Genomic DNA, 72,089 nt, shown 5'->3' with positions numbered 1-72,089 from the left:
ACAGGGGGGATAGGACCTCTGTGCCAAATACTTTTTGTAGCCATCTCTCAAAGAATTCTGACGGATTTGTACCTTCCATTTTTTCTGGAACCCCTATCAGTCGCACATTGTTTCTCCTCAATCTATTTTCTAAATCATCTGTCTTGTTGAGTAGAAATGCCAGTTGCTGATCATGCCTGTGGAAGTCATGGGTAACCTGCGGCATTTTGTCCTCTAAGTCACTGATTCTCCCCTCTGACGCCGTCATGCGGTCATTCACTTTTTGGAGGCCCTGTTTCACACCGGATAACCACTCCATGATTTGGCCCATCAGGAAGCTGAGGGATGTCATCGTGGAGCCATTTTGAGCTATAGCTGCAAGCACGTCTTTCAGAGTGGGCTCAGCACCCTGAAAAGTTGTGGCAGGCTCAGGGGGACATTTATTATGCATGGATGCAGGGGGCTCCAGCTTGTTTTGCAAGCCTTGCTGTAATAATAATGAGTCTGCACTACTTCCTCCTTCCTCCTCCACTGTATTGTGAGGGCTGTGCTGCCTGGAGCTCCCCAGTTCAGCTTCTTTATCCCTGTGTACCATGGGAGCCCCTCATTCTGTGCCTCTGGCGTACTCAGACAGTTTTTCAGCAGCGTGCATGGCTGCAGCTCTCCCTACTTTGGAGGCTGGTGTCTGTGTCCCACCACTATTTTGTGCAGTACCTTCCGTTCCTGCCGCCGCCTCCTTCTGCCGTCTGCTCAACCCCTGGCCATGTAACCACCGTCCAAGCTGTGCAGTAAGAGCAGGGTGGTCTCTGGTTGCTGCACGGATGATTTTTGTCCTCTCCATGGCCCAGTGGAAGTCAGGATAATCGGCAGTTCCAGGAGCTCTCCCTCTTATCTTCCTCTAACATCTCCAGCTAGGCCACAGCCCCAGCTCCGGCACACTTAAATGATGGGCAAAGAGAAAAAATCTTTTAAGATGCTTAAATAGATTTAGTTGTGCAAAAAGAAAAAAATGATTCAAATCCGATCCAACATTTTGACCGTATACTCGCGGTTTTTATCGAGGATAGGAATATCTAAGGTAACAGAAAATATAATCAACATATGTATTACACATTAGTAATCAATTTTTTACAGATCAATTTTTAACAAGCAATTCTAACAAATTCATCTATTAAAGAGTTTTGCACAGAATCAAACATATGTGTACATTTTTTCAACAAGGAAATCAAATTCAGAATGATATAATAAAATCATACCCTATCAAAAAAAGGAAACTACTCAAGTCTTTTTGGTCATGCAGGAAGTTTAAAAAGCAAGACATACACCCACCTAAAGGAAAACCATAACAGTAAGTGGTCAAACGACAAGTCGCCGTCAATTGGGCAAAATGGTAGATAATAGACGGAGAAACCTGAGATCCTGTTCAGGAAATAAAATATTAATATGCATAATATAAAACATACAGAGGTATGTATAGATGGGCCACAAATAAAGACAAAGGAGTGCACAACTGATATATCTACCTTATGCACTAATGATGATGGTAGTGGATGCGAAGAGCCGTTTCTGTGGCTGGCAACAATATTTTTAATTTTACCGCAAAAGTGCAGGGTATTCTGGATCAATGAAACAAGTACGAAAATAAATAAATATCAGTATGGTATCCACGAGATAAGAACAAAATTGTGCATTACATCAGATATATGATATACATCTCTATGGACCATAAGAAAGGAACCTAGGAAACACAAATTATGTGTCTACCTGATGCACTATATTAGAGTGGATGCGGTGGGTTGTTTTTGTAGTTCAAATGATGTATTTATCTTTACTGCCAAGGTACAAGTTACTTTAGATCAACGGGATAACAATATCAGACTTAACATAGGTATAATAGTGTAAAAGTCAACACCAGTATAAGGTACATGTTATAATCAATGTAGCAAAAAATATTGCTCATATTACCTTTTCTTGAATGATGTAGATAAGTGGTCATTAGAAAAGATACTGTTAATTATAAGACTTACGTCTTACACAGGATTCAGAAGGGACCCTACAGAAGGTACATAATTAGCTTAAGAAAATGTGAAGCAAATAGTGTCTCCCTCTAAAGGTCCAGTCACACTAAGCAACTTACCAGCGATCCCAACAACGATAGGGATCGCTGGTAAGTTGCTAGGAGGTTGCTGGTGAGATGTCACACTGCGACGCTCCAGCGATCCCACCAGCAACCTGACCTGGCAGGGATCGCTGGAGCGTGGCTACACGAGTTGCTGGTGAGCTCACCAGCAACCAGTGACCAGCCCCCAGCGCCGCGTGGAAGATGCTGCGCTTGGTAACTAAGGTAAATATCGGGTAACCAACCCGATATTTACCTTGGTTACCAGCGCACGGAGCTACACGTGCAGAGAACAGGGAGCAGCGCACACTGAGCGCTGGCTCCCTGCTCTCCTAGTTACAGCACACATCGGGTTAATTACCCGATGTGTGCTGCAGCTACATGTGCACAGAGCAGGGAGCAGCACACACTGCTTAGCGCTGGCTCCCTGCTCTCCTAGCTACAGCACACATCGGGTTAATTAACCCGATGTGTCCTGCAGCTACATGTGCACAGAGCAGGAGCCGGCACTGACAGTGAGAGTGGCGGAGGCTGGTAACAAAGGTAAATATCGGGTAACCAAGGACAGGGCTTCTTGGTTACCTGATGTTTACTGTGGTTACCAGCCTCCGCAGAAGCCGGCTCCTGCTGCCTGCACATTTAGTTGTTGCTGTCACACACAGCGATCTGTGCTTCACAGCGGGACAGCAACAACTAAAAAATGGCCCAGGACATTCAGCAACAACCAACGACCTCACAGCAGGGGCCAGGTTGTTGCTGGATGTCACACACAGCAACATCGCTAGCAACGTCACAAAAGTTGTTCGTTAGCAGCGATGTTGCTAGCGATGTTGCTTAGTGTGACGGGGCCTTAAGGAACGCTCGTATGAGCACATACCTTATGTGGCACTATATGTGGGTAGAGTTATACAGCCATTCAAGCTGTAGTTGCATTAATCTGTGGGAAGATATACAGTATACAGGGGATATAACGGTGAGAGCCTGCATTGAAAAAAAGAACTATAGTGACCAGTGATCAGTATATACCTTTAGTGGTGGTTCAGGGTGTGGACCATAGGAGAAAGTGTGCACAGTGCTCACATAGTGAGCGCTTTATGTACTGTATGGTGTGAGGCATCCACCATCCTACTTCCTGGATGGTGGAACGCAGTGTGCTGGCCTGTGGAATGCACACCGCACACGCGCAGTGTCCGCTATTGCACAGCGCATGTGTCGGGCATGGAACACAGGTCAGAGTGTAGGAGGAGCAGTGAGGGAATGAGGGCTGTGCAAACCGCGCGTGTGCGGTAGCGTCCACCATCATACTTCCTGGATGGTGGAACGCACTGTTCTGGCCTGCGGAACGCACGCCGCGCACGCACAGTGCCCGCTATTGCACAGCATGGAACACAGGCCAGAGTGTAGGAGGAGCAGTGAGGGAATGAGGGCTGTGCAAACCGCGCGTGTGCGATAGCGTCCACCATCATACTTCCTGGATGGTGGAGCGCACTGTTGTGGCCTGCGGAATGCATGCCACGCATGCGCAGTGCCCGCTATTGCACAGCGCATGCGCCGGGCACGGAACACAGGTCAGGGTGTAAGAAAAGCAGAAAGGAGATGAGGGCTGTGAAAACCGCGCGTGCACGGTATACTAGAATTCATTTTGTGCAGTTCGATCTGGATAATGTGCCAGGTTATGATCTTTATCAGATGAAGGTGACAGGTCACTGGTACAGGTGATAATTAATCAGGTGACAAGTGGAGCCAGAAATAAAGGAAAAAATGATTAAAGAAAAAATAGTTTATTTTAAGATTCACTTTCATTAATGTAATACAACAGATGTTTATATGGTATGGTCCTTATACTGGAGTTTTTACAACCATAGTAATCATAGTATGTGATTGGGAAAACCAAGTACCGTATTTTTCGGACTATAAGACGCACCGAACCATAAGACGCACCCTGGTTTTAGAGGAGAAAAATAGGAAAATAAAATTTTAAGCAAAAAATGTGGTCATGACACATTGTTATGGGGCGAGGATCTGCTGCTGACACTGTTATGGGGGTAATGTCCCCAAATTCTCTACTAAGGAACATGTTCCAACTTAAACAGTTGAATTTAAGAGTTCCTAGCTCATTTAACCCCCCGAAGATCTATCATCCGATAGAGATGATCAGACACAATGTCACAATAGAAGAGAGTAGAGCAATACAGGATCTCAAAAAAAATCCCAAAATTATAATTAAACCCGCCGACAAAGGAGGTGCGATCATGGTAATGGACAGAAAGTATTATATTGATGAGATATGTTAGAGAAGCCATTTTGTATCTTTTTCGAAGTATTCTTGCACGTATGAGCATTTGATCAGTTATGCAATCAGTTATGCAATCCGTTATGCAATCTTGGAATGAGTAATTGATGTTCTATTCCACATCTGCTATTTGCTATGATTATCATTAAGACCCTAGAATTGTTTATACGGTCATCTTGACATATTCAGCTTGTTTGACAAGGTTTGATTGATTACATCCCTTGAAACGCTTTTGGTTACATATCTCTTTGGCCTTGAAATATTAATCCTTTCCTTATGTGATGATATCATGCTTATATCCCAAAATGACTATATTTGGTATCTATCTAAAGTTATGTAACTATATCACATGTCTCATATTGCGTAATCAGCTTGAAAGGTATAAGAAATCTTCAGATTCAATAAAGGGGCAGAGCTAATTTGATTCACTATAGACTCGAGTCTGTCTTGGTGTTTTAAGCTTACTCTCACAACCGGCCGGTCCGTCCCTGCTACCTGAGAGGAAACAAAAGCCCGGCTTTAACAGATACTTGGTCAGTTAAGTGACACGAACACTTATCAACCTATCCCAAGGGATCCTACATACCGCATACAGGTGCTCATCAGAAATATGGTTGATCTATACCTGCAAAATAGCACCATAGATCAAAAACTAGCCGATTACCTCATCAAACTGCATCCCATAACCCCTGTCTTTTACACTCTTCCTAAGGTCCATAAGAACATGCAAAATCCTCCTAGTTGCCCGATCGTATCTGCAACTGAGTCCATCCTGTCCCCACTTGCCATTACCGTTGAAAAAACACCACTTGTTCCCAACATTAGGTCATACTTAAGAGATACCTCAGATTTTCTAATACAATTATATCAAATTGGGTCATTCCCATCACATTGCGTCATTCCCATCACATTGCTTGATAGTATCTTTGGATGTTAATAGCCTATACACCAGTATTGAGCATCAAGACAGCCTTCAGGCTGTAGACTGGTTTTTAACCAGATACAGCTCCCACTCTGACTTACAAAACAAATTCTGCAAGGATCTCCTCCAACTTGTTCTTGAGATAAACGTTTTTCTGTTCCAAGACCAATTCTTCCTGCAGAAAAGGGGTATCGCGATGGGCTCGAATTTAGCGCCCCCGTACGCAAATATAAACATAGCGCATTTCGAAGAAAATTTCATCTATAACCATCCCTTGTGGTTAGAACATGCCGTCACATGGAAAAGATACATTGACGACATTTTCATGATTTGGCGGGGAGATAGTGATTCATTGTCTCAGTTCCATCAAGACATTAATTCATTTATACAGGGCCTTTCCTTTACTATTCATTATGATGATCATCACATTAACTTCCTTGATACAATGGTGATATCCTCTGCAGGTACCTTGAGCACTGAGCTATATGTAAAGCCCACCGACTGCAACAATCTTTTTCACTATACTAGCTGTCATCCCAGACATACTAAACAAGGGTTACCAATCTCCCAGAACAAGAGGGTGGAACGCATTGTTTCCAACCTCGCACAACGGAATATAAGAATCTCAGAAAGGAGTGAGAAATTTCTACAAAGGGGATATCCCGTAGAAATTGCCAATAAGAGGACATCTCAGAAATGTATACTTGGTTTTCCCAGTCACATACTATGATTACTATGGTTGTAAAAACTCCAGTATAAGGACCATACCATATAAACATCTGTTGTATTACAATAATGAAAGTGAATCTTAAAATAAACTATTTTTCTTTAATCATTTTTTCCTTTATTTCTGGCTCCACTTGTCACCTAATTAATTATCACCTGTACCAGTGACCTGTCACCTTCACCTGATAAAGATTATCACCTGGCACATTATCCAGATCGAACTGCACAAAATTAGTAGGTCTAGTATACCACGCACATGCGGTTTTCACAGACCTCATCTCCTTTCTGCTTTTCTTACACCCTGGCTTGTGTTCCATGCCCGGCGCATGAGCTGTGCAGTAGCGGGCACTGTACGTGCGCGGCGTGTGTTCCACAGGCCAGCACACTGCGTTTCACCATCCAGGAAGTAGGATGGTGGACGCTTCACACCACACAGTACATAAAGCGCTCACTATGTGAGCACTGTGCACGCTTTCTCCTATGGCCCACACCCTGAACCACCACTAAAGGTATTTACTGATCACTGGTCACTATAGTTCTTCTTTTCAATGCAGGCTCTCACTGTTATATCCCCTGTATACTGTATATCTTCCCACAGATTAATGCAACTACAGCTTGAATGCCTGTTTAACTCTACCCACATATAGTGCCACATAAGGTATGTGCTCATACGTGTGTTCCTTAGAGGGAGCCACTATTTGCTTCACATTTTCTTAAGCTAATTATGTACCTTTTATAGGGTCCCCTCTGGAGCCTGTGTGAGACGTGAGTCTTATAATTAACAGTATCTTTTCTAATGACCACTTATCTACATCATTCAGGAAAAGGTAATATGAGCAATATTTTTTGCTACATTGATTATAACATGTACCTTATACTGGTGTTGATATTTACACTATTATACCTATGTTAATCCTGATATTGTTATCCCGTTGATCTAAAGTATCTTGTACCTTTCTCCAAACAAAGAGCCTCATGGTTATAACTTAGAGTCTCATTTTGGGCAGCACCGGACAAGGTATGGCATTAACCCTCCAGTGTGACCCCGAGACAGCACACTCCAGAAACAATCTGAATAAACAAGAGCACTAGGAGTATTATTTGCAAAAGTAGAAATTTATTATAAGTATCAATAAATAGCAAAAAAGTAGACAAAGGACATTTAACAAGCAAGATGAAGGGAAATAAATACCTGGGTCCCATAGACCACACTGTAAAAAACCCTTTATGGGATCAATATCTAGGGACTAAATCAGGCTGATTCACAGGTGATCAAAATACAGTTATATGGAGTACTAGATCACATAGATCCCAATAGTAAAATAATGAGTCCTGTGAGTCAAGCCTAATTTTATCAATGCCCCCATACTAGTACATACATGGTTGCCGAGCCAAACAGTGATATGTAGGATATTCACATAGTCTCACCGACCAAAAAAGTAGCGGCAGACCTACGTTCTCATTGTAGTATTTACAGGGCAACCAGGGGTGCTTACCTAAATACAATGGTGGTTTAGGGGAGCCAGGCCAGACCAGAGGGAACCTCCGACGGCCGTTTCGCGGTGGACGCCGCTTCTTCCGGGAGGAGTGAGTGCGGTGCACAGGGAAACGCGCCGTCCTTTTGAATACCCGTCACCGGGTCACGTGATGTAAATCACGTGACCGGATGCCACGGGAGTTAAGGACGCCAGCGCAACCGCACAGCGTAATCCCGGACCGCGCATAAATGCGCATGCGCAGGACACGCTGGGGAGTGCGGCGTCACAGCTCCTAGGCAACAGGAGGGACGCAGAAGGAGCGAGACGCCACTCCGGACCGAGAGGCACTTTTACGGTACCAAATGGTCCAACGGACGCCACACTCAAACCGCGCCCCCCCTGGTGGCGGAATAGGAAAGGCAGAAAGGGATATATATCAATAGAGTTTTTTGATACATAGACATGTGTGTTCAAAAAGACACATGACCCTAATAGATTCCCACAGGAGGCATACATCATCGAGTCCACCAGTCAGCCAGCTCAGAGGGGGACGCGTCACCACCAATAAGCGTGACAGTTACTCAAAATGGAAAAATGGCACCTGTGGGAATCATAAATTGGATTAATAGAGGTATTCATTAATCTGCCTTGCCGAATTCAAAAGGAAGGACAGTATCAAGGTGTTAAAGACAAAAATTATTAAAATTTAGAAAAAGGGGGAAAGTACAAGGTGTGTTTACTAACATGATTGCTACAATAAGGTCAAGAATATATATGACACTATAATAGGATGGGAAACAATCCCTAAAACCAGTTATTAAGTGACATATGAATAAATTAGTACCAACTTTTCTTTATGGGGAAGAGGGAAAGGGGGGAAGGCAATAAATATATATAATCACATGTGTCATTTGATAAAGAATATATCACATCAACAAGTATATCATCATCATGACAAAAACCTCCTATATATGAAAAGGAGGTAATAAGGGAGGGGGAAGGGGGAAAGGGAGGTAGGGGGGGAAAAAGGGGGGGGGTAAACATGACACGTGTCCTTTGACAAAAAATACATATATCACATCAAAAAGTATATCAACATCATAACAAAAACCTCCTATATGTAAAAGGAGGTAAAGAAGGAGGAGAGGGAAGGGGGGGAAGGAAAGGGAGGGAAGAAAAAGGGTACAAAAAGGTACAAAAAAGTACAAGAAGTCATATCGATGATGGGAAATTCGCCATCCAGGCAGGTTCACAATTTCTGACCACTACGTTAAAGGGTATCCTGGACACCGCATGAATCACAAAGTGGAATGATGTGGAAAGACCTAATAGATAAGAAAAATAGAAATGACAATATGTACCACAAAATTTAAAAATAATATATGTACAAGAGGATAAGAGGATCATAAATCATTTCTTAATCATGAACTTCAGACTCCAGGTTCCTGATAAGTAATTTACTCGAATATAGGAAATTCAAGAATCAAGGAGAATGAAGCCCAGGAAGGGCATCCATAGGAGCCACATGTGGTTTACAGGAACGGGGCGTAACTAATGGATTCGTTCAGACCCATTGGGGTGAGTGTGCCCAAGGTCGAGATCCAACGGGTCTCGGTCTGTGCTAAGCGTTTTTTCAGATTCCCTCCCCTAATGCCTCCATGTATCACATCTATTCCAAGAACTTTTAAGGATCTAGGATTAGATTGGTGTACAGCTCTAAAATGTCTCGGTAAGGTCTTCAAAGTTGAGACATCCAGAACAGTCTTTGCGCCAATTATGTCCCTCACGTGTTCACGTGTACGAACACGAAGCTCTCGCGTAGTTAGTCCGATATAGATCAAGGAACATTCACATGTCGCATAATAAACAACATGGGTCGTGTGGCATGAAATATATTCCTTGATCTGAAAAGTCTGTGAGCCATCAGCGGAGGAAAAAGTATTCCCCCTGCTGATGTTGACACATGCAACACAGTGGCCGCAGGGAGTACACCCTCTTCTAGGTGTAGTTACTCCAAAGAATTTAGAAGGTGGTGGGACATAGTGGCTGCGTACCAACAGGTCACGGAGATTTCTAGATCTCCTAGATGTCATGGAGGGAAAATCAGGAAGGCAATCCTTAAGCGCCGGTTCAGCCTGTAGAATGGGCCAGTGTTTCAACAAAATATCCCGCATCCTCCCCCATTGTTGATTATAGGTGGAAATAAATCTAACAGTATTGTCACTCTTCCTGGATTTGGATGGGAGCAGAAGTTGTCCTCTAGTGTTTTGAATGGCACGATTGTAGCCATTCCTGATGGCCCTCCCACTATATCCCCGATCACGAAATCTCTCTTTTAGGTCTTCTGCCTGACGCCGAAAATTTGCCTCCGTTGAGCATATCCGCTTCATCCTGAGGAATTGACCGATAGGTATTGCTTTGATAGTTGAGTAATTATGTGCCGATGATGCATGTAACAATGAATTAACAGAGGTCGATTTCCTGAATACATCAGTCTGGATAACTCGGTGGTGGTCTAACTCCAGACTGATGTCCAGGAAATCGACCCTACTGTGATGGAATGAATAAGTAAGTTTGATATTGTATGGATTATGATTTAAATCCTTAATGAAATCCCCGAGCTCATCGGCTGTGCCCTGCCACAAAAACAAAATATCATCTATATACCTCATCCAGCACAGCACATGGTCGGACGCCCGCACGCCCCCGTCGCCAAAAAGTCCCCTCTCCCAGAACCCCAGGAAGAGGTTGGCGTACGAAGGCGCACAGGCCGCCCCCATGGCTGTGCCGCGGGTCTGCAGATAGAAAAAATCTTTAAAAACAAAAAAATTATGTGTCAGGACAAAGCAGAGGAGCTCGAGGATCAATTCCAGTAAATGTGAATCCAGGTTGGTCATCCCCAGGAAGAAGCGGACAGCGGCAAGGCCATCATCATGTGAAATGCAAGTATATAAGGATTCGACGTCAGTCGTGACCAAGAGTACTCCAAGATCCACAAAAATCCCATCGACCCTATGACGGGTATTCAAAAGGACGGCGCGTTTCCCTGTGCACCGCACTCACTCCTCCCGGAAGAAGCGGCGTCCACCGCGAAACGGCCGTCGGAGGTTCCCTCTGGTCTGGCCTGGCTCCCCTAAACCACCATTGTATTTAGGTAAGCACCCCTGGTTGCCCTGTAAATACTACAATGAGAACGTAGGTCTGCCGCTACTTTTTTGGTCGGTGAGACTATGTGAATATCCTACATATCACTGTTTGGCTCGGCAACCATGTATGTACTAGTATGGGGGCATTGATAAAATTAGGCTTGACTCACAGGACTCATTATTTTACTATTGGGATCTATGTGATCTAGTACTCCATATAACTGTATTTTGATCACCTGTGAATCAGCCTGATTTAGTCCCTAGATATTGATCCCATAAAGGGTTTTTTACAGTGTGGTCTATGGGACCCAGGTATTTATTTCCCTTCATCTTGCTTGTTAAATGTCCTTTGTCTACTTTTTTGCTATTTATTGATACTTATAATAAATTTCTACTTTTGCAAATAATACTCCTAGTGCTCTTGTTTATCTTGTACCTTTGCAGTAAAGAAAAATACATCCTTTGAACTACAAAAACAACCCACCGCATCCACTCTAATATAGTGCATCAGGTAGACACATAATTTGTGTTTCCTAGGTTCCTTTCTTATGGTCCATAGAGATGTATATCATATATCTGACGTAATGCACAATGTTATTCTTTTCTCGTGGATACCATACTGATATTTATTTATTTTCGTACTTATTTCATTGATCCAGAATATCCTGCACTTTTGCGGTAAGATTAAAAATATTGTTCCCAGCCACAGAAACGGCTCTTCGTATCCACTACCATCATCATTAGTGCATAAGGTAGATATATCAGTTGTGCACTCCTTTGTCTTTATTTGTGGCCCATCTATACATACCTCTGTATGTTATATATTATGCATATTAATATTTTATTTCCTGAACAGGATCTCAGGTTTCTCCGTCTATTATCTACCATTTTGCCCATTGATGTCGACTTGTCGTTTGACCACTTACTCTTGTGGTTTTCCTTTAGGTGGGTGTATGTCTTGCTATTTAAACTTCTTGCATGACAGGGTCGATCACTTCCTGCACGCCCAACGAAGGTTCTCTCAACCAAGAATCATGCTCTGGTATGAGTATGACCTTACGGTCTACTGATAAAAAACAAACTAATTCTCATAAAGGCGTGCACTCAGGCTCGTATGGGAAGGGTCATAAGAAAAATGCACAAAAATTACAGGTGATTCATTTATCAGACCATGTATTAACATATAATCAGAGGAAGCTGCTGGAGAGGGGGCTGAATTTGGCACCCACTAACGGCTTTAATCTTTTTACAGTCATAAAAGACATCAACTTATTTTCAAGGAAATTGATCCTCAAAAAGTTGCACCATGATGACCATACGACCATATCAGAGTGTCCAATAGAAGAAGAAGCCTTGAGGAATTTGAATTCTCTGTTGGATGAGCAGGAAGTGACGACCAAAGGTAAATACCCCAAACATTTATTCCCCAGATCAGTGACGTTTCCCCCCATGTTGGCATGTGTGGCGGTGGAGATCTTCACTGAACTGGTCACCCGGGACCTCAGGGAACTCTCCACTGCACGACAAAGTGACAACCTCACACGGGCTGAACGTACGGCCCTACGTGAGTTACAGTCAATTGATGACCTTGTCATCAAACCCGCCGACAAGGGGGGAAACGTTGTCCTGTGGCCCAAAAGGATGTATGAGAGGGAGGCACAGAAACAACTAAGGTACGAAACCACATATGCTAGATTGTCTATCAACCCCATAGTATCCTATTCAGCAGAACTAGACATGGTCCTATACAATGCCTTTATACAGGGTATCATTCCTAAAAAGATTTATGACGGCTTAGTAGTTAAGTGTCCAAAACACCTACAATCTATTTTATCCCTAAAATCCATAAACATGCTACTGAACCCCCAGGCAGACCTATTGTGTCTGGTTTGGGAGGCCTTAATGATCCAGTCTGTAAATTTATAGACTTTTATCTCAAACCACTAGCAGAGGCCCTCCCATCGTACGTCCGGGATACTACGGACGTACTTACCAGAATAGACGGTATACACCTGTAGGAGGATATGTACCTCGTGACTGCGGACGTAGAGTCACTCTACACCTGTATCGCTCATCAGCAGGGTTTGGAGGCGGTCCGCTTCTTTCTCATGAACAGTAACTGGGATGGGTCCATATGTGAGTTGGTCCTTGCACTGCTCAAGTTCATCCTCACGCATAATTATTTTTCTTTAAAAGAGCAGTATTATCTACAGCGGAGGGGTATAGCAATGGGGGCGGCCTGCGCGCCTTCGTTTGAAAACCTCTTTCTGGGATTTTGGGAGAGGGGTTTGTGGGGGGGCGAGGACGCGCAGGTTGCGGACCATGTGCCCCTCTGGCTGAGATATATTGATGACATTTTGTTTATTTGGCAAGGGAATGAGGATGAGCTCGGGCAGTTCATGGGACAACTCAATGTGAATGACTATAACATCAGGCTGACCTACGTATGCAGCAGGGAGGTGGTGGACCTCCTGGACATTAAGATCGAGATTGACAGTAATCGGCAATTGCAGATGGATCTGTTCAGGAAGCCCACTGAAGTTAATTCCCTGTTGCATGCGGGGTCTAGTCATCATTATCCTACCATCAAATCCATCCCAGTTGGGCAGTTTATGAGAACGAAGCAGATCTGCTCCACTCCTCAGAAATATGAACATCAAGCTGAGATACTAAAACAAAGGTTCCAGTCACGAGGGTACAGTAATAGATCCATAAAAGAAGGATATAACAGAGCAAAAAAACTCTTTCGAGAGACTCTACTTCAGCCCTCCATTAGAGCAACTAAGGGTAAAGATACTGATTATGTTAGGTTTATAACCACATATAACACACAATGTGAGGAAGTAAAGACAATTCTGCAGCGGCACTGGCTAGTGCTCCAGACCGAACCCACCAAAAAGAAATATATAATGGACCACCCCCAGATGACCTATAAAAGAAGTCGGAATCTCAAAGATATCTTGGTAAAAGCCACTATGTGACCACGACCAAGTCACCATTCGCCACAGGGACACTAGTAAAAGGTTTTTTCCCTGTGGTGGATGTAGAGCATGTGCTAATATGTACAAGACAAAAAGTTTTAGGTCATCTGATGGTGAGAAAGAATTTGAGATTTGCCAATATATTACCTGCTCTACCACGCAGGTAGTGTATTATGCAACGTGCGGGTGTGACCTACTTTACATTGGGTTGACCTCGCGTCAACTAAGGATCAGAACAAGAGAGCACGTATGTGACATAGTCGCTTCAGAAACTGTCTCTAATGTAGAGGAATTAAAAACGATCCCACGACATTTTAAATTAAAACATGGTAGTGACCCCCGCACCTTTCAGGTAAGGGGGATCGAACACATGTCAATAGGGATCCGAGGAGGTGACATCAATAAAAAATTATTACAACAGGAATGTAAATGGATCACGCTGCTACAAACCATGACACCTAGAGGCCTAAATGAAACTAACTCATTTGCCTGTTTTCTATGATAAACCCCTTAAAACTAAAACCTAATAACAATAAATCTGTCTCTGTGGGAATTATACAAGCATTCACCAATAGAGTAGATATTCTAGAGTAAACATAATATGTCAGTTCTCTGCACAGCAATGATACTTAATTAATAGAAAAATATCCCCCATGCTTAATACAATATTTTACTGCTTTCTGCACTGCATCTCCTACATGTTTTTAATCGGTTTTTAATTTGTGTATTGTTTGCAGTATACATCATCTAACCCCGAACACCACCTTCATCAACAAGAAAACTATTTTACACATGCCACTGGAGCGGACTTTTCCATGTGTTGTTATATATGGACAGCATATGCACTGTTATATTATGGATCCCCTTGTACCTTCAAATGGATCTGTGTATGATGGAAGGAGGTATACCTTACACGTATGAGACTTCAAGCCTCTGTAAATGTCCACATTATATGATTGTTTAACTGCTGTATGGACAGCATATCTGTTGCTGTACCACACAATTGCGCTGCACATGAGGAGCTCCAACAGTCTGGTGCGTGTGCCCGCTGTTCTCCGCTTGTCCGCTGAGTGGGGCCGCTGTCATCCGAACTGCGCATGCTCACTGAACTAAAGCCACTGCGCGTGCGTCAGCTTCCCTGACGAGCGGCTCCTCCCTGCTTGGGCTTGTGGATCGCAGTGCACATGCGCCGGCGTCAGTCTGTGAATGGCAGCTATTATGAGGGCACAGCATAAAGGTGAGGGGTAATCGGTTTACAAACAGCCCCCTGAGGAAGCGGTCAGGCGAAATGTACATAGGGGTGGAGGTGGATGCACTGCTGTACCACTAACGATAATATGGGTAAATGAATATACTGTGATGCTGATGTAATTTAAAGGGCATGTACTTACTGGCCCTGGACTGTGGTTGGTCAGTCACCTTTTCATTGAAATCCTGGTAATGTATATCCAGCTGCTATATATGATCTACTTATGTACGTTGCAGAAAAAGCTATTTAAGTGAGATTGGTTTACCACTTTAGACAATGGATAAAATAATGTGTTCTCGGTACCCTGCAGAAAAAGCTAATTAAGTGAGATTGGTTTACCATTTCAGACAATGGATATAAAAACGTGTTCCTATATACTTATTATTGTACTTGGTGAACTGCCTACTCTGTTCTGCAGCATATAAGACATATAAAACATATTATATACCTAGCTGCTCTATATGACTTGTGTATGTACCCTGAAAAATACCATCTAAGTGAGACTGGTTGACCACCATAGACCTTAGATATAAAAATGCACCTTAATATAAAATTGCCTTTGGTGAATAGCCTATCCTGTTCTGCAGCTTATGAGATAGCACGTCACGTTTTGCCATGTGTGGACTGGCAGTGTAACATTCTGCTTGGATAAAAACATATATAACGGCACCAAAATAATTCACTCACCAGGCAATCAATACTAGCTGGCAGAACCACACATGGTAAAAAAACCCCTATACATCAGATACAGTCCCAAGGATTGTAAATCGGTAGAAGTATATCATTAATTAATCTATGGATATAATGTGAGTTACTGATACTCTCAAAACTATAAGTGTTGTTCCATAAGTAAATAATTTGAAAAACATTACTTGTGACTGTAACCCGCAGTAACATCAGCAACTATATTATATCACACTGGTGTTGCATAGTTATCAAATCAGCATGTTAAAACCTCCGCATCATTGTGTATTTCAGCACACTGTAACACTGCATTTTTTAAATTTCATGTAGTATGTCTGTCATTAATTTTGTATAGTGTTCCAAATAAAATATATATTTTTGTACCCACAAAATGTGTAAATACTCCGTTCTCTTTTTTTAAACTAACTATGTAAACTTCTTGCATGACCTAAAAGACTTGAGTGTTTTCCTTTTTTTGATAGGGTATGATTTAGTATATCATTCTGAATTTGATCTCCTTGTTGAAAAAATGTACACATATATGTTTGATTCTGTGCAAAACTCTTGGATAGATGAATTTGTTAGAATTGCTTGTTAAAAATTGATCTGTAAAAAATTGATTACTAATGTGTAATACGTATATTGATTATATTTTCTGTTACCTTAGATAGTCCTATCCTCGATAAAGACTGCGAGTATACAGTCAAAACGTTGGATCAGATTTGAATCATTTTTTACTTTTTGCACGAATAAATATATTTAAGCATCATAAAAGATTTTTTCTCTTTGCCCATCATTTAAGTGTGCCGGAGCTATTCTTTTATTATTGGATGGACTTTCTTTCTCCGAGCACCTAATTCTATACACAGCGAGCCAGGTATAACCTTTCTAATTGACTATCAGGGAACTCATCATTTGTTTCATCATGTGAGGGATCTGATGGAGGTGGATCTAGATCTTGAAATGGAATTAGATCTTGATCCATTTTGAGGTCTATGATGTTGTGTCCTCCATTGATATACTCGATTAGTCAGTTGAAAGATCAATATCCACCTCATCCACCAATTTTTTTTTTTTTTTTTTTTTTTTTTTTTTTTTAATATTCATTGTATTCATTGTTCCAATCAATGGACTAAATAATATGGACTTCACACTGCACGGTACCATATGGATTTGTGAGCCACCATGAAAATGGATCGCATGAACTGCAGGATTGATGGTCCTGATCCTTGAAGACTTTTACATTTCTGTTTGTATTTTACTCCTTATGATTTTTGATCTGGCCTGTACCTGCAGTGCAATGCGGTCCTGTTCTTGCCTGCGATTGGTGGTGCCATGTGGTGGTATCTCTTCGCAACCCCTTTGGCATCTATATGGCCTGTGCACATGTGGGGGAGTCATAGTTACCACTGGGCTCACACTCACACGCGCTTTGGTTTGACGCCGATGGTGAGCGTGGCAGGTGTATGCTGTGGGTGTGCATTCGCTACTGTGACCAATCGATGCCAAGAGACACCCAGTCACATGATCCATTCCCATGGAGATTTAAGGTCCTGCAAGGGAGAAGGTTCTCATCCCTATAAATAAGCAACTTGACTAACAAATACGCAAAACACTCGTCGGGGGTTTTGGTCTGAGGTCCAAAATTGGCTTTCTGCACAGAGCACCTTATTTAGTATATGCTCATGAGGTTCCACCATTCCCTGCTGATATTTATATATTGTGTGGATTATTAAGTCTGCTTGTGTAGACCTTAACCCAGTCACCCCGTGGCGATTTTCCGTTTTTCATTTTCATTTTTTATTTCCTCTTTTTCTGAGACCCATCCTTATTTATTTTTCTGTCACCAATTCCATATGAGAGCTTATTTTTTGCAGGACAAGTTTTATTTTTTAAATAAATCATTAGTTTTACCATGTAGTGTACTGGAAAACTGGAAAAAAAAAACCAAGTGCTGTGAAATTGCAAAAAAAGTGCAATTGCAAGATAGTTTTTGGGGTCTTTTATTCACAGTATTCACTATATGGTAAAATTGATACCTCATGTCAGTACGAGTTTGTAGATACCAAACATATACTTTTACTTTTATCTAAGGGGTTAAAAAAAATTCAGAGTTTGTCTAGAAAACGAGCAGCACTTTTGTTTCCATTTTACAAGACCTGAAGCATTCTAATTTTTCGGGATGTTGGGCTCAGTGCTCTGCATACCATGTACCGATATGATTAATTGATTTTATATTTTGATATATCAGGCATTTCTCAATGCGGTAATACCATATATGTGTATATTTTTTTATTTTGTTAACTGTTTTATTTTTAATGGGGCGAAGGAGGGTGATTTGAACTTTTAGGGTTTTTTATTTCTTCATATTTTTTAAAAACATTTTTTATTGATTTTACTATCCCCCTAGGGGACTTTATCATTGCAGTATTCGATCGCTTGTTCATTTCCGCTGATCAGAGCAGCATCTCTCTGATCAGCAGAAATGCAGTGTTCCTGTGAATGCTGGCGCTCTGTAGGCTTTCACAGGAAGTTCATCATCGTCATGTCAGAGGTCATCAGCTGACTCCGCGCTACCATGGCAACACATTGGCGATCCCTACCATGGCTATTTAAATCACACAGTCAGTATTTGACAGCACAATCTAATGGGTTAACGGGTGCAGGCGGATCTCCGATCCACCTGCGCCTGTTAGCTCCACATCTCTGCTGGTCTGATCAGCAGAGATGTGCAGGGATTACTGCACTTCTAAAAAGACACATCTGCAGGGTTTTCTCACTATCTGACATAAAATCAGAATAAACCTTTCCTGTTTTAGGTCAATTAGGAACCAAAATTATTTATTTGCCAAATGCCAGAATAATGAGAGATGTGCTAAGAATAGTTTGCAGACTCTATTTAAAATCACTGTTCTATCTGCTGCAGATCTGCCAGATGGCTGACTGCTGAGCTCTGTATAACCTCGCCCACCACCATTGATTGACAGCTTTCTTAGTATACTGCACAGTTAGAAATCTTCCAAATTGTGGTGGGTGGTATTATACAAACTCATGAATATGGAGGACTACATGATAGCAGATTTACTAGTTCTCTAGTGATAATCTCTTACTGATATAATAGTGATTTTATCAAAACTACAGTAAGCATCCCAGTAAGTGACATCACTGGAATCAGATTTTTTTTCCCCAATACATTATGCTGCTATCAGATTAGGTGACAAAAACCTGGTGACAGATTTGGGTTAAACCTGATGTACACAGATCTTAAGATTGCAAGCTAGCTATGTTATTGACAAAGTGCCTGCCAAAGTAACCTCCAACACTGCCAAGACCAAGTCTCAGTACTGTATAAGAAACAGAAAAAAAAGTAATAATAGACATGTGTTCTAAAAATAATGGCAGCAATGGACAGTTACCCACAGCAGTGTAGGTACATTTTTAACCCTTTTTCTTTAACTTTGCCATGCACAGCCCTAAAACATTGATAGAGTGGCCACATAACAAGGCCATCCACTAACCATATTAACAAAATGCACATTCTGACTACAGCTGTAATCGTGCAGATTTTGATTTGGTTATTTTGCATTAAAATGCTATTTAATTTTTATTTTGCATTAATTAAAAAAATAAAATAGTTACCTTCCATTTTTAAAGCACAATACTACAATACTAGCATGGTATTGTTTGCACTATTCCTTTACACAAGTTTTTTTTATAGTAAACAGAATAGCACAGTCTAAGGCCTCTTTCACACGTTCTTGTCTCCGGTACGTGTTTAGTCCTTTTCCTCACGTATCGGAGACACGGGCACACATAGACCCATTAAAATCAATGGGTCTGTGCTCACGTGCGTGTTCTGCCATGCCCTGTGTACGTGTGGAGCATACGTGTGTCCGTGTGCTCCACACGTCAACATGTCCGTTTTTCTCCGGCATCACGGGTGTCACATGGAACTCAAACGGACCACACGGAGGTGTTCCGAGTGACACGCGTCGGAGAAAACACATGTGTTAAAGAAAATAAAAAAAAACTTTACTCACCTTCTCCAGCCCTCCTGTCTTTGCCGCTGCTGGCACTTGCTTCCGACCGCCACTCTTTTTGCTCATTGAATATTCACTTCACTCCAGCCGGAAGCTGCAGCAGCGGGGAGTTTGCAGGACTGGAGATCGAAGATCAGCACCACAGACAGCAACGCCAGGGACAGGTGAGTAGAAAGTTCCCGTTCTCTGTGTGTTTTCACGGATAACACACGGAGAACACACGTAGGCCATAAACACGGCTCACGGAGGGCAAAACGCAGCTCTGACACGTCCGTGAAAAACGTGCGCGGTTCTTCACGAACGTGTGAAAGAGGCCTAATGTTGACAATCTGGGAAATGGAATTTGATGAAAATGAACGTTGCACACATGATCACATTTGTAAGATTGTTGAAATTTTGGGTAGTTTGACTGGCTGGCCATACCAGTTTAAGGCTAGGACTGCATGTTGAGTTTGTTCATGACATATTTTGCAGCAAACGATCATCAAAATAATGATGGTTGCTGTGGTATGTAGCGACTCTCAAGTTGCCACGTCTGAGTCATGTGTAGCACCCACGGGCCAAGGGGTTAACTTTACTTGTCGCCAGGCCTGTGGTGTTCACGGGTGGCCCTGCCCGGCTTCGTGCCCCGAGGTGTCCCCAATAAAAGGGGGATTAAGAGGTGGATGTTTGTCGTGACGCCACCTGTGGTACGCGGCCAGGGATTAGCTGCCGCTGCTGTCGCTGTCCTCCGGGGCGGATGGTAATAGCAGCTGAGATAGTGTTGCTCCCCATAGGTGGAGCGGGCCCTGGGGAGGATGATGAGGGGAGTAGTAGTAGTGGTGGTGGCCATTGGCGCCGAGGCGCGGGGTGATGGCGACGGTAATAAGAGTCCGAGTCGGCCACTGCGGTTCCAGGTGTCTTTACTCACAGTTCTTTAAGTAACCCGGTCGCTGCTGCAGTAGCACTGGTCACCGCTGTGATGGGCCCCATCAACCTCGGATAGTTGGAAGAAGCTACCTGTGTTTGAATAAGGTTCTTTGTAACAGTTGTCCCTCCAGCAGTGAGGAACCCACACTGAGCGTTCCGCTCCAAGCCCCGTGAAAGAAAAGGATGAAGAGAAGATGAGGGTGTCGTGTCACCAGAAATGATGTCCTGGGTAGACTGACTGAAGATTGTGTGAGTTGCTCCTACTTCTACCCCAAGTGAAACTCACCCCCAGGTGGTTGTCCTAGTGACCGGGAAATTCCCATGCTTTGTGATGGCCAACCTCCTGCCTACCCTAGTCCAGCTCCCCAGTGAGAAGGCTCCTAAGCTGTATGTAAAGTGTGAATGGGGAACACCCCCTCCTTACCCGAGGCGAATACCGCACCTTAACTGAAGTGCAATACTCTGTGGCGACTGGAGCTGCAGGGGTGCCACACATGCAAGTCACCAGAAATCCAGCATATGTCATATAATCCTTGCCTAACAGATATGCTGCCTGCCCTTGCAGTATGCATGTCCATTCCTAAAACAAGAGATCAATTGTCATAAGTGTGTCATGGCCTGATGTGATGTAAGAGAGATCTGGGATCAGAAGGTCACAGCGTGTTGTGGATCGACGTAGTGTCCGTTCATCATTTACCCTGAGTTAGAGCATATATAATTCCATCCATCACTGAGGGGGTTAAGGTTTGTTTCTATCCAGCAGTGATCTAACAGGTACTTGTAACCTCAGCTCCAGCAACTCCCTTCTGCTATAAACATTCGCTCCTCACTGCTATTGTTATGTAATGTTTGTTTTTCCTTCCTCGTGTTGTTTTATTGCTGGCCTTCACTAGTAAGGGTGAGTTCAGACCCAGCATGGGCATATGCACGGGACGGAACACGGGGGGAGGACCCATCTAGAGATGTTACGGAGTGGAGGGATCAGCCTTAGGTGAGTATTTGGAGGTGATCCAGCTCCCCTCTTCCTAGTGCCAGGGCCTTCTGTTGTATTGCTACCCTGGTGTTCTCTCTGTGTTATGCCACTCACCAGGATTCCTCTTGTACCTGACATAACAACTGCAGTCACATTGTGCCATTAAGCCTTCCCAAAAAAATTTCAGGATATTATTTTGAATCTAGTCACAGCTCTTGCACAACAGATGTAGAGTTTATCTCTGGAAGTTAAGGAATTTCGGTCATAAGTTGTGGAGCAGCTGCAGCAGATTGCGAGTCTGCTGGTCTCACCTCACAGCCAGACTCAACCAGAACCCAAGATAGCCCTCCCGGAAAGCGTTCTCAGGGAACCTTGTACACTGGATTTCAAGTTTTGCCCTTGCTCCTCAGGGAATGAGGAACAGGGGATGGGGAATGTTGTCTCACTCCTGCAAAGAGATCTCCAGTCCTGAGACTTCTCTCTTCAAACTGATTCTCAGTCCGTTATGTCAGTAGATGAGTTTTTTGTAGCACTGGGTCTAATTTATGATGTTCCAGACCGATTCTCCATTGCTGAGTCCAAGCTACTTAGGCTTCGTTAAGGGATTCGGTCAGCACAGGAATCTTGCACAGAGTGCTGCAGATGGGCCACTGACATTTGGTGCGATGTCCCCACCCTTAAGCGGGCTTTACACGCTGCGACATCGCTAGCCGATGCTAGCGATGGCGAGCGTGATAGCACCCGCCCCTATCATTATGCGGATATGTGGAGATCGCTGCCGTAGCGAATCTGATCGCTACGGCAGCGTCACACGCACTTACCTGCTCAGCGACGTCGCTGTGACCGGCGAACCGCCTCCTTTCTAAGGGGGGCGGTTCGCTCGGCGTCACAGCGACGTCACTAAGTGGCCGCCAAATCAAAGTGGAGGGGTGGAGATCAGAGGGACGAACATCCCGCCCACCTTCCTCCTTCCTCATTGCTGGCGTGTGGCAGGTAAGGAGAGGTTCCTCATTCCTGCGGCGTCACACGTAGCGATGTGTGCTGCCGCAGGGACGAGGATCAACTTCGCCCAAACGACAGCAGCCATAATTGGGAGAGGACCTCCATGTCAACGAGGAGTGATTTTGGACGTTTTTGCAACGATCCAAAATCGCTCCTAGGAGTCACACACAACGAGATCGCAACAGCAGCCGGATGTGCGTCACAAAATCCGTGACCCCACTGAGATCGCTGTAGCGATCTCGTAGCGTGTAAAGCCACCCTTAGAAGTCATTTTTGCCAGGGTGTGTCTGAAAAGCTAAAAAAATGCATTGGCTATTTATGAAGCACCTGATTTTTTTATTGGCCGCTATGGCTTTGCCATCTGGATTTATAGACGCCTAAGGGATAGACCTGTGTTGATCACTTTCTCTATAGATCTCCCTGGGGGTGAAAACTCTCCCATAGTTCCGGAAGAACAAATGCCTCTCCTCGCTTGGGCTCCCTGCATTTCACCTCAAGGTTGGGACTTGTATCTTTTGTGGTCAAAAGTGTCATTTTGTTGGTTTCTGACCCCAGGCTGTATGGAGGATTAGAGCTTGGGAGTATATACAGTTAGGTCCAGAAATATTTGGACAGTGACACAAGTTTTGTTATTTTAGCTGTGTTACAAAAACATGTTCAGAAATACAATTATATATATAATATAGGCTGAAAGTGCACACTCCCAGCTTCAATATGAGAGTTTTCACATCCAAATCGGAGAAAGGGTTTAGGAATCATACCTCTGTAATGCATAGCCTCCTCTTTTTAAAGGGACCAAAAGTAATTGGACAAGGGACTCTAAGGGCTGCAATTAACTCTGAAGGCATCTCCCTCGTTAACCTGTAATCAATGAAGTAGTTAAAAGGTCTGGGGTTGATTACAGGTGTGTGGTTTTGCATTTGGAAGCTGTTGCTGTGACCAGACAACATGCGGTCTAAGGAACTCTCAATTGAGGTGAAGCAGAACATCCTGAGGCTGAAAAAAAAGAAAAAATCCATCAGAGAGATAGCAGACATGCTTGGAGTAGCAAAATCAACAGTCGGGTACATTCTGAGAAAAAAGGAATTGACTGGTGAGCTTGGGAACTCAAAAAGGCCTGGGCGTCCACGGATGACAACAGTGGTGGATGATAGCCGCATACTTTCTTTGGTGAAGAAGAACCCGTTCACAACATCAACTGAAGTCCAGAACACTCTCAGTGAAGTAGGTGTATCTGTCTCTAAGTCAACAGTAAAGAGAAGACTCCATGAAAGTAAATACAAAGGGTTCACATCTAGATGCAAACCATTCATCAATTCCAAAAATAGACAGGCCAGAGTTAAATTTGCTGAAAAACACCTCATGAAGCCAGCTCAGTTCTGGAAAAGTATTCTATGGACAGATGAGACAAAGATCAACCTGTACCAGAATGATGGGAAGAAAAAAGTTTGGAGAATAAAGGAAACGGCACATGATCCAAGGCACACCACATCCTCTGTAAAACATGGTGGAGGCAACGTGATGGCATGGGCATGCATGGCTTTCAATGGCACTGGGTCACTTGTGTTTATTGATGACATAACAGCAGACAAGAGTAGCCGGATGAATTCTGAAGTGTACCGGGATATACTTTCAGCCCAGATTCAGCCAAATGCCGCAAAGTTGATTGGACGGCGCTTCATAGTACAGATGGACAATGACCCCAAGCATACAGCCAAAGCTACCCAGGAGTTCATGAGTGCAAAAAAGTGGAACATTCTGCAATGGCCAAGTCAATCACCAGATCTTAACCCAATTGAGCATGCATTTCACTTGCTCAAATCCAGACTTAAGACGGAAAGACCCACAAACAAGCAAGACCTGAAGGCTGTGGCTGTAAAGGCCTGGCAAAGCATTAAGAAGGAGGAAACCCAGCGTTTGGTGATGTCCATGGGTTCCAGACTTAAGGCAGTGATTGCCTCCAAAGGATTCGCAACAAAATATTGAAAATAAAAATATTTTGTTTGGGTTTGGTTTATTTGTCCAATTCCTTTTGACCTCCTAAAATGGGGAGTGTTTGTAAAGAAATGTGTACAATTCCTACAATTTCTATCAGATATTTTTGTTCAAACCTTCAAATTAAACGTTACAATCTGCACTTGAATTCTGTTGTAGAGGTTTCATTTCAAATCCAATGTGGTGGCATGCAGAGCCCAACTCGCGAAAATTGTGTCACTGTCCAAATATTTCTGGACCTAACTGTATTTCCTCCACATGTGCATGTTTATTTGCAGGCCTAGCGTCACCACCCGCCACACCCAGGCAAGTGTCGGGCCCCTTTGCAGACGGGGGCTCACTCACTGTCGACAGGAGGTCACCATCTTTACTGTAGCCCCCAGGCAGATTTACGGTGACCGCAGTGCTCGGGCCAGGAGCCTCACTTTGCTGGCTGCTAGTTCTTTAAACCCGGCAAGTATGTCCATGCACACAGCAATCACCGCTGAACACTACATGCACATGTATTGCAGGACAAGGTTAGCCAGTGGGTGGAGTTAGAGTGCAATGCGCTTCCATCCCACAGATGAAAAGGAGCATCAGCCCAAATATTCCCAGTATGTGTATGCCCGCCACTGGCCCCAGTAATGTGTATGCTGCTCACTGGCTCCAGTAATGTGTATGCCTTCCACTCGACCCAGTAATGTGTATGCCCTCCACTGGACCCAGTAATCTATATGCCCCACACTGTCCTCAGTAATCTGTATGCCCCACACTATCTCCAGTAATATGTTTGCCCCTTACTGGCTCCAGTAATCTATATGCCCCCCCATTGGCCTAAGTATGTGTATGCCCCCCACTTGCCCCAGTGATGTGTATGTCTCCCACTAGCCCCAGTGATGTTTATGCCCCCCACTGGCCCCAGTGATGTGTATGCCCCAAACTGGGCCCAGTGAATTGTATGCCCCCAGTGATGTGTATGCCCACTGCTGGCCCCAGTGATGTGTATGCTCCCCACTGGCCCCAGTGATGTGTATGCCCCCCACTGGATCCAGTGATGTGTATACCCACTACTGCCCCCAGTGATGTGTATGCCCCCCACTGGACCCAGTAATGTGTATGCCCCCACTATTCCCAGTGATGTGTATGCCCCCCACTAGCCCCAGTAGTGTGTATGCCCCTTACTGGCTCCAGTAATCTATATGCCTCCCATTGACCCCAGTATGTGTATGCCCCCCACTGGACCCAGTAATGTATATGCCTCCCACTAGCCCCAGTATGTGTATCGCCGCAGTACCATGTATACACCCGATAATGTGTATGCTCCCCCAATAAAATGTATGCTCCCCCAATAACGTGTATGCTCCCCCAGTAACATGTATGCCCCGAGTAACGTGTATGCCCCCCAGTAATATGTATGCCCCCTCAGTAATGTGTATGCCCCCCAATAACATGTGTTCCACCCAGTAAAGTGTATGCCCTCCAGTAATGTGTATGACCCCTAGTAGTGTGTGTGTGCCCTCCCAGTAACATGAATGCCCCCAGTGATAGCACACCTGGAGAAAAAGACATGAATCGCATATCCCAAAATCATACTTTGATCTAAAGCCGCTAGGCAAAAATTAAATACTTGAACATGAGGTTCTTAGTTTAACATTCTTATCAGACTGTATGAAGCCCACTGCCATGTCACGGCGAACCTCTGAGTGGGTCCCTAATCTACGCCTTAAACGTGCGGCACCGCTCGCCAACCGCTGTAGCAGCAACAATGCACCAGCAGGGCAGATGACCTGGTGCTTCACAACACCCATGCTACAAGGCAGAGTTCCCATGACTCCAGGCCACACCGCCCCACTGACACAAAACCACCACCACAGCGGCCAACACACAGCACTAGCACTCTGTGCAAGGAGCTGTACACTCACCTTCCACAAGCTCCTAGTGTGTGAACTGGGAGCAAAAATGGCAGAACCTTTCTTTGCAGTCTCCTGCTAATTAAAAGTGCCTGTACCAAATGGGAAGAGTGCTGATTCAAGTAAAAAACAGAGGGGGATAGAATGCAAAATGGCACACCTGGAGAAAAAGACATGAATTGCTCATCCCAAAATAACACTTTGATCTAAAGCCGCTAGGTATAAATTAAATACCTGAACATGAGGTTCTTAGTTTAGACTGTGCGAAGTCCACTGCCACGTCACTCTCTGAGTGGATCCCTAATCTATGCCTTAAAGGTGCAGCACCACACGCCAACTGCTGCAGCAGTAACATGCACCAGCAGGGCAAGTGACCTGGTGCCTCACAACACCCTGCTCTGCAAGGCAGAGTCCCCAAGACTCCAGTCTACACTGCCACAAAACCACCACCCTGCGGCCAACACACAGCGCCAGCACCAGCACCAGTGCGATTCATGTCTTTTTCTCCAGGTGTGCCCCCTAGTGATGTCTATGCTCCCAGCCTCCCCGAGATATATTTAGTCCCAGCCTTCCCTGTGATGTATTTGCCCCCAGTCCCCCCTGTGATGTATATGTGACGCCCCTGAGGCTTCAGTCGCAACAGGGTACTTGCATCTAACTTAAGATGCAGTATTCATCTCGGGTAAGGAGGGGGTTAATCACCAGTGTTTCCACATTTCACCTCACATACAGCTTAGGTACCTTACCACTGGGAACTGGACAAGGGTAGGCTGGGGGGTGGCCATCACGAGACATGCGACTTTCCCGGTCACTCGGACAACCACTCGGACAACTACTTGGGGTAGAAGTAGGAGCAACCTTTAGGCTATGTGCGCACTAGAAAAGTGATTTTTCTCAAGAAAATTTCTTGAGAAACTTCTGGGAGTTGAAGATTACCGCACCTGCGGTAAAAAAACGCACCAAAACCGCGGGAAAAACGCATGCGTTTTTGCCACAATTTTGCCGCGGTTTTGCCGCGGTTTTTCCGCAGGTTGGTCCCTGCGGTTTTTTATGCTGAACTGCAATAAATAATATAGATAATAGATAGATAATCGATAGATAGACAGATAATGGATAGAGGGAAAGATGGATAGATGAATAGATAGATAGATAGATAGATAGATAGATGAGAAAGACCTATATAATGTCCCACCCCCCTGCATATTCTAAGCTGGCACCCTTTAGTGACTTTCATGTGGCCCTAAAGGGTGCCTAGCCCTGTATTTAGCCAAAAAATAAATAAATAATTTAAAAAAAAATGACGTGAGATCCCCCCATCTTTTGTAGCCAGGTAGGGTAAAGCAGATGGCTGCAGCCTGCAGACCACAGCTGGCAGCTTCACCTTGGCTGGTAATCCAAAACAGATGGCACCCCACGCTGGTATTTTATATTAAATAAATAATTTAAAACAAAAACGTGGGGTCCCCCCCCATATTGGATCACCAGCCAAGGTAAAGCGGACAGCTGGGGTCTGATATTCTCAGACTAGGGAGGTCCACTGTTATTGGACACTCCCCAGCCTAAAAATAGCAGGCTGCAGCCGCCCCAGAAGTGGCGCATCCATTAGACGTGCCAATCCTGGCGCTTCGCCCCAACTCATCCTGTTGCCCTGGTGCGGTGGCAAACGGGGTAATATATGGGGTTGATGCCAGATGTATAATGTCACCTGGCATCAAGCCCTGGGGTTAGTGATGTCACGCGTCTATCAGATACCTGACATCACAAACCCAGTCAGTAAGAAATAAAAAATAGACAACAAAAAAAGTTTTATTTGAAAAAAACACTCCCCACATTCCCTCTTTCACCAATTTATTGACAAGAACAATCAAATCCGGGTCTGGAGTAATCCAATAAGGTGGGGGGTCCCACGACGATCCATACCATAGTCACTGTCCCAGTAAGTGAAGAACAGAAGGTTCCCCATTGGCTGGGAGAGAAATGCAGTGACCTGAGCTAACATCAATAGGTCAGCCCAGGTCACTGCAAGGGATGGCGGGCGCTGCCATCAGGAGGTTAGACGAGATCATTACCTGCTGTGATGATCTCCTGCAGTCCTGCCATCAGTGCTGTCACTGCATTCTATGCCCGCCGCGTTCTCAGCAGTATCGCGAGAGCCCACGATGTCACCACCAGTGACACTCTCGGGCCGCGGGCATAGACGGCAGTGACAGTGGTGACGTCAGGAGGCAGGAGATCGTCACAGTAGGTAATGATCTCTTCTCACCTCCTAACAGCAGCGCTCGGCATCCCCGCGGCTGCACGCACTGCTGTGTGTCAGTGTATGCCTGCGCTGCAGCGTGACAAGCTGCTGATACTGCGGGCAGACACTGACACTGCAGGGCAGGCAGCCGCGGGGCCGGAGCGGGACACAGACTGCACGGGCACCTGGAGGTCACACGGAAGTGCTTCTGTGCGGCGTCCAGGGAGTGTGACGTCTTTGTTTACTCTGCTCCTCTTCCTCTTCTGTCATAATGACATCACTTCCTGCAAACCCGCTGGCAGCGATGAACATTACCGCAGGTAAATCGCGGCTATACCGGGGGTATACCGCACATCATTTGCTACCTGCGGTATACCCCCGGTATTTGGCGATTACATTACAGTGAATGGAGTGAAATACCGGGGGTATACCGCAGGTACCTGCGGAAAAGAAGTGCACATTTTCTCAAGAAATTTTCTCAAGAAAATCTTCACAAAGAATTTTCTTGAGAAAAAAACGCAGTGTGCGCACAACTATTTTTTTTTCCCATAGGTTTTGCTGGGAAATGTCTGCAGAAAGATTTCAAACATTTCTCAAGAAATTTCTGCAGCAAAACCGCGGGTAAATCTACGGGTAAAAACGCCTAGTGCGCACAGGGCCTTACACAATCTTCAGTCAAGTCAGGACTTCAGTTCTGGCAGCACAACACTACTTTCTTCTTTCTTTTTCTTCACGAAGCCTGAGGCTTGGAGCGGGAAGCTCAGCCTAGGTTCCTCACTTCTGAAGGGGCATCCCTTGGGAAAGGACACTTTCAAATACCGGTATCTACCTTTAACTTATCTGAGATCGGCTGGACCCTATCATGGCGGAGACCGGCACCTCTGGGCAACCAAAGGACAGTGAGTAAAGACCTGGAACCGCAACTACCGTGTCCGTCCTTCATTGCCGGTGCCCCGCACTTCGGCATCAGTGGCCACTACTACCTCCATCATTCTCCCTGGGGCCTAACTTCACCTGAGGGAAGTTGAACTATTCTAGCTGCGACACCATCCACCCCAGAGGACAGAGACCGAAGTGGCGGCTAATCCCTGGCCGCATACCGCAGGTGGCGTCACGAGACAACTACTAATCCCAACCTCTCCAACATCACCAATCCTCTCATCCCATCATCCATCTCCCTCGGGGCCACGAAGCCGGGCAGGGCCACCCGTGACATCCCAGACCCGACATCACCGGCCCGGTGACGAGTATTTAACCCCTGCCCCATGGGTGCTACATATATACTGTAGCCCCCATATCTCCTGTTATGTATATACAGTGCCTTGCAAAAGTATTCGGCCCCCTTGAATTTTTCAACGTTTTCCCACATTTCAGGCTTCAAACATAAAGGTAAAAAATTAAATTTTATGGTGAAGAATCAACAACAAGTGGGACACAATTGTGAAGTTGAACGATATTTATTGCTTATTTTAAATTTTTGTAAATAATAAAAAACTGAAAATTGGGGCGTGCAATATTATTCGTACCCTTTAAGTTAATACTTTGTAGCGCCATTTTTTGCTGCGATTATAGCTGCAAGTCGCTTTGGGTATGTCTCTATCAGTTTTGCACATCGAGAGACTGAAATTCTAGCCCATTCTTCCTTTGAAAACAGCTCAAGCTGAGTGAGGTTGAATGGAGAGCGTTTGTGAACAGCAGTTTTCAGCTCTTTCCACAGATTCTCGATTGGATTTAGGTCTGGACTTTGGCTTGGCCATTCTAACACCTGGATACGTTTATTTGTGAGCCATTCCATTGTAGATTTTCCTTTGTGTTTGGGATAACATATTGTTTGACATTGTGCCCATAAAGTTGGATTCTGGTTTCATCTGACCAGAGCACTTTTTACGACATGTTTGGTGTATCTCCCAGGTGGCTTGTGGCAAACGTTAAACGACACTTTTTATGGATATCTTTATCTTTGAGAAATGGCTTTCTTCTTGCCACTATTCCATAAAGGCCGGATTTGTCCAGTGTATGACTGATTGTTGTCCTATGGACAGACTCTCCCACCTCAGCTGTAGATCTCTGCAGTTCATCCAGAGTCATCATGGGCCTCTTGGCTGTATCTCTGATCAGTCTTCTCCTTGTTTGACATGAAATTTTTCAGGGAAGGCCGGATCTTGGTAGATTTGCAGTGGTATGATACTACTTCCATTTCAATATGATCTCTTGCACAGTGCTTCTTGGGATGTTTAAAGTTTTGGAAATCTTTTTGTAACCAAATCTGGCTTTAAACTTCTCCACAACAGTATCACAGACCTGCCTGTTGTGTTCCTTGGTCTTCATGATGCTCTCTGTGCTTTAAACAGAACACTGTGACTATCACTGAGCAGGTGCATTTATACAGAGAATAGATTACACACAGATGGGTTATATTTATCATCATCAGTCATTTAGGACAACATTGTATCATTCAGAGATCCTCAATGAACTTCTGGAGTGAGTTTGCTGCACTGAAAGTAAAGGGGCTGAATAATATTGCACGCCCCAATTTTCAGTTTTTTATTTTTTACAAAAATTGAAAATAAGCAATAAATATCGTTCACCTTCACAATTGTGTCCCACTTGTTGTTGATTCTTCACCATAAAATTAAATTTTATCACGAGTAACAAGATTCACAAAGTGCAAGATTTTGTTTAGACGCATTGTTTCTGAGGGAGGGGGATTATATTTTTGGATGAACACTTTTCTCGTGAGCACCTTATTATCAATAGTCCATGCATGTTTTAAAATAGTAATTCCCTTTAATTTTCGCAAAGTGAATGCCCCTTGCTCAAGTCCCAGAGGGAACCTTGAGTTGCGAAATAGGGTCTTTAGGGGAGAAGGGCAGGATTGGAGATTAAAACAAAATCTAAGCCTTCTCCAAACTGACAGAGAGTGACAAGTGAATGGGGCTGCTTGTGCCAACTTACGTGAAAGAGGATCCATGGACTATAGTAACCCTGCTACTGAGTAAGGTACTTTAAGAGCATCTATTATGTGGAGCAGAAACTGTCAACATTTGCACCACCTGTGCTGCCTTATAATAAAGAGCGAAATTTGGAAGCGAGAGGCAACCAGTTTTCTATGGTGGAACATAGTCATCAGCCTGATTCTGGGTCGTTTTCCCTGACTAATGTAGTTCGAGATTAATTTATGTATGGAAGTGAACATTCTTGCAGGGAGCATTCATATATTTATGTCTGTTTATATGTATTTTTGTGAATATGTCTTCAAATATGTATATGTACATATGCCTGTATGTGTACGTGTATATGTTTGTGTACAGTATGTGCGTGTCTGCATGTGAATGGGGTCCACAAACTCTTTCACCTGGGGCCCACGAAAACCTGGAGCCATCCCTGCCATTTTGTCCTACCTGCATAGGTTGTTAAAGGTACTGTGATATAATCACTGGTACTGTGCTGAGAGGGTTAAGGTGTGTTACCTGGGCCGGCTCTGTTGTGGACAGCTAATGAGATAGGTGGGACGGCTGTTCACCATATCTCCACCTCGGGGTGTGGTCCCAGGAATGAAAGTCAGGCCTCTGGACACACCCATGGCCCTGCTCTGAGTTTCCTGTGCTGGATGAAGTAGCCGGGTGTGTTTGTGGGTGGAGGTAAGGAAACAGCATCTGAGAAGGCTCTGCAGGGACTTATGGACTGAACATAATCTGAAGGGCTGAGGTTTGGGAATGTACCTGTTTTCCTGCCTGTACATGCCATGTGATATCCGTACCAGCGCGGTGCTTTATGGAGTTGAATAAAGCAGGCTGTGATCTTAAGAAACTGTGCCTCCTGTGGCTACCTGAAGCCCTCATGCTGAGCGAGTAACCCCCTATGTTGCAAGGTGCAACGTCACATATGGTGGAGAATGCGGGCAGCGTTCCCAGGAGCACGTGGTGGATATACACAGCTGTGGATCGGCGGGTCCACGAACAGTGACAGCGCCCTCAAGCACCTGGCGGCGAATCAGCAGGTGGCGGGGGTTCCGTGCTGCAGTGGCGAGAGTCCAGCGACTGGAGGTTCCAGGCCAGCCCGGAATTGCGGGGCCCTGCTTGGTGAGCAGTGATACACCACAAGCTGGAGATCCTGGTTGTACGGGCGGTACAACCCGGAAAGGTTAGTGGTTCTCTAACCCTCCCTGTCTTTGCCCACCGGGTATTACCCATTGGAGCGCCCCTCCTGATCCTCTTCTCGTTGCAGCATGGAGGGGCTCCTGAAACAGCTGCTGCGGAGCCAGCAACACCAACAGCATGTGCTAGGAGGTCCAGTGACAGCAGTGGGGGCTGAAAGCCGAAAAGAGGGAATGGGTCATGCAGACGTTGTGGAGGAGCTGTACCAGTTCCTGGTGCAGGGACAGCAGGAGCTGTCAGTGTGCAGCGATGTGGCAGCCATGGACCAGTTTGAGCGTTCCCTTCGGGGGCCGGTATGGACACTGGGTGCCCAGGGAGATAAGGGCGAACGGTGTGAACTGGGGGCTAAGGACATTGCATGGAAACCCCAAAAGGGGGTGGAGTCCCAAAAAGGGGTGGTTGCCCTAAAGGGGGTGGAGTCCCAAAAGGGGTGGTTGCCCATAAGGGGGCGGAGTCCCAAAAAGGGGTGGTTGCCCAAAAGGGGGCAGAGTCCCAAAAAAGGGGTGGTTGCCCAAAAGGGGGTGGAGTCCCAAAAAGGGGTGGTTGCCCAAAAGGGGTGGAGTCCCAAAAAGGGGTGGTTGCCCTAAAGGGGGCGGAGGCCCGGAACGGGGTGGTTGCCCAAAAGGGGGCGGAGGCCCGGAACGGGGTAGTTACCCAACAGGGGGCGGAGCCTCAGAAAGCGATGGTGACCCACAAGGGGGTGGAGCATTTACAAGCCAAACAGGTAGACTATAGCAAGGGGCAATGGGGTTCGCCTTACATATGTCCTACCTGCGGTATAGGCTATCCATCCAGTATGAGGCCACAGAAGTGCTCCGTGGACTTGATTGGGCTACGTGTGTCTGGTCTGTTAGACCCGGGGAGCCGGTTGACCTTAGTTAGACCCATGCCTGATCTCCATGTGATGGTGGGTAGGACGATAGAAGGAAGTTGTCTGCATGGGACCACTAAAGTATATCCTCTGGCCAGGGTGATGATTCAAACGGCCAAACGTTTGGGACGCCCTGATGTGGGTGTAGCGCCAGATCTGTTATATCCGGTTATCATAGGACGGGACTTTGAGCTCTTTCAGGATTTATGGAAGACAGAGGCCGGGACCGATTGCACAGGAATGAGTCGGCCCTCGCCTAAGAGAGCCTCTTTTCCGTATGAGGTTATACAGATTCCCTGTGGGATATTGGGGTGCAATGAGGAGATGGTACCTCCACATAAGGACTGTCAAGAGTTAGGGGTGACCATGACGTCTCCAAAAGGAAGTGACAGTGTGACCACTACAGTTATAGTAGCTCCAGAAAAGGGGGCCGACATCTGGTTAAGTGGGGACGTGTTAGTCCAGGACACCAGGGGGAGTGACGATGACTCCAGTAAAGACACTGACTCCAGAAAGGTGACAAGCAAGTACAGTGAGGTACAGAAGTGTGAGAAGGGGAAAACTTCCTCCCGACGCCGAAGACATAATAAGCGCCGAGAGGTGGCACAGTGTATGTCGCCTGAGGGTGCAGAGAAAGTGAAATACCTGGGTAATGAAAACACGTTGCCAGTAGCAACTGCTACGGTAGAGTCAGACAGTGATATCCTACAAAAGAAAGAGGAATCAAAGACTGAACTGACACATTGTCACGACAAAAATCAGCAGGGTGAAATTGCAGGGAAGGAACCGACCAAAGAAGTAATGGCGGTGTCTCCTATAATTTCCAAGCATGAAGCTGGTGGTCTGTCGGATGAAAGCACTGTAGGAGATGAAATCCAACAGAGTAATACAGGAGACGGAATCCTGGACAGTATTGGTGGAGTACAAATCCACAAAGGTCCTGGTGAGCAGACCGGTAAGCCACCCAGTGTTGAAGTGATATATGTTGAAAATAGTGCCAAGGTTCTAAGAAGAACAGAGTGCCGTGCTGAAGGGCGTAACAGCCTGGTAGAAGGCGATGCTGTAAACTCCCAAAAGAAGGCAGAGGGTGACACTGCAGAGACCCAAGTGGAAGGTGGAGGGAATGCAGTGAAGTCCCAAGACACAGCTGGTGCTGTAAAAGTGGAAAGAGCCTCTGAGGAAGAGGTGAAGTCTGGACGTGAGGTCTCATCAGAAGCTGAGAGCCTGACTGACTCAGTGGGTAAGACCAAGATTGCAGACAAGAAGATTGGCTCAGCTAAGAGCCTGAAACCCGAAGGCTCTGAGGCCGGGGCGGAACCCGAGGCATGTGTAACTCAACAGGTGAAGCCTTTGGTGGAGAATATGGAGGAAGGCAAGAGACCTCAGGAACAGTCTGGTGTCCTTGACAGTGAAGGAAGCAGACCAGTCTTCAAGTGCCGGATAGACGTGCCGGAAGACTTAAGAGAAGCCTGTGCCAGTGAGAAGGTGCATGAGAGATTCCAGAAGGCAGTAGGAGCCTGTAAAATGTACTTTGCCGCAGAGACTAATCAGTTGGTGGTGTGCTCTTTCAGTGATGTCACAAAGAAGCGAGTGGCAATCCTGAGTGACATGCACCTACGGTGTCTTCGTACGAAGTGGATCATCACTGCAAAGAAGGATGAAGACACCAGACGCTTGGCGCAGCTGACCGCAGGCTTTCAAGAAGTGGTGGTTGTGAAGAAAGCATTAATTGGACTGGCATTGAGAGCACTAAGAAATAATATTAAGCAAGCCAGGAAGGTTCCAGGTGTCACAGCTGTGCATTTAGATAAAGACAGTGGAACATTTTGTATCTATGGGACAACTGCAGAAGCGGTGAAGACAGCTCGACGGTTGTTGGAGTTTGTGGAAGAGATCATGCAAGTGCCCAGAGAGATGGTGTTGAAACTTATTGGACGACATGGAAGAGCCATGCAGGAGATGGTTGATAAGACCGGTGTGACGACATTAAGAATTGATATTCATAACGAAGCCAGGAGGCCCTGTGAAGTCGGTATGGTTCCATGTGCCATTGTGGGCACAACTGGGTGTGTTGAAGATATACGAGCCCTCCTAGAATACCGTTTGGGATACCTGGAAGAGTTAAAACAATTGAATCGAGAAAGACGGAGGATTGCAAACCAACTTCGCCACGTTGGTGTGGGATGGCGACCATATAGGGGCTATGGCCCCGAACAGAAAGGTGGCCCGCTCTATGAACGTGTTGCTTCAGAGGGCAAAAGCAAGTCCAATGGTAAAAGGAGCCAGGGTCATAGAGGACCCAGGTATTCATCGGGCTATAGCACAGACTCTGAACTGTCTCAGGCCTGTGAGACACAATCCAGAGGACTGAACGAAAGTAGTGATGTGTCGTTAGCCAATGTCGTTGACAAGAGAGTGCACAATCCGAGAAACAGACGACGATGCCCGGGTAGAAGAGCCCACGATAGATTTATACACAGACCCTGCGGAGGGCTTGGATATGGCGCCTCTTCTGGCAGTTCACCGCTGAGACCCCTCGATAGTGACCCCTCTAGTGGTCGGGATAGCTCAGGGTTGGACGGAACTGTAGTATCGACTGGGAGAGAGACTCCCTCCTACACTGACCATGGGTGTCAGCCTTGGAGAGCTGGGACTGACCAGGGGGCGTATGAGAGAGTTCGCTGGGGAGGGTCCGGTGACTGTGGCGGATGGTACATCAAGGGCTGTAGTCCAGGGCGGACAGAGCGGGTGCTCTTGTCCGCTATGTCAAGGTGCCAAAACCCCCCGGCTTTGGGCAGAGGGGGAGGATATGTGATATAATCACTGGTACTGTGCTGAGAGGGTTAAGGTGTGTTACCTGGGCCGGCTCTGTTGTGGACAGCTAATGAGATAGGTTGGACGGCTGTTCACCATATCTCCACCTCGGGGTGTGGTCCCAGGAATGAAAGTCAGGCCTCTGGACACACCCATGGCCCTGCTCTGAGTTTCCTGTGCTGGATGAAGTAGCCGAGTGTGTTTGTGGGTGGAGGTAAGGAAACAGCATCTGAGAAGGCTCTGCAGGGACTTATGGACTGAACATAATCTGAAGGGCTGAGGTTTGGGAATGTACCTGTTTTCCTGCCTGTACATGCCATGTGATATCCGTACCAGCGCGGTGCTTTATGGAGTTGAATAAAGCAGGCTATGATCTTAAGAAACTGTGCCTCCTGTGGCTACCTGAAGCCCTCATGCTGAGCGAGTAACCCCCTATGTTGCAAGGTGCAACATCACAGTACAAAAACTAAACTTATTTCTGCTTTTTTGGATAGAGTACAAAACAACATAAAGGTTATGAGGGACAGACACAAACGCATGGCTAATAAAAACCATTCATCAGGTCCGGGCCTATGTGTGAATGATTATGTATGGTTACTCAGCAGAAATATTAAGTTGAAGATTCCGTCTTGGAAACTAGGTCCTAGAGTTATTGGTCCGTACAAAGTGATGGCTGTTATTAATCCTGCAGCATTTCATTTTGAGCTACCTCAAGCACTTAAAATACATAATGTTTTTCACAGGTCATTGCTCAAGAAAGATGTCGCTGTCACCCTTTCTGCCTCCTCCAGTTAGTTTTGATGGTAATTTAGAGTTTCAGGTGGCAAAAATCGTGGATACTCGTTTTGTTCGCCGCTCTCTCCAATATTTGGTACACTGGAAAGGTTATGGTCTGGAAGAAAGGTTGTGGGTACCAGCATCAGAGGTTAATGCCAATAGGTTAGTGCATTCCTTCCATGCACCTCATCTGGACAAACCTGGCCCCTTGTAGAAGGAGGGCACTTTCATGAGTTTGTCATGGCCAGTTGAGATTTTGGGGGGATCTGGGATCAGAAGGTCACAACGTATTGTTGATCGCAGATCCACTTTAGTACCCGCTCGTCATTTGCCCTGTTAGAACGTATTTAATTCCATCCAGTACTGAAGGGGTTAAGGTTGCTTTCTATCCTGCAGTGATCCAACAGGTAGTTGTAACCTCAGCTGCATCCACTCCCTTCTGCTATAAACATCCGCTCCTCGGTCCTCCCTATGCCAGCTCATACTTATGCTGTCCAATTTGAAGGAGACAGTCTCTGGAGAAGCATAGTGTTGTTTTTAGTGCAGCTGAAAAGTTTCTGATGGAGGAGCTGTGGAGTGTTATTTGTTGTATCTTTCCCCACCTGTTTGTCTTTCCTTCCTCTTGTTGTCTTATTACAGTGGCGAGACTAGCATCTGGCTGGCCTTCACTAGTCAGGGTAAGTTTCAGGCCAGCAAGGGCCTAGGCATGTGATGGGGCATGGGGGGAAGGGCCCATTTAGGGATGTTAGGGATTGCAGAGTCAGCCTCATGTGACTGTTAGGAAGTGACCTCGCTCCTCTCTCCCTAGCTCCAGGGCCTTCTGTTGTATTGCTACCCTGGTGTTCCTTCTTTGTTGCGACGCTCATACCTGGTGTGACATCATAATTACTACGGGTATTCTTTTAAATAGGGGTACTCTTAGGCCACGTGGATACGTTAAATGTTTGGTGAGTTTTTTACCTCAGTATTTCTAAGCCAAACCCAGGAGTGACAAAAAAATGCAGAAATTGAGCACATATTTCTATTATACTTTTCCTCTGACTGTTGCACACCTGGTTTTGGTGTACAAATATACGGAAGTAAAAAACTTCATTCATTTTAGGCATGTTGCCCAAATGAATAGGAGCTGCTTTGTAGTACTATGGAGCTGTCAATGTATGGTGCTGTGGTGTTTTGCTCCGTACAATTAATTACATCCAGATTCTCAAGAATCTAATATTGTTCCAATATATTTTGAAGATATATCATCAGTATCATAGTAGTGGATAACCAATTAAATCCTATGATTTAAAATTAAAATGTTTAAATTTCACCTTGCAGAATAGGATTCCGGGGGCATTTATTGCCAGGGAATCTGTCACCACGTTTGTGCTATGTAATCTGCAGACAGCATGCTGTAAGGGTTAACATGGAGATTTCAGCCACGTTTCTCTTATCAGAAAGTGTGTTTTTGTTTATCTACAATTTTAGTTTATGCTACAGTAGGTTTATCATTAATCGAACTGAGGGGCAGGTGAGCTGTAGTCTGACTCTGCCCCCTCTGTGATTAGCAGCTTCTTTTTAAGCTCTGCTGCTTTTCTAAAACTAAAACCTTTGATTGTGTTAGAACAGCTGTACCCAGTAATCTAAAGGCTGCTTTACACGGTACGACCGATTGTGCGGTTTCACAATCGATCGTACCCGCCCCCGTCCTTTTTGCGTCACGGGCAAATCGCTGCCCGTGTCGCACAAAGTCAGTAACCCCCGTCACACATACTTACCTCTCGTGCGACCTCGCTGTGGGCGGCGAACGTCTACTTCCTGGAGTGGGAGGGACGTTCGGCGTCACAGCGACGTCACACGGCCACCGGCCAATAGAAGCGGAGGGGCGGAGATGAGCGGGACGTAAACATCCCACCCACCTCCTTCCTTCCACATAGAGCCGGCGGCGGCCGCGGGAGGCAGGTGAGCTGCTCATCGTTCCCGTGGTGTCACACGGAGCGGCGTGTGCTACCACGGAAACGATGGTCAACTAAATTAAACGATATTATGGAACCTAGCGAGCAGTACCCGACTCACGATTTGTGAGCGATACTGCGTCGCTAGGAGGTGTCACACAGGCCGGCATCGCCAGCGATGCCGGATGTGCGTCACAAAAACCGTGACCCCGATGATCTATCGCACGATAGATTGTCTGGTGTAAAGCAGCCTTTAGTGATACATTGTTGGATTCAGAATGTCCTACATCATACCGTTGTCAGATGAGGTAGCAAAAGCCTGCTGACAGATTCCCAGATGATCTTCTTAAAGTCATACACTGCTGCGTTGTGTGCTGCACTAAATAATGATGATCCTTTTTTTGCCTAGTGTTCATTTAAACATAGCAAACTGTTTAAAAAATAGTTGCAAACTACAGTAATTTTCATACGGTTTCACATTTACACATTTTAGATGGCTAGTAATATGTTTTCTACAGTAAAAGGGTCTCTCCATATTTTTTGCTCTCTTATTATTAACAAGAGGCTCTTACAGTGCATGCAGTTTTACTGTGCATGGTTACCTATCCTTCATTACTTGAAATTGAGTGTATAGGTGGATAAAAACACAATGCAAGAGCAGCGCTAAATAAGAACTCCTCATCACATGGTATACAGTACTTACATTTATTTTAAAAACATTTTAGAGTGAAAACCATGACATACATCAAGTCTTACTTCCACGTCTTTCCAAGATCTTAAACTAACAGATGATACAATGACAAGTACATGGAGGATAATAACATTGTGAATGTGATAAGAAGCCTTTAATTTGAATCCTTCCAGGTTCAAAGTAGAGAAGGGAATCCACTAAATGAGCTCAGTAATTCTTCTTTAGACAATGTGATACAGGGTGATAGAATCCAAACATGAGATAAGTTGTTACATCTTGTCTTGCTTTTGCTTTCTTCAAGTGTCTTACTCATCATATCTCAGGTACTTTGCTCACAAACATTTAAGAATATAGAAATTGCAAGAAGTCCCCCTTGGACAATTACATAACTTCCCAATTCGTGCTCCTTTCCTTACTGCACATTGCTCACCAGCATCACACTAATGGAAACAAAAAGATAAACCCAGAGATCAATAACAATGAACATTAATGCCAATGGAAAAGAATTGTATAGCCTGATTCATATGTGCTAACAACAAAGTTTCAAAGTACAGACGTAAGAGTTTGATGCTTTCAAACATTGCATCCAAGTTATCAGTAGGATTATTATTATTATTATTATTATTATTATTTATTATTATAGCGCTATTAATTCCAAATTATCATAGTACTAGTAGTTATGGACATTTAAAAATACTGTATATGAAAAATGACTAATTATGCTTGAAAACCTGCTATGCCAAATGGGTTCAGAAGTTGGCGCATTCCTAATTAACGTTCTTTATGGGACTATGCATCACTGGTCTTCTTGATGACATGGAAAATACATGGGACCAGATACTATGCACATGGTTGAGGGCCACACAGATGGGTATTGCAGGCCACATGTGGACCCTGGGCTGTAGGTTGTGCATACCAGCTTTACTGTATTTATTTTACTAATACCTTTATCAGATAGGACATAAATGTATAATCACTAGAAGCCCTACCAAGTTGAACCCCCGTTCATCCCTGAGTGCATAACCACCACTTTATTTGTACTACTTTTCATTGCGATTGTGAAGCGCTCAGTTTCCACATTTTAATTATCATTGATAAATGTTTTCTTTACATTGTACTTTAAGAAAAACAAACAAAATATCAATGAACAGAAGGAAAGATCCTTTTCTCGTACTGTAAGCTTATTGTGAAAACTACACAACTTCCAAAGTACTATTTTCTATAAATCAAAACTAGTGATGGGCGAGCACTACAATGCTCGGTTGCTCGTTACTCCAGTCAAGCAAGTCAAATGCTCTGAAAGGGTTCAACACTAGTAACGAGTATATTGAACGTCAATGATTGGGCAGTTCAGCTCTCCACCCACATACAGCCAGCCATAATCAGAGCATTTCCGGGTGAGGGAGGGCAAGATTTTTTTTTTTACATACTACATACATAAACGTTGTTTTAACCCCCAGTGAGCGTCATTCAGAGACACACCTAATGCAGTGAAGTGAGTCTGTGCCTTGTGTGCATTGTTTCCTAGAGAAAACATTCGAGCACCCGCATTACTCAGCCGAGCATCAGGATGTGCGATCGAGTATCGAGCAATTGTACATATGCTCGCCCATCATTACTCACAACCCAATAAGTTTGAATGGACATTTCACATAGAAATTTCTCCAATATCTGCCGTTTGTGAAAATACTTTTATGTTTATTGGCACCTTGACAAACCAATTTGAAAAATGTGGTTCTGATTAATGGCAAAGTCTGGGTTGCACTCAAAAAATTAAAATAAATAAAAGGAAAAATAAAGAAAATAAGAATGAAGCAAGCACTTCATACTTACTGAGGCTCCATCGCAGCTGTACTCTGCTAAACTGCCTCCCTAGGCTGCTCATCATTGTTAATACATATGCACCACTTTCCCGACCCACCAGCCGGCCTGGTGTCTGTCTGTGGCTCATTCATTCTCTCCCTGGGGCTCACAGTGGGCAGTCATGCTCTATGACCGCTCGTTGTGACTGAAATGTAGCAAAGCTGGAATTGCTGTGGGACCTTGTGTGGATTACGTTGGACCTGCAGGGGTGTTTATGGGATCATTAAAGTGGTGAAAGAGGGTGCTTTTTGTATTTTATTCTAAATAAATGATTTTTTCAGTGTCTGTGTTTATATACTTTCACTTACAGATTAGTGATGGGGGGTTTCAAAGCCAGCCTTAGTAGCAGCTGTGGGCTGTTATTAACCCCTTATTACCCTGATTGCCACTGCACCAGGGCAATGGGAAGAGCCAGGTAAAGTGCCAAGCTTGTCATATCTAATGGATGCGATAATCCTGGGAAACTGCAGGTTGTTCTTTTTAGGATGGGGGGGCGGCCAATAACTATGGCCCTCCCCAGTCTGAGAATACCAGCCCCCAGCTGTCAGGCTTTATCTTGGTTGGGTATCAAAATTGGGGGGGACCGCATGCTGTTTTTTTAAATTATTTATTTAAATAATTAAAAAAAACAAAATAAAATAGCTGCATGGGGTTCCTCTTATTTTGATACACAGCCAAGATAAGCACAGGGCTGGGGCTGCAGCCTGTGGCCGTAGGTTTTATCTGTGCTGGTATCATAATATGGGAGGACCCTATGCCAATTTTTTTTATTTATTTATTTTTACTGTACAGGTACAATCACACTGATGTATGAATCACACGAGGGCAGTGAAAAAATCTGGCATTGCACTCGGCTCCATGCTGCAGCTCACATCAGCGAGTTTTTCGTCAGCCCAAATCGCCCTGAGGAAAAAATCACAGCATGCTGCGATTGTCTGTGAGTCTCCTATCACTCTCACCCATACAAGTCTATGGATGCAAGATAAACATCAGACTGTACTCAGCAGAGCCTGAGCCAAGGGTCATTAGCATATCTCATCTGATGCTCTTGCATTGGATCGTGACCCCGACCTATGATATAGACAAGCATAGCGCCTGTGAATGGAAGAAGTCAGCTGCCACTCAATGTGGGGGTGTGGCTGACTGCCACCAATCACAGGCACCGGTAGACAGGGAAAGCAATGCATATTCAATGAAGCTGCTCCGGAAGTGAATGCGCAACTTGGAAGCAGCTTGCCGCCATGACAGATCCTCTGTAAGTAGACCATGTGCTCCTATCTCCCCATCCCTTCTATCAACATTTTTAATCCCCGGTTTCTGATCCCCATAGACTTATACGGGGACCGGATTCCAGATCGGAACCGGATTTAAAATAAAAGATAACAGAGACCCACCGGTCCTGGTTTTCTGCGAGTCCACCTATCTCTAATCTTTGGTAATCCACTGTAGTAATTTGGGAAAGAGATCTTGAACATAGTACATGCGAGGTATACCCAATTCAGTGCCCTATCTAGGTCAGATCTAACTGTGATTTTCATGTTGTATAAGGCATTTGTCAATTACAGGTATATGTATGCATTCTATCATAGAACTCCTAAATTTTTAGAAATATTAATTATTCATCATGTGTGGCATTAGTGATTTTGCAACTCCCTCCTAAAATTCTATAAATATCATTATACATAGGTCAAATTAAAAGAAAAAACTAAAAAAAAAAACATACTTCTAAACCCACGTATACCATTACAAATGTTACTTTTAGCCAATAAAACTGATGGGAAAAAAAAGAAGTGCCACCACAAAGGTAGAAGAGCTTCCACTTGTGTTAAAGTAAATAATCAAACATTTGAGGATTTTAAAACCAAAACCAATCCAAAATGGCAAACCATAAATATGTGTTTCTGGTTTGTTTGTGTTGTGTAAAGGCTAAAAGCTAAATGTAAAAGTTTTTGAACTCCAGATACAAAATGCAAACAAGTCTGGAAACAATCTGGGCAGATATTACAAGCATTTGGACAAATCCACAAAGGTTTCAGGAATAGTGATGGGCAAACCCGAACTGTAAAGTTTGGCGTCCATACTGGATACCTAGGACCCGAACATGGAGTTTTCGGGGAACTCCATGTGACTGTTCAGATTCGACCACCTGGATAATTAAAAATAAATAAAGCAAAAAGAAAGAAAAGTATCAGAAATCAAAGGACAAATGTATGTCCTACAGTGTTTGCATTTGCCCTCAATTCATTATTTGCGGATTTTTCAAAGTCACTATTCAATTTTGTATTATGATATCCACTGGCGTTTCTTGCTCCTGATTCTTCAAAATAATGTATGTGGTTCATGAATTTTGCACAAAACTAATCTTTACTTTTGTATTTTACCTTTTTTTGCAACTTTTTAGAGCAAAAAGTCACAGATTTCATTTCACAAAAATTTCTGAAGTCTAGAAAATCATTCCAGTAAGGCCCGTTTCACACGTCAGTGAAAAACAGTGACGTTTTTCACTGGCGTGTAAAACACGCACATGTCCCTGCGTGTGCCGTGAATCTCGGCACACATGGGTTGTTTAAGTGCAATCCGGGCTCCGTTCTCCGTGGCCCGTGATTGCACTTAGAAATCAACTCACCTGTGCCCGCTCCCGCTCTCCGTGGTGCTGAATCCTCCCGCGGTGCAGCATCCGGCCGGCGCTGACCCCTGCAGCAGCTGCTTCCGGGTCGGCTGTGTCGCGCATAATGAATATGCGCGACAGTAATCAGCTGGCTTAGAAGCAGCAGGGAGAACGGGCTGCATAGGACATCGCTGGACGCCGGGTGAGTTAAAATGTTTTTTATTTTAAAAGCACGTTTTTTTCTGGCACGTGTTTCACGGACCACACAACTGCGTGGTCCGTGGGACATCAGTGATGCCAGAAAAAAATGGACATGTCTCCGTGCGGCAAACACGCACACGCGGGTACGCTGCACGGAGACACGTGCAGTGACAAATCACTGACGTGTGAGCAGACCCATTCATTAGAATGGGTCTGCGTATGTCAGTGATTCTGGTACGTTTAAAAAAAAGCACAAACGTACCAGAATCACTGACGTGTGAAAGGGGCCTAAAGCGGGCTTTACACGCTACGACATCGCTAATGCGGAGTCGTTGGGGTCACGGAATTCGTGACGCACATCCGGCCGCATTAGCGATGCCGTTGCGTGTGACATCGATAAGCGATTTTGCATCGTTGCAAAAACGTGCAAAATCGCTAATCAGCGACACGGGGGTCCATTCTCAAATCTCGTTACTACAGCAGTAACGAGGTTGTTCCTCGTTCCTGCGGCAGCACACATCGCTGCGTGTGACGCCGCAGGAACGAGGAAGCTCCCCTTACCTGCCTCCCGGCCGCTATGCGGAAGGAAGGAGGTGGGCGGGATGTTACGTCCCGCTCATCTCCGCCCCTCCGCTGCTATTGGGCGGCGGTTCAGTGACGTTTCAGTGACGTCGCTGTGACGCCGCACGGACCGCCCCCTTAGAAAGGAGGCGGTTCGCCGGTCACAGCGACGTCGCCGGACAGGTAAGTATGTGTGACGGCTGTGGGCGATGTTGTGTGGCACGGGCAGCGATATGCCCGTGTCGCGCAACAGATGGGGGCGGGTACCCACACTAGCGATATCGGGACCGATATCGCAGTGTGTAAAGTAGCCTTTAGGCTGCTTTCACACATCCGGCTTGAGCTCTGCGGCTCAATCCGGCTGTGCAAGCTATGCAACGGATGCGGCCTTTGCATAAGTTTTTCCTTTGCGGCCAGTCCGGTTTTTGCCGCTTGCGGCATGCTACTGGGCATGCGCAGTGGCAAAAACCGCATGCGGCGGCCGGATGCGGTTATTGCCGCATCGCGCCGCATCCGGCCGCCATAGGCATGCATTGAAAAATGCGCCGCATCGGCCGAATGCGGCGCGATGCGGGTTTTTTTGCCGCACGAAAAAACGTGCCAGGCAACGTTCCATCCAGCCGCCGCATCGGCTAAATCTGCCGCATGCGGCAAAAACCGGACGGAACGCAAGGCCATGCGGCACAATGCGGCACTAATTAAAGTCTATGCAGGAAAATCGCAACCGGCAGCAAAAAAAAACGGTTGCGATTTTCCTGCAAAGTGCCGGATTGTACCGCATTGCAGAAACCGGAGGTGTGAAAGCAGCCTAAGGGATTACAGTCCCTATGTACAAAACATTGCAGCTTTTTGAAAAGTCACAAATGATGAATCAGACAAAAACATTTGGGAACCTCAAATTCCATCCATAATGCTGAAGTAAAAAAACCTGACAAAAATATAAAAGAGACTATAAAAGGTGCTAAATAAATACTTGTAAAGGCAGAAAAAAATCCAGCGATGTAGATTCTAAAACATCCAAGACTTTATTTTTTCTTATTAAAAACATTCCACAGTGAAACAAAATTAGAAAACATAAAACCGGAGACAATTTACCGATGCCATCTCATTCGCGTCCAAACACAGACATGTTTCAGGACTTACTCCTTTCTCAATGTGTATGGTGTGTGTTATCACCTGGTGTTTTAGGCTATGTCCGCACGTTGCTTTTTACCTGCTTTTTTGCTGCTTTTTCAACTGCAGCGTTTAATGCCAAAATGGTTGTGTTCTGCTTTTCAAGCAAAGTCTATGGGAATTTGGGTTTCTTGTCCGCACTTTGCAGTTCAAACTGCAGCCTTTTTGTTGCAGAACTTTGGTCAAAAACTCAGCTTTGCAGTGCAAAACCCAAATGGCAAAAACAATTGACATGTCATGTCATTTTGGCATTAAACGCTGCAGTTGAAAAAGCAGCAAAAAAGCAGGTAAAAAGCAACGTGCGGACATAGCCTCACGGTAAATTCTATCCTGTGCACTAGTACCAGGAACCACCCTAGAATGTTAATCTCTCATGAGCTGTATCACAACCATTGTCATTTAATTTTCCTATTTTCCTATTTCTATTGCTATTATAAGTTAGACATATGTATATGCAATATTTAAATGAGCTTTGATATACTAAGGGTATGTGCGCACGTTGCTTTTTACCTGCTTTTTACCTGCTTTTTTGCTGCTTTTTCTTCTGCGCTGTTTAATGCCAAAATGGATGTGTTCTTCTATTCAAGCAAAGTCTATGGGAATTTGGGTTTCTTGTTCACACTATGTTGTTCAAAATGCTGCCTTTTTGTGGCAGAAATTTGGTCAAAAACTCAGCTTTGCAGGGCAAAACCCAAATGGCAAAAACAATTGACATGTTGCTTCTTTGAAAAGCTGAGTTTTTGACCAAAGTTCTGCCACAAAAAGGCAGCATTTTGAACAACATAGTGTGAACAAGAAACCCAAATTCCCATAGACTTTGCTTGAATAGAAGAACACATCCATTTTGGCATTAAACAGCGCAGAAGAAAAAGCAGCAAAAAAGCAGGTAAAAAGCAGGTAAAAAGCAACGTGCGCACATACCCTAAATCATTTTAAACGATTATTATCACCCCTATTTATATTATTTATTTATTTATTTTTTAAGATTTTTTTCCCCCCAAAAAAAAAATGTTTCCTTTCTCTGGCTGAGGTGATCTGATCAAATTTGATATTTTTAAATTAAATACTGGTTTAAACATTAAAAAAAAAAATAGTCCCTTTGTATAATTCCAGCATAAACCACATTTCCACAGCTGAATAAAAAGCAGAGGTATATCTAGGTTTTCCAGCAATTGGGGAAAAAATTCAGTTTGGTGCCCCCACCTCTCCAAGCAGTTTGAGTAGCCGTCACGTGACCAATCAGAGAAGCATGAAGAAACAGTAGTTGTCAGATGGCATAAGTATGAAGATTGCATATGAGTGGAGTGATGCACCAGGGGCCTGGGTGACTCGTTACCGGGCAGCGGTTCTGCTCCTGGGGCGCCGCGGTGGCGAGGCCTGGTTCCGTGACCCTGGCAGTGTCATTTAGGGAATAGGAAGGGGATGATGACAGTTTATTTGTGATGCCACCTGTGGTATGCAGCAAGTTGGGGTGCCGCTGTTGCGGGATAGGGACTTCTGGTGCAGATGGTGACGCAGCTTAGATGGTGCAGCTCTCCACAGGTAGAGCTGGGCTCCAGGGCAGATGGGGGTAGTAGTAGTAAGCGATGGCAGGGATTGCTGGGCTGGGGGCGCAGGAGAATAGCAGAGCAACACAGGGATGCAGTCTCAAAGTTTTTACTCACTGTAGCAGGTTCCAAGGTAACACGACATGCCAGTGACCGCCTTTGGAGTGCTGGAGTTTCACTGTGATGGGCTCCAGCCGATCCCGGGTAGTTTGGAGGTCGAGTCCGATGCACTTTTCTTAAGTGTACCTTCCCTGTTCATCTTCCTGCGCTTCCTTCTCCCTCCTGCCTTGCGCCTTCGTTCACTAAACCCTGTGCAAGTGCCCGTGGACCCTGTTAGGTGGCATGAAGCGCTATCCCTTGGTCCTTTTGGGTCACCTTCCAGCGAATTTGTGTGCGGATGTGGCTTCAGTGCTTGCAGTCACCTCAGCCGCTAGTTTTACTAGTGGAGTACGTAGGTTCTTCTCCTCTAGCCTAGGGACCAGTCTCCAAGTTGCAGCCAAGTCCTTCCATCTGTAGATTATATGTGGAACAAGGCCACGGGAGGTTTGGGGCACTCCCGTGGTCTCTAGGACCCTTTCTATCTGTGCCCAGGCTGAGCGGTACCAGCTCCAGGCCACGGGTCTTTGCTCCTCCACTGCTCCTCTCTATTTCTCCTATCTGCACACTCCACCACTGACTGAATGTCTATCCCCACCCATAAGACTCCTCCCACCGGCCTGGCTTCGGGTACAATCACGCTCTTGCCATGTCTGATGAGGTGTTACTGAGTGAGAGTGTTATGCTAACAACACACCAGGGAAGTAAAGACAAACAAGGGGGGAAAAACAACCAAAAGGATATAGCCTGAGCACCGGAAACTTCAACTGCAGAACCTTCCTCCAAGGCGGCCAGAAACCAAAAGACTTTGAATCTTCAGCGGGGATTTCAGGGACTATTACTACCATTATTTAATCCTGAAGGGAGTGACTACAAAGTAAGTGCAGCCGAAAACACTCAGTAAGGAACTGCTTCGAAAGGCCGCATGAGAAAAACTGACACTTAACCACTTCAGTGGCAAGAGAAACAAAACCCATTTTACTGCAGAGAGAGCCAGATGAGAGGCTCCAGTCCAGAAGCTGCCACTGGTCTCTACATGCAGGGAGACAAAACGTGATAGATGACTTCTGGAACCAGCAAGCAGAGCCAAATCCAGACAGTAAGTATATTACATGCTGTTAGGCTTGGCATGCTACAGTACTTAATCTTATAATTAAAGGGCTTGTCCAAGTTTGAGAGGAAACTCTCTAGGTGATTGCATACTTCATAATTCTCACAGTGCATGCACTACACAATTTTAGCATTCTACCTTGTCAGTGGCAAAAGAGGACAGTCATGTGAGCATAAGTATGCAAATTTGTATACTTCTGGCCACATTCCGACTAGACATTTTCTGGCCTCACTCAATTAATTCTTATTGAGAGAGGCATTGGGCACGTTTAGCATGTCTAGTCAGTACCTAACTGTATGTAAATCTCATACTTTCGGTTTCATAACCTCCCACCCTAACCGCTGGCACCAGAGAATCCTGACAGTGTGCACTATGTGCGCTGTGAGAATTCAGAAGTATACAGGCTCATCACAAACTTTGAAAACCTCATAAATGCGCCTAACATAAATAAAATGTAGTATCCCTTAAATTGTCAGGCAGCACAACACTTTATTAACATAGTCATGTACTACTCAATCTTACAAGTTATGGATTGTTACATCTGTACAGGATCAGAACCAATAAGAGCACAAGAATACATCACCAGAACCACCAGCAATAAAGAAACACAGCATCACAACCACCAGCAGTACAGAAATTGATTATCAGAACCACTAGCAGTAAAGAAATACATCCATATAACCCCCATCAGCACAGAAACACAGCATCAAAGCCCTCATAATTATAGGAATACATCACAACAATCACCATCAGTATGTTACATCAATTGTAATGTTAGTTCACACCCATATACATTTGTATCGCATGAACCTACAATTTCCAGTATGTCATTAGCAATGGTGAGGAGATACTGGGAGTTGTACTGTAGCGCCCACAGGACAGGTGTTTTAACCTACTCGTTGCTGGCCTGTGGGTGCAGATCCTCTGCGTTGTCATGGGGTGGCCTGGCCCGGTTCCATTACCCCAAGGCATACAGGAAGGAGGATTGGAGGGTTGCAGGGAGGATGGAGGTTAGGAAAGTCTATTAGGATCGTGATGTCACCTGTGGTACGCGGCCAGGGATGGGCCACTGCTGCAGAGTCTCTCACCAGGGTAGATGTCGGGTGCAGCCGGGATGGTGTTGCTCCCCACAGGCGGAGCGGGATTACCCCGGGGAGGATGGCGGGGTGGTGGTAGTCCCTGTTGGCGCCGCAGAGCTGGGCATCGGTAAAGAGGAGGCAGAGACAGGGGCTGCATTTCCAGGTCTTTTTACTCACAAGTCATTTACGTGCTGCCCCAGAGCACCGGTCTCTGCCACGATAGTCTCCAGCCGATCACGGATCCATGAAAGGTCAAGTCCAGTGTGTGTGTCAGCCTGTGAGCCCTTTCCTCCTTTGATGCGCTAAGTATCGGCCACCCGTGGCGTGAAGCACTTGAGGATCCCGGTGTCAGTAAAGTGGCCCGTTCTGTATGCTGATAGCGCGGTTCCGTTTTGGGATCGGTCCTCAACCCCGAATCCTATATGCTATTTGCTGCAGACTAGTTGGGATGGGTCCGGTGACTGTTCTAGCCGTTCCCCACGACCCTTGCAGAGTTGGTAGATAACATGAAGTATATCTGCCCTAGGTGTATCCCAACAGCGCAGGTTCTGTGGAAGCAGCCACCTGCTTCTCCCCAGCGACCATGTTGAACGCCTTGGCCCACAGAGCTGCTCGCGGCACATCCGCTGTGCTCTGTGTCTGAAGCTGTTCTCTCCCTTTCTGTTGTAGTTCTGTTGTGTGTCTTGAGCTGTTGCCCCCAGCCGCTGCCACCAGCTGGTTCACTACTCTCACTAGGTTAACTTCTCTTCCCACTGTGTGCTCCTGACTCCCCCTGGTGCTTCCCTCTCCCTGACCCTGAGTCCCCTGTTCCAGTGGATCAAGCAGCCCCAGGTGCGGTGGCGTCCTGTAAACCCACTGCAGTAGTAACCCCCTACTGTGATCCGACCCCTGGCCCGCTCCCCATTGGGGAGGGCAACCCACTAACTTTACGTTTGTGTGAGTGGAAACCGGCATCCACCTTCCCTGGACCCGGAATAAGTACTAAACCCTAATGGGGGTGCAGTACCCTGTAGCGCCTGAAGCCACAGGGACGCCACAGTTGCTATCAGTCATAATCAGACTGACAACCTTACAGAAACCATAGTACTGATAAGAATTAATCAGTATCACAAATAAACATGTACTGTACATCCAGATACCTTATAGATGAAGTTGTCTCTGATCGGAATGGTTCTCTTTCTTTATTTCATTTTGTCCACATGCCATGATGACTTTTCACATTCACAGCTTGTCTCTGCAGAGTTCCATCTTCTCCGTTCTTCTGTAGCACATCCCAGCACAATACCCTTAAAAATAGCAGAGTGATTATAATGCTCCTGAATAAAAATATCTCACCTACACTGTGCCCGTGAATAAATAATTACTCCTCTTTATGTTCCCTGCACAAAATATGGGCAACGCACTGCTCCTCTTATAGTACATGCCCTCCACACTGCTCTTTCCTTTCAATAATGGGCCCATCTTCACACCGTTCTCTCACATTGTGCTCCCTTACACAGCCCACTCTCTATACTGTGCCCCCTCATTACTCTACCCGTCCTCGGCATAAAGTCCCCTAATTGTTATGGTCTCAAATGGTGCCCCAATGTTACCCCCTCTCCATTCTGCCTCCCACACTACCAAGTCTCTATTTTGTGGCCTCTCACATTTTTTTTATCTCATACTGTCTCCTCACAACCCCCCCATTCATTACCCCTCCCTCATCATACTGTGTCTTCAAACACTCCCCGCTTGCTCACCATACCGTGTCCACACCCATCCTGCCCCCTCACTCTCCATTCTGTCCTCAAATTTCTCCCACCCTTGCTCCCCAAGCTGTGTTCGCTCCCATCCCCCCTCGCTTTACATACTATGTCTTCAAATTTACCCCTTTGCTCCCCATACTGTACTCAAATTTCCCTCCCTAGTGTTCCATAGTGTTCACATCCATCCTGCCCACTCGCTCCCGATAATGTGTACTCAAAGTTACCCCCTTGCTCTCCATAAGGTCCTCAAATTTCTCCTCTTCCCTTGCTCCCCATACTGGGTCCTCAAGCTTAAATTTCCTCCTCCTTGCTCCCCATACTGTGCCCTTAAATTTTCCCCCCAATACTCAACGTACTATATCCGTATACATTCCCCCATCCTCTCTCCCTATACTGTGTACTCAAATCTCTTCCCCATTCCCCAAATTACAATAAATCTTTGGTTTATTTAGTTCTTACTTCACCAAACATTTGCTACCTATGCGGTACCGAGGAGTGACATCAGCAGTGTGATCAGATAAGCTGATCCCTTAGCACACATTGCCCTGACCTGAAACTGCCGTCAATTGGGGGCTCCAATTGTACTCGCGCCTGAGAAACACAAGTACAATTGATCACTGGAAGCTAGCTGTCAGCTTGACAGCTGGCTCAGAGGATGACCGACACCCACTATGGGGGGAGGTGCAAAATGCTCGGGAGACACCTTGGACTTCTGGATCAGGCGGCCCGATGGTGCACCCTCCTGGCTGTGGTCAGGCCAAATGCCCTGCTTATGCCTCTAGATACCCCCCTGCGTAAAGTTTCCTTTCATGCAAAATTTGTGAAAAAGCATGCTTTTTCTGGTCTCATAACCTAAAGACAGTTTAACACCTTAACAACCCATGATGAATATGTTTGTCATAGAGCGTGTCAGAGATTTTGAAACAGGCTTAGAAACAAAGCCCCTTCCAAAATTGCCATATTGCTATATTATATAGCTGACATCTGCCACTAACCTGACAATTACTGCTGTTAACCTCTTAAATGTAGCGGTCAATTGCTGACAGTGTCATTTAAGCGCTGTAGTCTGGTCCATATTTCAGTTTGGGTGGCCATTGACTTCCCTGCGATGCGATAGCAGGGAACCAATGGATTGATGTACTCAGCCAGGGGCTGGCTCAATGCTACCATGCTTGTCATTTGATCTTTCCTGTGATGTCCAGTCTGTGGATTTTTTATATATATATATACAGCAATAGTGTGGTATTGCTGTATATAGTAGAAGTCATTACATTATCACAGGTTCAAGTGTCCTAATGGGACAACATGTAAATCAGGTGCAGACATTTCAGCACCAAATTTGCACATACTTGTAAAAAACCACCCCAAAACGGCGTCAAAACTGTTTTTGTGCATTTTTTTGCCAAGAGAGGGCCAATCTACACTTCCTGGCAAAAAAATCACATCACTATCACATCAAAACCGCATGGTGTTTTGATGCAGTTTTTTTGCCAGGAGGTGTAGATTGGGTGCAGGAATATGGTGTAGTAATTTCAGCACCAAATCTGCATCTTTTGGCAAAAAAAAGCACAGGAGATGCAGGTTACTCAGTTCAATGTGATCACCTGAGGTCAGGTTACCTGCGGTCCCAGGTGGAGGACCATGGGAGCCTCCAGCTGTGATCGCAAATAACCTGAGTGACATCACTGCTTATCACTGTGGCTCAGTCTCTACCTGAAGTCCACAGCGGATGGTCATGTTCTATGTCTGCGCGCTGTCACTTCAGATGTAGCAGTACTGGAATCGTCATGTGACCTCGTGTGGATTACATCAGATAAGGGTATTTTTGCCATTAATAAAGGGTGAAAGATTGTGGGTTTTTTGTATTTTATTTCAAATAAACGATTTTTTGGGGGTTTGTGTTTATTTCTTTTCACTTACAGATTAGTAATAAGAAGGTCTCATAGACACCTCCCTTTACTAATCTAAGGCTTAGAGGCAGCTGTGAGCTGTTATTAACCCCTTATTACTCCAATTGCCATCACACCAGGGCAAACAGCATGAGCCAGGTAAAGTTCCAAGATTGTTGCATCTAATAGCTGCAGGCTGCTATTTTTAGGCTGGAGGTGCCCAATAAGCATAGGTCTCCCCAGCCTGAAAATACCAGCCCCAGCTTTTGGCTTTATTATGGCTGTGTATCAAAATTGGGGGGGACCGCAAGCCATTTTTTTAAATTATTTTATTTACGTATTTTAAAAAAGCCACATAGTGTTCATCATATTTTGATACACAGCCAAGATAAGCGCACGGCTGGGGGCTGCAGCCTGTAGCCGTATGCTTTATGTATGCTGGGTATCGTAATATAAGGGGATCCTACACCAATTTTTGTATTTATTTATTAATTTTTATAGCAATATAGACACACACAACACCTCTGAAAGCAGTAAAACACGCTATCACACAGGGTGGGGGCGCATCTGAATGCAACCAATCAGAGATGCAGGGACTGCTGGTGGATGGGAAAATCAATGCATATGCATGAAGGATAATAAGCAGCACTGGAAGGAGTGTACAGTGCTCGGGTACTTTTGAACCTGCGCGGATCCGGACTTTTACAGTCCTGGTCCTCCCATCACTAATTAAGAAGCTATCAAAGCATAGTATATATACCAAAATAGCAAAATAGTATCAATAAAAACATCAGGTCACTATGCAAAAAATGAGCCCTCGCACAGCTTCATCGACTGAAAAATAAAAATGTTACGGTATTGAAAAGTGCCGACTGAAGCTAATATTGGGGATTTTTTTACATACATACAGTGGCATGCAAACGTTTCAGCACCCCTGGTCAATTTTACTGTTATTGTGAACAGTTAAGTAAATTTGAATATGAAATTAACTTTAAAGGGCATAAAGTTAAAGATGCTTTCGGTTTTAGGTGAAAAATATATACATATTTTCTTTTACATTTTAAAAATATTAAAAAGTAAAATAGGCCTACGCAAAGATTTGAGCACCCTTGGACATTGGTGGACTCAGATTACTTTGACCAAGGTTTCAGACCTTATTTAGCCTGATTGGGTATTAGCTTGTTCACTATCATCATTAGGAAAGGTCAGGTGATGCAAATTTCAGAGCTTTATAAAAACCCAGCCTCCTCTAACTTTGTTCCAAAAACAGCAGCCATGGATTCCTCTAAGCAGCTGCCTAGCATTCTGAAAATTAAAATGGTCTAGGCCCACAAAGCAGGAGACGGCTATAAGAAGAAGCAAAGAGTTTTCATGTTGCCTTTCCTCAGTTTGAAATGTAGTTAAGAAATGGCAGTTAACAGGAACAGTGAAGGTCAAAATAAAGTCTAGAAGACCAATCAAAATTTCTGTGAGAGCTGCTCGTAGGATTGCTAGAGAAGCAAAGCAGAACCCCCATTTGACTGCAAAAGACCTTCAAGAAGTTTTAGCAGACTCTTGAGTTGTGGTACATTGTTCTACTGTTCAGAGATGTGCGCAAATATGTCCTTCAGGGAAGAGTCATCAGAACAAAACCTCTCCTGCATTCTCACCATAAAATTCATCATATTACGTATGCAAAAGAACATCTAAGCAAGCCTGATGCATTTTGGGAACTAGTCCTGTGGACCAATGAGTTTAAAATAAAACTGTCACGCTGTACAAAGGGCTAGTAAGACGTAGTACGTATTCCCCACTAGGTGGCAGCAGAGTAGAGAAGGGGAGACAAAGTTACACTGTAACAGAAAGGCAGCTGAAGTACAGCAGAATAACTCAAGCAGGCAGCTAACAGGCAAACCACCAGGGAGCAATAGAGTAGTCAAACAGTCAGGGTCTAGCTAGGAAGTCAAGTCAGTGCAGAGGGAGGATCAAAATCAAGTCAGAAAATAGAGTCAGAAGCTGGGAGATCAGTACTGCAGAGGGAAACACAAACAACAGACAGGAGCGGGAAGTCAGGGACTGTGACAGATGGACAAATGGGGGAGGGTACAGGTCAGGGCACGACAACAAGGGATCAGATAATCCAGGCAATCTCACCAAAGCAAGTCACAGGCTGCAGAGCAAAACTATAACTAGCACAGGAATGCAGGTTCAAAGACCATATATAGTGTCTCCTTAAACCAGAATGAGGCTGATGGGAGTTAATCCGTGACATGACCAGCCAGATCTGTGAAACTCTGGAGTGAAGAATACCGGTCCTGGATCATGACAGGAACTCTTTGGCCACAATAATCAAAGGTATGTGTAGAGAAAAAAGTTCACAGAATTTTAGGAAAAGAATATCTCACCAACCATTAAGCATGGGGGTGGATCAATCATGCTTTGGGATTGTTTTGCAGCCAATGTACAGTCTCTAGTGCAGGCGGGTGCAACTGGCATGGCTGAGGCAGAGAGTACAGCTGGAGCAGACAGGTACGGTGGGCACGGCAGGCTCAGACAGGTATGGGAAAGCGGACACAAGTATAAGTAATGGGACAGGAGTAGAGGACCTGACAACTAGCTAGCAGATGGTAAAGGGACTAACTAAAGGTATTGCACAGGCACTACCCAAAGTGAGAGGGCTCCTTAAGTACCTAGTGCCTCTCAGCCGTAGGCTGAAGGGCACTTACAGGAAATGAGACGCCGACACTTTAAAAGAAAGGTAGGCATGCACATGCCTAAGCGTATTCCCAGAGGACCTGTGTGGCGTACACAGGACCACGGAAGAGAAGGCAGTGGAGCACATGGAGGTCGTGGGAATGCGGGGGAGGATGCAATCCAGCCGAGGAAGTGAGCAAGTCAGTGTCCCTGTTGTGAAGAGGCATGGTACTGCAGGAATTTAATAGGGTGACCAGTGCCCTACCGTCTCCATTTCTCTGCTGGTGATTGATGGGATTACAATGTGTTGTATTTGTGTAAACTACCTTGCATTAATAAATATTCCTCCTGTAATATGGCTGGCTGCCACCAGAGGTCATGGGTCTCGGGTCATTTAGATAGAAGGGATGGACTGGGAGACAGCAGGAGTCAATCAGGAAGGGACAATCCCCAGAATAGGAGGGGATATAAGTCAGGAGTTGTACAGGCCAAGTCAGATAGAGAGAGGCTGTGGTAGTGTGAAGAACAAGTAGAAAGAGAGGTCCAGGAGGGTCAGAAGAAGCAGAGTGGAGTGCATAGGGTGGAGGTGCCAGCAGGAGAACGCAGACAAGATAGAAGGAACAAGAAGAGAGAGAAGCAAAGATACCTGAAGGTGGCTCGACTGCAGAGGGGAGTAAAGGCTGCTTTACACACAATGATATCGCTAGCGATCTCGATCTCGTTAGCGATGTGACACACCCAGATCGTTGTTACGATTTGCCGAGATCGCTCATAGGTCATTTTGTAGCGGTCACATGTACACATCTCACAAACAACGCTACATCGTTCAGTAATATATTGTTTGACCAAGGCGGTCATGTGGATGTTGTTCGTCGTTGGCAGGGTGTCAAACGTAGCAATATGTCTGCTGCGTTCCAAACAACGAACAATATTTTGAAACTGAACGACGTGTCAACGATCAACGATTTTAACCCTGTTTGCGAGTCGCACTTAGTCGACTACGGAGTCGCACGCAACGACATCGCTAACGATGACGGAAGTGCGTCACGAAAACCGTGACCCCGACGATATATAGTCAGATAAATCGTAGCGTTTAAAGCAGCCTTAAGTTCAGTGTGTCATGGAGACATATAGGAGAAATTGGGGCGCTCCTACTTTAGGCTGGCACCTGCTAGTACGTCAGGGAATGCAGTCGCGGGAATAAGTCGCCCCATTACGGCCGTCCCTACCGAGCCGAGCAGGATACAGAAGTTGATGTATTTGAGAGATGATGATGATGACAAGTGTGCTGTAAAGAGATGGAAATTGTCTGCCGGCAAGCTGCTAAGTAAAGTTATGCAAGTATTACCGGGTGCCTGTCTTTTTCCTGACCAAGCAGGGCACAAGGCCCATAGAAGTCAACAGGACCCAGATGAACAGCAGCTGAAAGGTATCACATCCACACCACCTACTACCCACACCACTCTGCGCCCCATTTCCGTACTGTGTCGGGGTGGGCTGAGAACCGTCATGACCCTCGTCCACAACTGCCCCTCCCTGGCACTTTACAGCAACACCAGTGCTACACGCTATCATGGATTAAAATGCTGCAGGGCACGCAAGGTCCCCCAGCTCACACCAGCACATGTCCAGGTTTGTATGAAGTTCACCAATGATTATCTTCTTGATCCACAGTAGTCATGGGAGAAGGTCATGTGGTCAGATGAGACAAAAAAAAATATTTTGGTATCAACTCCACTCACTGTGATTGGAGGAAGAAGAAGGATGACTAGAACCCCAAGAACACCACCCCAACGGAGAAGCATGGGGGTGGAAACGTCACACTTTGGGGATGCTTTTCTGCAAACGGAACAGGATGACTGCACCGTATTGAGGGGAGAATGGAAAGGATCATGTTTCGTGAGATTTTGGCCAACAACCTCATTTCGTCAGTAAGAGCATGGAAGAGGGGTTATGGCTGGGTCTTCAGTCATGGCAATGACCCAAAACACTCAGCCAGGGCAACTAAGGAGTGGCTCCGTAAGAGGCATTTCAAAGTCCTGGAACAGCCTAGCCAGTCTCCAGACCTGAACTCAATAGAAAATCTTTGGAGAGAGCTGAAACTTAATTTTGCCAAGTGACACTTCTCAATGTGATATTGACATGAATTTCTTACCAGATGTCAGTAACAACCCATCCAATCCATACAGGTAAAGAAATCAAACCATAGATGTCCATAAATTTAGTGATGTGCAATAATGAGAAATGACACAGGGAAAAAGTATTGAACACATACAGAAAGGGAGGGGAAAAAAAAGCAATGGAAAGCCAGATGAAATCCATTAGTAACACTGGTCAACACAAAAAAATCTTCAGCAAAGTTAATATGTCTGTTTTATGAAGTTTGATGTGCTGATTCCAAAAATATGCTTAGTTTTGCTCCATCACATAAAGTTTCTGAGATAGAAGTATTTTTGTTATTACGTTATTTCTGCATTTTCATTGTATACTGGGCCCCTTATGTGATATGCTCAAGTTGTTCAAATGGTGTTCATGACTGGTTGAATATGAAGAAAGTGGCTATGCCATATGCTGTTCCCATGATATGGAGAGAACCCAAAAATCATAGTGATGACTACTACTTTTGTTTTGTCAAACTGAAGGGCTTTTCTACAAAGAACAAACATAAGATTGATTAATTACCCTGAACTTGAATCACCAATTAGACCAGTTCCACATGATGGCACCTTGCCAGTTCCTGTACCACCGTTGTCTGAATTGGAAGAAAATAAAGTAGAATATGAAGACTATGGAGCTGAAGCTACTGGTGAAGACATGTAGACCTCAAGTCAAGATTAGTATGAACCTGATGGAGCAGACAAGCAGCCAGAATGCTTTACTCAACATGAATTAAATTACCTCATCAGAGACCTTTCATTGTCAAAAGATAAAGCTGAATTTCATGCAACTAGGTTGAAACAGAAGAATATTCTTCGTGATTATGTTAAAGTGTGTAATTACATGTGTACATGTACAATGTACAGAAGTAACACTTTAACACAATTTTTCACAGTTGATGGACCAATGGTGTACTGTAACAATGTGAATGGCCTCTTTGAAGAACTGAATCAGGAGTATTTTGTTGCAGATTGGCGACTGTTTATTGACTGATCCCAGAGAAGTTTGAAAGCAGTGTTGCTTCACAATGGAAATATGAAACCATCAATCCTTACTGCACACTCATATCATCTAAAGGAAAGTTATGAAAATCTGTCAGTTGTTTAGGATGCTATAAAATATAAGCATCATCAGTGGAATATCTGTGGAGATTTGAAAGTGATTGGTCTGCTAATGGGAATGCAAGGAGGTTTCACAAAATATTGTTGCTTCTTGTGTTTATGGGACAGTAGAAATACAGTAGAGCATTATGTTCTTCGTGATTGGGGACAGAGAAACATCTATGCTCCAGGTAGAGACAATGTTCAGCATAATTTTTTGGTTGTGCCAACAAAAATCTTTCTTCCTCTACTACATATAAAGTTTTGATTGATTAAACACCTTGTGAAAGCCATGGCAAAGACAAATTCACAAGGGTTCCAGTACATTTCACAGAAATTTGTTGGTCCTCAGATCAGAGCTTATGAGAGATGATGTGTTTGAAGGAACTCTAAAGGATAAGGAATTGAGATCTTGGAAAAGCTTTAAGTGGATCCGTGAAAACTTGTTAGGAAAAAATAAATCTCAAGAATATGTTGAAGTTGTAGAGGAACTGCTAAATGCATACTAGTGTCTTGGATGTCACATGTCTCTGAAAATATACTTTTTGCATTCACATTTAGATTTCTTCCTCAAAATCTTGGGGATGTAAACGATGGTTTCGAACGAAGGCGAGCGGTTTCACCATGACATTAAAGTAATGGAGCACCGCTACTAGGGTTTTTGGAATAACTAAATGATGGCAGATTACTGTTGGATGTTATATAGGGATAACCCTGAAAAATCGTATCAACGACAGTCTAATGTCAAGCACTTTTCATTTCTGCTCATAATTTGGTTTCTATTTTGCATGTGAAATTATTTTGGTTAAAAAAAAACTGTTTTGTAAGGGAAAGCTTTTTTTCTGATATTTAGATTACAGTTTTCTTAATGTCACTAGTATATTTCCTATACCTTATAATAATGATGCTGCTCTATGGAAACTATGTGCTACAGAAAAACTATATACATTTTTGAAATCAGGACAAAAAGATAATTCAGAAAAGTCCAAAGTCACCTGCTATGATTACAAAAAATATTTTTTGTAGACCTGTGTAATTAGAAAGCAATCCTGCCAAAATAATATAAGCTGGTTCAAGTGATAGCCTATAAAAAGGTGTCTAATTACCAAGGTGCCAAAAAAGAAACAGCTCGTGATGAGTGAAACAAGTGAGTTGCCTCATGGCATTGGTTACAGAAGAATTTCTAAACTAGTGAAGGTTCCAGGGAGCACTGTTGGAGCCATCATCTGGAAGTGGAAAGAACATCATTTCACCATAAACTGGACACGACCAGGTGCTTCCCGCAAGATTTCAAACAGAGGAGTAAAAAGAATTATTAGTAGAGTTGCCCAAGAGCCAAGGATTACCTGCGGAGAGCTACAAAAAGTCCTGGAATCAGAATGTACAATTGTTTCACAGAAAACAATAAGTAATACCCGCAATCTTTATGGCATGTATGCATGCTCACCACGCAAGACTGCATTGCTAAACAAAAAGCATGTTCAAACATGTTAAAAGTTTGCTAAACAAAATTTAGACAAGTGTTTGAAACACTGAGAGAATATAGTCTGATCAGATTAAACCAAAATTGAACTCCTTGGATGCCATAATACTCACCATGTTTGGAGGCCAGAGGGCACTACATATTATCCTAAAAACACCATACCAACAGTGAAGTTTGCAGGTGGTAAAATCATGGTGTTGGGCTACATTTTAGCATATAACACTGGCAAACTTCAAATAATTGAAGGAAGGATGAATTGACAAATGTACCAAGACATTCTTGATAAAAATCTGCTGCCATCTACTAGGATGATGAAAAAGAAACATGGGTGGACATTTCAGCAAGACAATGATTCCGAACACACAGCCAAGGAAACTCTCAGTTGGTTTCAGAGAAAGAAAATAAAGCTGTTAGAATGGTCCAGCCAATCACCTGACCTGAATCTAATAAAAAATTTATGGAAAGTACTAAAGCTCAGAGTTTATACATGGAGCCCATGCAACCTTCAAGAATTGAAGAGTGTTTGTGTGGAAGAATGGGACAAATTCAAACCTGAGCAATGCATGAGACTAGTTTCTACATACAGAAGGCATCTTGAATGTGTCATCTCCAACAAAGACTTTTATATAAAGTATTAAATAAATTTCAGTAAGCGTGTTCAGTACTTTTTCTCTGTATCATTTTTCATTATTATACATCACTATATTTATATAAATCTGTAATTTGATTTATTTGCCTGTGTGGATTGGATGGGTTGTTCCCAACATCTGGTGAGAAATTCATGTCATTAGGACCTTTAGAAACATATTTACTTAAAATATTGGTGACGTGTTTAATACTTATTTCACCCGCTGTATATACCATCAATAGTTATAGGTGATGCATTTTTGGCTACAAAATCACAGTTGGCTGGAGATATAACATCTGGATAACTTAAACCACAACATATTCTTGATGTATGATTTATGATACATTTGGGGAAAGTTATTTTAATTTTTCTATTGGACACATTTTTTACATTTTCACCATGCATTTTCAAGACTACCCATACAACTTTAAAATAACAAGATAAATATTCCCTAAGTCATTTGTCATTCCACCTTATTGAAAAAAATAAAGTCAAAATTAAATTATTTCTTGTGTAAATTTTTGGATATTTAATTGCCAATTTTTTTTTATTTTTTTTTTTACTTCTACCATCTGTAATCTGTAATAGTCACTACTTACCGAAGGTACCCATCCTAGCTTTTTGTCCAGAGGAAGAATTCTTTTGCTCTTGAGTTTCTCCAGCACTTCCTGTAAAGCTTCTATCTAAAATGTGAAGTATAATATATGTTATTGGTTGCTGAATTTCTTACAGGGATTTTCCAGTTTTAGCTTGTAATCTCATATCACAAATCTATGCCATGTGACACTGGAAAAATACAAAGAGCTTAGCAGCTTCTTTATTCTAGCAACCCTAATTAAATGATGTCCTGTGCTAAAACTGGAGAATCCCTTTAAAGTGGACTTGGCAATTGTATTCCCTAAATTCCCCCCCACCCCACCCCATCTCAAGATGCTGCAAGATGTATAAAGACTTAAAAAAAACCGTTCAAGACAAAAAATGCTACTAACCTGCAAATATGGAGTTAAGTGCAGAGTAATAGTGTTCCAAAGCTTTGTGGCCACTGCACTGGAAGCCAAGCTTAATTTTATTCCTCCAGCTGTCAGCCAGAGAGGCACGTCCGGTTCGGCTTCAGTCATCAATTAGTCCATAGTGAGAGGCGGCTGTAACCAAGCCCCAGCACTGACTGACAGCTGGCTTAGCTCTGATGCATTGTTGAGTCGGCTGTCAGTCAGTGCTGGAGCATGGTTACAGGTGCCTCTCACTATGTATTGATTATTGACTGAAGCCAAACTGGCTGCTCCTCCCTGACTGAAAACCAGAGGCTGCCACGAGGAATAAAGTTTATTTCCTCCTGGTAGGCAAGCTTTTATAATGCTATCAAGATTCAAACTGACCCTCATATTTGCAGGTGAATAGTGTTTTTTACATGACAGGTTCCGTTTAAGATGATAGAGGAGAAGAGCTGCTGTCATCCTTTTCTCTTCAGTGGAGGGCAGAGAAGTGCCAAAATATCTCCTTTAGATATATACAATATTGTATGTTAAAAAATTGCAAAATTGTGATTCACTAAAGCCCTATTCATCTTACATTTTAAGCCTCCGTTCGACATACTGTCTAAGCTAGGAGACGTTCCCAATGGTATAGCCCTCCGATGATTGGGTACAACACTTTGTACTGTGTACTGGAAAAGAACATTACCCATAAACTTCCATACCAAAAAGAAATCTATGCCAATGGTAAACTTTTTCTTTACATATACAGACACTATTTGTGATAAATAATTATACTAACATATAGCAGCCTAAGAGGGAGAATGGACACTTTTTTGGGTGAATGCAGCTGTATATTCAAATTGTCTCTTCAGGGAGGAAGGAGACAAACTCTAGCGCCACCTATTGGAAGTAGCAATCCTAAAAGTCAAAAGTGACTCTCCAACAAGCCTTTCATATGACCTAGGATTTATGCCAGATCAGAACCTCAATTTACAGATACGGTGTTTCGGGATGATTGTCCCTTGTCAGTGCAAAGTATGAGATCTGATCTGGCTGAATGAGAAGCTAAAGTGGGGTTTAAGGGGAAAACTGCAGCTGTATACACACATTTGGCGTAATACATATATCAGCATAGAGCCATGATGTCCACAGGGCCCAAGAAATAAGCTGAAGCTCACCAAATGTAACTTCCCAGAAAACTCAGAATTACCTTTCTTACAAGCTCCTTCAGTATATAGTTAAATAGAATTTGATATCTTACCAGCTCCTTTTCTTCCTGGCTATTGTTGTCAGAGATTTCGGCTGATCTGACCCCAACTGTCTCCTCGCTGCACACCAGCAGCATTAATAGGGACAAGGAGACATAGATGAGTGGCAGCCGACTGCTCAGCATGGTGCAGGTCCAGTGGATCCCTTTAACCTGAGCTGTCTATGGTGCGGATTCTCATTTTTATACCTCATCTGTTCGCAATCATTATCATTATTACGTCAGTCCAGCTCTTCCTCCATTGGATTTGCTAATGTTTTCTGTTTGCAGACACATCACCTCTCTTCCTGAAGCGCACGTTTTTCTATTAACCCACTGACTTTAACAGAGAAAGCTTGAAACATATATTACATGTCATTTATTATAAAGCAGTACAGTTATACCCTGGGGAGCCTCAAAGGATGAAGAGGTGGGAGGTTTTGTAAGCATTGTTTAATTAGAATATATTACTTAATGCATGGAACGTCACCCCCTCTGATGATATACAAGCATTATTTATTTATCGCATACAAATAAATATATGACATACTTAATTATGAAAGGGGAAACTAATAATAAATATGAGTTTTCCAATAATATGTATTTGGGAGTCTTTTCTCTGGTCTTCATAATATGTGGGGGGTCTGTGGGGACATCATACTTTGTGCGGGCAGTATGGGGCATTATAGTGCATGACGTTCACTGTGGGAACATCATTCTGTGCTGGAGCACTGTGGAGCATTATACATTTAGGGGTACTGTGGGATTTTTATACTGTGCATGTGTGTCGCCCGGGGACCAGGGGTACTCAGATCTGGGCCACGGGGTCACTTCTGTGGGTTTCACGGTGGCGTGAACCAGTCTGTGATCCCAGGCTCCACAGTAAAAAGGGGATTGGGTAAGGGAGATTGTCCGTGACGCCACCCACGGGTTGTGGTGATGGTGGACACCACCGCTGCGATGAAGGTGCGGGACTCCCGGGAACGGTGTTGGGATGCAGCTTTGGATGTTAACCCCTCCGTGGGTAGGGGCAGTTGGTCCCGGGGCCCGTTCGGGGATAAGCAGGGAGCAGGGCACAGTGCCACGGTGCGGTGCTCGAGGGCACGGGCGTACTCACAAGTATTTCACACAGAGTCACTGGTAAACTAGGAATTGCCGGTGTCCGCAGCCTTCGGTATGGGGGTGTTAGTGTCCCACACACGGTGCAGCAGCTCCTGTTCTTTCCCTGCAGCCAGGTGCCTTTCTCTCCACTCTCTTCCTCTTTCTCCTCAGCCGGGAATGGGGAATCCACTCCCCTGCAGTGATCCGGGTCACCCTAGGTACCGACGGGCCACTACCCTGCTCCAGATACCTCTGGCCCCTTCCTCACTACAGCCTGTCCCGGCCCTTTCGGAGCACGCTTCACTATCAGCCTGGGAGCTACAAGTCCAGACTCCTCTTCTGTCTGTCTCTCCAAACACTCTGCTCCAGCCCCTCCCCTCTGCTCTGCTTTTCTCTTACCCTGGGGGATGTGGTTTGTCCTGCTGCACTGGTGTGGGATCAGATTACCAAGGAGGATTAACTCTTTCTGTGACAACCTGGCTTTGCCAGGGCGTCACACACCCCCTTGGCAAAACACGGCCCGTCCTCGGGCCGTCTGGACACCAACATTTATTGAAACTGGAAAAAGGAAAAATAAACACATTACAATCATACATCTTCCCACATCGGGAGGTACGTTTTCTAAAAACTTTAAACTGTTCTGCCACCCCACACCTGCGGAGCAGATGGCCTCCTCCTGAACTTGAGGGCGTTCAACAGGGGTGACAGTCCATAAACCAGTCAACTTTTTTTTAACTTGTGGGTAGCCGTCCATGCTCCACTACCACTGTCGCTGCCGCCACTCCCAGTACGGGGCACGGGTTCCGTGCTCTGCCTCCTGCTCAGAAGCCAGGCCCACTTGAATGCCCTCGGCGCCGGCTACAACCGGCCTTGCTAACTGCCGAGGGCTCAATCTCTCACTGGCCTGCTCCTCCTCTCTGTAGGTGCACTCCGGCTGCTCCACAGCCAAGACGGGGTACCTGGGAGTGGCTGGCGCCACATCTGGGGCAGACTTCCAATTGGGTGCCACCTCCGTTGCGGCCGGGCGGACTGCCGGAGCCGACGTCATCACCGAGGCGGCTGGGCGGACTGCCGGAGCCGGGTAAGATGTCATCGGGGTTGCGGCTACTGCTTGTCCAGGAACGGAATTAGGCAAAGTCCTGGCGTCCCTGCCTTTACAGTCCTGGTCACATGAACTGCGGTTCCTTCCTCCTGCTCCCCCTTGGTACTCGGGAGCAGTCCTTCTAGCAACTTTTAAAGTTTTCCTTTCGCTTCCGGTCCTCCGGAGCTTCACTTCCGCCCGCGTTCTCAGGGGGCGGAGCCTCTTTTTCGCGCCCACCGCTTGGGGAAGAAGGCGCTGGGCGGGAGATTTTCGCACCCAAAATGGCGGCAAAGATGGCGACTTTCAAAATTTTAGCAGTGGATCACCGCTGACAGTCCAGAACAAGGCGCACTTCCTCCAGGTAACTGGATGGGTTCGATCCTGTTCGTGACGCCAAATGTGTCGCCCGGGGACCAGGGGTACTCAGATCCGGGCCACGGGGTCACTTCTGTGGGTGTCACGGTGGCGTGACCCGGTCTGTGATCCCAGGCTCCACTGTAAAAAGGGGATTGGGTAAGGGAGATTGTCCGTGACGCCACCCACGGGTTGTGGTGATGGTGGACACCACCGCTGCGATGAAGGTGCGGGACTCCCGGGAACGGTGTTGGGATGCAGCTTTGGATGTTAACCCCTCCGTGGGTAGGGGCAGTTGGTCCCGGGGCCCGTTCGGGGATAAGCAGGGAGCAGGGCACAGTGCCACGGTGCGGTGCCCGAGGGCACGGGCGTACTCACAAGTATTTCACACAGAGTCACTGGTAAACTAGGAATTGCCGGTGTCCGCAGCCTTCGGTACGGGGGTGTTAGTGTCCCACACACGGTGCAGCAGCTCCTGTTCTTTCCCTGCAGCCAGGTGCCTTTCTCTCCACTCTCTTCCTCTTTCTCCTCAGCCGGGAATGGGGAATCCACTCCCCTGCAGTGATCCGGGTCACCCTAGGTACCGACGGGCCACTACCCTGCTCCGGCTACCTCTGGCCCCTTCCTCACTACAGCCTGTCCCGGCCCTTTCGGAGCACGCTTCACTATCAGCCTGGGAGCTACAACTCCAGACTCCTCTTCTGTCTGTCTCTCCAAACACTCTGCTCCAGCCCCTCCCCTCTGCTCTGCTTTTCTCTTACCCTGGGGGATGTGGTTTGTTCTGCAGCACCGGTGTGGGATCAGATTACCAAGGAGGATTAACTCTTTCTGTGACAACCTGGCTTTGCCAGGGCATCACACATGTGGAGGGAACTGTGAAGCAGTTCACTGTGGGGGTACCATACACTGTGTTAGATGCATTTTGGGGGGGCATCATAGTGTTAGGAGCCATGAAAGGTGTATTGCAGTGGATGAGAACACTGGGGAACCTTCATAGGAGTAACAATACTGTGTAAGTGCAGCCACGTCCCTTTCCCTGTCTTCAAATGTTGGACACTATGCTTTTCTGTGACTGCCTCGGTGACTTTTTTGGTGGGGGGGAGCACTTAGGACTTTTGCTTTGGGACCCCTTGATATCTATGTACTTCACCATCTGCCATTTATTTTAGTTGAGATGCAAGTATTTGCTACATCACAGTTTACTGTTTTTTAGCTGAGCTCAACTCTCCTGTACTTTTTCACAATAGAGCTTGTAAGAACTGGACAGTGCAGAGCTGAGCTGTGTTTGTTATCGGCAGCAGACAAATCAGCGATTTGAAATTGCAAAAATTGCTCAGTTGATGTGTGGTGCTCCTGCAACTTCAGGCGCCACAGGGTACTGCACTCCATGAGGGTGTAGTACTCATCCTAGGTCCGAGGAAGGTCGAGGCTGGTTTACAGATACACAAACATACAGTCAGTGGGTTGCCCTCCCCAATGGGGATAGGGCCAGGGTCGGATCACAGTAGGGGGTCACTACAGCGGTGGGTTTACAGGATGCCACCACACCAGGGCTCCCCAGATCCATTGGACTGGGAACTCAGGGTCAGGGAGAAGCAACCACCAGGGGGAGTCAGGAGCACAGTGGGAAGAGCAGGTTGACCTAGTGAGAGCAGTGAACCGGCTTTTGGCAGCGGCTGGGGGCAACAGCTCAGAACACACAACATAACTGCAACAGAGAGTTCAGCTTCAGATACAGAGCAGAGAGAATGTGCCGCGAGCGGCTCTGTAGGCCAAGGCATTCAACACTGTCGCTGTTAGGATACAGAATCCTAGGGCAGGTATACTCCACGTTGTCTACCAACTCTGCAAGGGTCACGGGGAATAGCCAAGAACAGTCACTGGACCCGTCCCATGAGTCTGCAGCAAATAGCATATAGGATCCGGGGTTGAGGACCGGCCCCATAACGGAACCACGCTATCAGCATACAGAACGGGACACTTTACTGACACCGGGACCCTCAAGTGCTTCACGCCACGGGGGTCCGATACTTAGCGCATCAAAGGAAGAAAAGGCTCACAGGCTGACACACACCGGACTTGACCTTTCACGGATCCGGGATTGGCTGGAGCCCATCGTGGCAGAGAACGGTGCTCTGGGGCAGCGTCTCAAAGACGTCTGAGTAAAAACACCTGGAACCGCAGCCCCTGTCTCTGGCTCTCCTTTACTGGTGCCATTGCCCAGTGCTGCAGCGCCAACGGGGACTACCACTACTCCCACCATCCTCCCCGGGGTAATACCGCTCCGTCTGTGGGGAGCGACACCATCTTGGCTGCACCCAACATCTGCCCCGGCGAGAGACCCTACAGCGGTGGCCCCCCCATCTCTGGCCGCATACCACAGGTGTTGTCACGATCCTAATAGACTTTCCTAACCTCCAACTACTACCTCCATCCTCCCTAACACCCTCCAATCCTCCTTCCTGTACACCTCGGTGTGACGGAAGCGGTCCAGGCCATTCCGTAACAGCACAGAGGTTCTGCACCCCCGACCCGGCAACGAGTAGGTTAAAACACCTGCCCTGTGGGGCGCTACAGATGTATATGACAGAGGATGGAAGAATACATTCAGTGGTGGAGGGCAAGCAAAGCTTAATTGGCAGGAAGGCAGCTGAGAGACAGGACTGCACATGATCGATCAGGAGCATTGGAATTACAGCACAATGGCTCCAGTGGCAACTAGGGGGTTAATACAGCTTGGAGGGGCATCCTTTGGATGAGGGTGTTCTGTGCAAATGAGGCAGATTCAAAAGTTAGCTCAATTTGGCACTGATAAACAAATATACGGTATATTCGGTAAAAAATCTATAGCTTTTTTGCTGCATGGGGTGAAAGTTAAAAAGGCACAACTTGATTACAATGACCATCTATATTATACGTCTTCCCTTTAATGCGGGCTTCATACGAGACGATCTATTGTGCGATGCATCGTCGGGGGTCACGGTTTTCGTGACGCACATCCGGCATCGTTCACGACGTCATCTCGTGTGACACCTCTGAGCAATGCAGAATCGCTCTCAAATCGTGAGTCGTGTACTCGTCGCTTATTTTTAAAAAATTGTTTATTTTTCATGGCGCCGGTTGTTCATTGTACCCGGGGTAGCACACATCGCTCCGTGTGACACCCCGGGAACGATGAACACAGCTTACCTGCGTCCCGCGGCTCCCGCCAGCAATGCGGAAGGAAGGAGGAGGGCGGGATGTTTACGTCCTGCTCATCTCCGCCCCTCCGCTTCTATTGGCCGGCTGCTGTGTGATGTCGCTGTGAAGCCGAACGTCCCTCCCCTTCAGGAAGTGGATGTTCGCCGCCCACAACGAGGTCGCTCAGCAGGTAAGTACATGTGATGGCGGTTTAACGACTTTGTGCGCCACAGAAAACTAATAGCCCGTGACACACAAACGACGGGGGCGGGTACGATCGCTCGTGCGACCGCACGATAGATCGTACTGTGTGAAGCCTGCATAACTCTGATGTGTCAAACATTTTCACTATTACAATAACAGTGCATTCTGGTACTGTCCCTACTCAGTGTAACTAAAGGGAATGGGTCACTGGATTCTTGTACTCTTTATACAAACAGAAAAAAATGTCACCAGGTCACCCATCTACTAAGTGCACAGATCCAGATTTCCCAGCAAAGGCAATCCAGAAGCAATTGGTCCAGCAATTCAATCAAAAGACTATACACTGTGTGGAGAATTATTAGGCAAGTTGTATTTTTCAGGATTTTTTTTATTATTGATCAACAATTATGTTCTCAATCAACCCAAAAGACTCATAAATGTCAAAGCTTAATATTTGTGGAAGTTGGAGTGGGTTTTTTTTAGATTTGGCAATTTTAGGAGGATATCTGATTGTGCAGGTAACTATTACTGTGCAGAATTATTAGGCAATTTAATAAAAACAAAATATATTTCCATCTCACTTGTTTATTTTCACCAGGTAAACCAATATAACTGCACAAAATTTAGAAATAAACATTTCTGACATGCAAAAACAAAACCCCAAAAAATTAGTGACCAATATAGTGTTGTGTCCTGGTGGTGGATCCTCTGGACTGTGCACCGGACTCCCCTGGAAAGGCAACCGAGAATTAACCCCTATACAGGGACTGTCTGGTCGCCCCACCAGAGGGCCTAAATGCACGGCAGCCGGAACACGAGTAGGTACGGGAACAGCGTCCTTCAGGGGACTGGTAGTGTTGAAGTCTCTGGTGCCACAGGGTTCCAGGAGATAGTGCCGGAATCAGGTTCAGGTGCCGGGTTGGAACAACAGACGGGATCTGGTTCCAGCTGGGCGTGAAGGTTGAGGTCGCCGGGCGAAGTCCAGGTGACGGATTCAGACTCACAGGAGATGGCAGAATCCTCAGCACACGGTCACCGGGACACTTCCTGGGAGATCGGCACTCTGGGACCAGGTCAGGACAGCAGACGGGCTCTGCGGAAGTCACAGGGTTAATTGGGATGCAATGCACAGAGAGACCTGACATCTAGCTCAAGGAACACGTTGATCAGGCGCCGCCCACATGGAAAGGGAAGCCTTATATACCCTGTCCCAATATCATGTCATATCCTGCTTCAGGAGTGCTGGGCTTATAAGTTAAGGTGAGTGGGCGCGGCCCCACCCTATACACATGCATGGGCCTCAGAATCAGAGCCAGACAACTCAGAGTCAGACCACTCAGAGTCAGACACAAGAGACCAGGATGCAGGGGAGCATGAGCGGGAGTGGCAGCCGTGACCGGTGGGCACGTGGACCGGATCAGTGGGTAAGGAGTGATACCGTGACGGTGAGACTGGATCAGTGGGTAAGGAGCGGTACCGTGATGGCTGGAGCGTGACAGTACCCCCCCCTTTACGCCCCCCCTCCACGCAAAGTACCCCCAGGGTACCTCGGACCGGGCCTCCGGGCCGCGAATCATCCCATCAACAGGGAAGGACCGCCTACCCCGTACCGTTTTCATGGCCACGATACACCTTACCGAATAACCCTTGTTAGTGGCAACAGAAAGAGGAGGAGCACAGGTAGCAGAAGAGAGGGAATCTAGGACGACTGGCTCGGGTGTCCCGGACCAGGCACAGGACGGACAAGCAGAGACAAAGGAGGCGACATCCTGAGGAAGAGACGGCCACCAATGGGCCCGACAAATAGCGCTCAGGGTATTGTGATACCAATATGACTGAAAGAATGTGTGATTAGATAGGAATCAAATCATGATCAAAAGATAGGAGTGATCCCAGATATTATTTGATCCATCAATAATTCAGTATCAAAGAAGATGTCCTTTGGAGGGCCAAAATGATTACCAAGGAATATATGTCACACATGTCTTGAAGCAGTTGAAGATAAAGGAAGTAACATTTACAGTTCCACTTACAGGAAACTTGTGGTTAGCTTAAAGACAGTTTTAAGGATGAAATTTACGGCTCATTGCAATATTTCACTAAACTGTGGTCAGCCAGTTGTCAACTGACAGGATGTGCAGGAGATGTGCAGGAAGCTGCC

The 72,089-nt window shown here is 45.3% G+C and overlaps 1 protein-coding gene across 1 annotated transcript; it reads right to left on the bottom strand.

Annotated features, from left to right (window-relative positions):
- Positions 1-39,874: 39,874 nt before the first annotated feature.
- LOC142295063 (cocaine- and amphetamine-regulated transcript protein-like) lies at positions 39,875-64,172 on the bottom strand. The gene is made up of 3 exons (XM_075338137.1): positions 64,024-64,172; positions 62,388-62,471; positions 39,875-40,314 (listed from the first exon to the last, which is right to left on the bottom strand). The coding sequence occupies exons 1-3, from the start codon at positions 64,153-64,155 to the stop codon at positions 40,207-40,209; spliced, it is 324 nt and encodes a 107-aa protein (XP_075194252.1). The 5' UTR covers positions 64,156-64,172; the 3' UTR covers positions 39,875-40,206.
- Positions 64,173-72,089: the final 7,917 nt, after the last annotated feature.

Source organism: Anomaloglossus baeobatrachus, chromosome 1, assembly GCF_048569485.1.
Source record: "Anomaloglossus baeobatrachus isolate aAnoBae1 chromosome 1, aAnoBae1.hap1, whole genome shotgun sequence".
In the NCBI taxonomy this organism is placed as follows: domain Eukaryota; kingdom Metazoa; phylum Chordata; class Amphibia; order Anura; family Aromobatidae; genus Anomaloglossus; species Anomaloglossus baeobatrachus.
This window is presented reverse-complemented; position numbering and strand designations above follow the sequence as displayed.

Excerpts from the sequence above, each read along its gene's own strand:
- LOC142295063 (XM_075338137.1), bottom strand. The coding sequence starts at position 64,155 with ATGCTGAGCAGTCGGCTGCCACTCATCTATGTCTCCTTGTCCCTATTA. Across the intron at positions 62,472-64,023 it reads GCCAGGAAGAAAAGGAGCTG|ATAGAAGCTTTACAGGAAGT; the intron begins GTAAGATATCAA and ends TTCACATTTTAG. Across the intron at positions 40,315-62,387 it reads AGCTAGGATGGGTACCTTCG|TGTGATGCTGGTGAGCAATG; the intron begins GTAAGTAGTGAC and ends TGTTTCCATTAG.